The sequence below is a fragment of the Pseudonaja textilis genome, chromosome 3 (genome assembly GCF_049901715.1).
Source record: "Pseudonaja textilis isolate UNSWEBS1 chromosome 3, rPseTex1.2, whole genome shotgun sequence".
Lineage (NCBI taxonomy): Eukaryota > Metazoa > Chordata > Lepidosauria > Squamata > Elapidae > Pseudonaja > Pseudonaja textilis.
In genome coordinates this window covers 131,453,329-131,525,417 of record NC_141992.1, presented here as the reverse complement: position 1 = coordinate 131,525,417, position 72,089 = coordinate 131,453,329, and the positions used below count along the sequence as shown (strand labels likewise).

General features: G+C 39.9%; 2 protein-coding genes across 3 annotated transcripts in view; both read left to right on the top strand.

Annotated features, from left to right (window-relative positions):
* Positions 1–962, top strand: part of DUSP22 (dual specificity phosphatase 22) — a 43,706-nt gene extending 42,744 nt beyond the window's left edge. The window contains exon 7 of the mRNA XM_026715040.2: positions 1–962. This exon is cut by the window's left edge and continues 1,863 nt beyond it. The gene's annotated coding sequence lies outside the window, so the exon portion shown is untranslated.
* A 35,329-nt stretch (positions 963–36,291) lies between these two features.
* IRF4 (interferon regulatory factor 4) lies at positions 36,292–62,853 on the top strand. 2 transcript variants are annotated; one of them, XM_087930778.1, is made up of 9 exons: positions 36,292–36,440; positions 43,859–44,159; positions 46,775–46,961; positions 48,827–48,915; positions 50,269–50,410; positions 52,748–52,855; positions 54,993–55,343; positions 58,069–58,181; positions 60,238–62,853. In XM_087930778.1, exons 2-9 carry the CDS (start codon positions 43,902–43,904, stop codon positions 60,379–60,381), a joined length of 1,392 nt encoding a protein of 463 aa, XP_087786904.1. In that variant the 5' UTR covers positions 36,292–36,440; positions 43,859–43,901; the 3' UTR covers positions 60,382–62,853. The 2 variants fall into 2 exon arrangements, with proteins under 2 accessions (XP_087786904.1, XP_087786903.1); XM_087930777.1 differs by having other exon boundaries at positions 52,745–52,855.
* The last annotated feature ends 9,236 nt before the right edge of the window (positions 62,854–72,089 follow it).

Here is a 72,089-nt window from a genome sequence, read left to right as displayed (position 1 = left end):
TCTCAGTGGAATATATTCAATAAAAGCTCCAGGGTGTTGTTGTTTTTTTAAAAAAAGTGTAATAGTATGTCACCCACTTTTAGAGGTTATCAATAATCATGATAGAGAAAATGTTAAATGGTCAAACAGAAGAGAATAGTCTAAGTATTCTGCAAAGAGATTGGAGAGGCTGGAGATTGTCTTGGATGTGATTACGTCTGTGAATTATATCCCATACTAGAAGAGAAAAAAGTAGTTCAGATCTAAGCTTCTCGTTAAAACAGGGGTGTCAAATTCGATTTCATTGAGGGCCAATCAGAGTTATGTTTGACCTTGGGGGCTGGGTGGGTGTGGCTGGGGTGGGCATGGCTAGCCCGACATCACTTGTGCCGGGGACAACCCTCCCAGGCTCCGTTTTCGGCTGCGATGGCCTCCTGCAGTGCTCTGTCAGTGAAAACGGAGCTTGGGAGAGCCACGCACGGCCCGCCTGACTTCTGTTTTTGCTGGCGGAGGCACTGTGGGCCGGTCCTTCACTGTTTCCAGGCTGGCTTCCGCAGGCCAGATCTAAGCACCCCACGGGTTGGATCTGGCCCTCCGGCCTTGAGTTTGACATCCCTCCATTATATCACAGAATCTATCATCCTCTGTAGATCATTTGGATTCTCAGCCAAGAGCACAGCGATGCCCTGTTTATTATTATTTTTAAGTGCAAACACATTGTCTTTCCCAAACACGTTCTAAAAACCAAAGGGACATTACCTTTTCCTGTTAAACATCGTAGTAAATGTTGAACCATCCGCCATGCATTTAATATAGTCCTGTGCGCGGTTTACCTCTTTCATAGACTGCTTTTACCACATTTAGTGACTGCTTTGCAATTCTATATTCACATAAAATGTTCCATTCAAAGGTTTTGAATTTTATATATTTGTTTAAAATGTGAATGGCTGCCCAGCTTCAATAAAACATGAGTACCGAAAGTGTAATATACTTTATACTTAAAGTATAAAGTAATACAATTCTGAGTGAATGCACCATCATCTAATCAGAATACCAACATATCATGATCCAAAGAGCCAGGGCCTTTTAAAGGCTGTCATGGTCAGGGTCAACTGAAGGTCAGGAGGAAGTTCATTCCATAAGATAGAGGTGACTATGCACCCTATTGGAGCATGTGGAGTAGGTGGATAGCCTGGGGAGAAGGTATATCCTGCAAATAACTTGGCCACATAGGGCTTTATAACAAGGCTATCAAACTCCTGGCCCATGGGCCAGATGCGTCATATGCTGCCCATGCCCAGTTTAGCAAAGGGGTGGGGAAAGTCCCAATACGTCACGTGATGCTGTGACACCCCTGCTTTATATCCATTTTGCATTGCACCGGAAAGCCTATTGGTACTCAGTATAGCTGGCCAAGTAATGGTGTGACATGGACATAGCTACTCAGGCAACCTGAACAAACTGTAGCCGAGTCTTCTTCAAGGACACTCCCACGTACAGTCATTGACTGAGGTGAGAGTCCATAGAAAAGAATGAATGAATATAAAAAAATTAAGATCCACAAGAATTAGATCAAACTAGGTACTAGGTATATGAACAGTACAGAAGTGAGCTCTCCCTAACTCCACCATCCACCTCCAGTATAAAGTTCCCTCACTAGAGTCCAGCCAAGTTTGGAGACCCTTCCAGAAGTCCAAAAGGATAGGGGTGAATTTCACTTCTAGCAGTAAAGTTCCAAAGGATGAAAGGCCTCACCAGAAAAGACTCTCTTCATCTGAAATTCCCCATCATCTGAAATTCCTCAACCTCTTCTGCGGCAAGTGAGACAAGGCCAATCCCATTGGCGTGAGAGAGTTCCTGAGGTAACTTAATCCAATGCCAATTGGTGTCCTGCAATACTGGTAACCCTATATATTAAAAAAAAACCAGCCCAACTGACAGGTTGACAGGTCAGAGAAGTGATGTGAGACGAATTCCCTATGGTTCACATTTACCAGTTTTGCAGAAGACCTGTAGAAACGTTTACCATCATCTAGTTCCCCATGGTAGAAGGGGAAACTGGTAGAACACTTGCCAATTTCATCCTGGCTTCCAAATAGGTCAAGCCCAAAAATGGCAGCAAGGGGCTGTAGCACCTGCGCCCAGAAGTATCCCAGAGAGTGTAGAAAAAGGTGTTAGAGCAGGCAAAATAGCTCTGCCTTACTGCAGCTACCTTGAATTTCCTCTGTCGGGGGATAAAAAGGGGACAAGCATGTTAAAGCAGCTATCCCATTGCTCGCTCATTGCACCTCATTCGGTAGTAAACTGGGGTCTTACCAGGACAGACTGTTGTGCCCATGTCCCAAAGTATTGGTCTTTCCAGGTGTAGATGGAGTCCTTCTCAGACCTGAGATGTTTCACAAAGTGAAGCACAGTCAGGATAGAGGTGGGAATATTCCTTCTGAAGACAGTTAGGCAAACCATACACTAGCCAAACAGGACTGGGGGCATTACCTACAATGAAATAAACGGGCACAAACATTCCACACTGCATAGCTTATGCTGGTAGAAGTTAGAAAATACTTTTGATTTGAAAGAGGAAAGAAGCTACCTGCCCAGTGGGCAATGGTCAGGTCAAGGACATTAATGTTCCTATCCTGGACCATCAGTCACCATCTTTGCATGGGCAAACAGGACTTGTGGAGATATACAAATATTTGTCCAATCATCAGGCACAAACAGCACCTTCAAATACCACCTCAGATCATTGTAGTCATCCAAAATTCTCCACTGAAGCCTAGAGACATGGGAAAACAATTCTAGAGATCAATAAGATTAGAATTTCTTGAGCAAACTGGATTTCCTATTTGGGCCACAATACTAAGAATGTATACTAGTACTCAATACTAGTAATGATAGTAGTGACATGTTCTTTTTTGTGAAGTATAGATTCAACAGTATCCACAAAAATACAAGAGGTTTCTGCAAACAGAACAGTCCAGGGATGAATAAACATTTCTGCTGATCACTGGATATTTTTCTTAAGAAGAAGGGAGTTGAATGGAACACAGCATCCTGAAGAAAGGCATGGCTAGTTGTTGGATTTCTAACACAGAACAGTAGTATGGTGTGTCCCAGTTATTATTCCACTTATTGTGCCTCAAGATGCCAAGTAAGACACATTAGAGTTGTTATTTTATGTTCCAAATGGGAAAGAGGACTGACCATAGAACCATCATAAAACAGCCAAGCAAATTCTGGCAGAATCAAAATTTGAACAAGTAAATTATACACAGAAAAAAATCAGGGCTGAGATATCTCTTTCAAGTTGGTTTTTAGTAGCAATAGTAGTACTATTACTATTATAGGAAGGGGAAGGAAGAGGAGGAGGAGGAGGAGGAGGAAGAGGAGGAGGAGGAATTATCGATGCATCCAAAACCTTATGTGGGCTGATGATAATAGATACTCACTAGGAGGGTCCTTGGATTGGAAAGATTGAGAAATCTCAACATGTGTTCAAATTGATGTACAGTACACTCAGATTTTTGAACTTGAGGTGGTTATGGATATAGCACACAATTCTGACTTCTGAATAACAGTTGTTTGTAATTATCTATCTATCTATCTATCTATCTATCTATCTATCTATCTATCTATCTATCTATCTATCATCTGGATCAACCCACATTTTTCTTCAGCTGTACCCTTGTGGAGTGAAAAATCATCCCCTATATGATGATCAAATTAAATGAAAATCAAGTTAATGATTCAGCAGGAGTTGGGTCAGTGAGTCATTCAAGATATGCAGATGACAATGGTTAATACCTTTGAGAAAGAACATGAGGGAAACTGAAAGATCACAGTCATTGGTGGTCTAAGGCTTATGCTCAAAAATTCCATGCTCTTCCTCCCCCTTTCAAGTCCTCTCACAGCACGAAGCATTTGTAACTTTTGTCATGTTGGTGGTTTAAAGTAAACCGATTAAGTTTACTGCCAATGCTTCAGTGGATCTAAGGGACATTCCAATATGAATAAGTATCATGCAGGCCTAAGTTAATCCAGGTAACTGAAAATTTTTATTCCTTCTTCTTTCTCCTCCTTTTTTTTCTAACCTCTCCCCCCCACTACTAAAATTTTTATTAATGGGCCTTCTCCCTTCACTATGCATCTATAGATGTAAAATTCCCAAAATTCTTAAAATTGATTCTGAGGACTGGAAATTCTGAGAATGCCAGTTCTAACATCTATCTGATGGTTGCCCAGTTAAGACTCTTACTTTGTTATCTAAGAGTACTTTCCTTTGCATTTGATAAGTACAGGATTCTTCTGTAAAGTTCCAGTAAAGAAATAGAACTTTTAATGGTTGCTTATTCGGATTCACAATTCCCATCATGCTCTTCAGAAATCATGCTGTGTTGGAGTCATTTAACTTCCCCAAGCTGATATCATTAAGGCATCTTGGATAGCAACTCTTAGGGTCAGTAGTTACCATGCTAGGTAAACACTTGTCTTTGCACGAATGGGTGTTTTTGAGGATACGTGATTATCACTGATAGAACTTTTTTGCATGAGTGTGTTGGCTTTCTTTGAAAAAGCTTTGTAATTGACACTTTCCCATCCAATGAATCTACCAATGGACTAGTAAAATAAAAAGTTTTTTCCATTAATTCTATGACTTGGACTGGAAGAGGAACTTATGAGAACTCTTGTCAATTTCTCCTGGTGAAAAATGAAGAAAGTTCCACCATTTTATCCTTCCATTAGTGAAGTTGTTTAAAAAGAAAAAAAAAATCAGAACTTTAATCTTCTCACTTAGGCTATCAGGGGAAAAGGAGAAAACTCTTTGTCAGTTTCACTTCTTCCTAAATTTGGCGTTCAAAAAAGATTCCTTTAGTGAGCCCTTAAGAAAAAATAAAAACATCCAGCCTATCCCTGCTATACCAATGAGCAAACCTTCTTTCCTGTGAAAATATCTACAGACCCCACACGTCCTGGACATAAATTGTTTCAACTTCTACCCTCAAAATGATGCTATAGGGCACTACATACCAGAACAACTAGAAACAAGGACAGTTTTCTCCCAGTGCCATCACTCTGTTAAACAACTAATTCCCACAACACTCTCAAACTACTTAGTAAGACTTGCTATTATTCTTCTCATCCTCCCTATCTCTTCCCACTTATGACTATAACTGTGTTACTTGTATCTTTGCAGTTTATATTATTTTATTTGTTTCCTAGTATGATTCGATTGCTTATTATGCCTATCACTAAGTGTTGTATCTTATGATCCTTGATGAATGTATTTTATTTTTCCTTTATGGACACTGAGAGCATATGCACCAAAGACAAATTCCTTGTGTGTCCAATCACACTTGGCCAACGAAGAATTCTATCATATCCTATTCTATTCCTGCCCTGCGGGTAAAATGGTGATTGGAGATGAAGTAACATTGAGGTAAATTGGTTGTACAGAACAGTCCATGGCATTTTTTTGAGCCACTTTAGTTTTAATTGCCACTATCTAATTTGCCATTTTCTGTAAGCCACGATGAAAAATACTAATTGGAAGTGGAGGGAATTATGAATTCTAATTCTAGTAAGTTTTAGAAATGGAAATACCTAGTTCATCTTGTCAGCCATGGGAAGCTAAGGTCTGGTTTGTACTTGGATGGAAAATCCTTGAGGAATTTTAGGACTGTAGGTTACCCTAAGGAGTTGAAAATATTGTTTCAGGATTGGCAAATTACTGCTGCATTGCTGCCAAGGAAACTATTGGATGCATCTATGAAGTGGTAGGTGTCAATTCAAAGGAGACTTCATTTAGGATTAATATCTTGGATATTTTTTGGTCTTGGATTATTAAAAGAAAAAGGAGAGGGAGAGATAGTAATTTGATTATATTATATTATGAAGATGTATATCATGAAAGTCAGTGCATTACATGGCAGCAACACCTTGCCTGCAAGGATGCTTTTAAGATACATTGGATGTCAATTGCCTTTATCCCCAAAGCCGGAATGCTGTGCTGGCTGGTGTGATGATTAATCAATTTTTATTACAGTCACAGACCAACCAATGAAAGCATTACAACTATAATAATAGTAAAATAACAATAAAAGACAGAATAGTATATTGTGATTTGGTGGTGGATTAGCATTAGCTTCGTGAGCCAGCATGAATTTTCAGTTGAGCAAAAGGATAGTATCAGGTGGGAGGCTTTCTTGGCACTTCCCTCTGTGCTAAGGTGGTGATTATTTTTCCCCACAAATGAAAACAATGCAGTTTGGAGAGGATTGGTTGGCATTGGCACACATTAGCACTGTATTTCTAGGTTGGTGGGGTGATGATAAAGGCTGGTCAACTTTAAACTTAGCAGTCAGGAAGACGGCTGGATTTATTATTCACAGGACAATTTGAGCCAATTTACTCACAGAAGAGTAAATTTAAAGGAAGAAAGAAGAAAAGGGTTTATTGGAGACTATAAATGCAATGAAAGAATAATAATAATCACAGGGATCTATTCTTATTCCCATCCACCCTTAATATAGGTAGTCCTCGACTTACAGCAGTTTGTTTATTGACCATTCAAAAACTGACTTACGACCGTCTTCAGACTTGCGAACTTCCGATCAAAATTTAAATGCTTGGCAACTGACTCATCTTTATGACAGTTGCAGTGTCTCGTGATCACTTTTTGTGACCTCCTGACAATCCCCAAGCTGATGGGAAAGCCAAATTCACTTCCTGAACATCTGCAGTGATTCACTGAACAACGGTGGCAAACAAGGTAGAAAAATGGGGCAACTTAACAAATGACTCACTTACTCAATTGTGGCCATAAGTTGAGGACTGCCCGTGATCCCATTTAGACATTCTTCTGCCAATTTACTTTCAGGCTTAACTGTTTCATAACATTCATCTAACCTTTGGGCCTTCGGGATTGTATGTTAGTCCTTGTGTTATGTTTCCCTTACTAGTCTAGATTTTCTATTCAATAGTTATGTCTTAACTGCTGCTCAGTTCAATTCTGTTCAGCGCACAGAATTACCCAGCCTTATGAGTAGCAGCACAGAAGCTTCTACAAACTGCCAAAGCCCTGTTATTTGGGCCTTTTCAGTGAAAGCTTATGGAGGCCCCCCAGTGGCTGTCTTCGTTTGTTTGTTTTTAAAACTGCCTCCCCAAAGAAACTTCGTACAATTAAACAAGACAAGGGGAATAGTAAAGAGCTGTTATTGTCTTATGATAGGGACTAAGAAATGTATTGTGGTGGAGTAAATTAGCTAGATTTTAAAGGAAGAAACACTGTGGTTGTTTACTTTGTGCAGTTTGTGGGCCACAACTCAAGGGTCATTTGAGAAGAAGTATTTTGAAGAAGTATTTTTATTATTCTTGAAGTAGGATCATGGAAAAAATTAACATTATATTTAGATTTGAGTTAAGGTAAAAATCTTCAATAGACAACGTGACAATATCAAAGGGTCAGATTTATTTTCAAATATGTGTAAAGTTTCATAGAGAATAGGCTCTCATTAATTAAGATGATTTTGTTTCGGCTTACTTCAGTGTATACACACCCCGCCATTATGTCTTTTAAATCATGGTTTATTTTAACCTCAGCTGTTTTTGTGAACCCAGGAATATTCCACAAATATGGTTTTAACATACTATGGCTTAATGACAAGTGCATCCATATTTTTCAATATCCAATTTGATCCAACTAGGGTTACCAAATTATTAAGGCAAGAATATTAAATTTGTTTTTGTTGTTGTTGTTGTTGTTGTTGTTGTTGTTGTTGTTCATTTCAACATCATTAACAGCAGACAAAGGTTTTTGCAACTTTGAAATGATTTAGCAGTTTTATCCGCTAACGTATAAAGGATTGGGGGCAGCGGCAGTGAGCTGCTGATAAATGCAGAGAATGGTTTAAAAAATTTGTAACCCTAACTCTATATATGGAAAAGTGAAATCATGAGGAAATGTAGGGTCAATGCAAAAGATAGTATAGCATGCTGTTTTTTAAAAAACAAAATGTGCAATAAAAGAGGAAAATTGTACCAGCCTAGGTTGGCGTGCCAGAGGAGTTAGACTGCAGCTGGTATGAAATTCCCCTTCTGCATAACTAACAAAGGTGCATTAATTTTGTCCCCTCTTGTTCCCTCTTCAACCTGGGTTCCCTAGTGAAAATATCTATTCTTTGATGCATAAAGGTCTGCTTGATGAGTGCCTTCTCTGTAAAGAGGTCAGAGCTCCTTGATCAAGTGTGGAGAAGCAAAATTTCATCCACAGTAGGTCTGCTTGATGAGTGCCCATTGTGGAATATGCAGATGAAAAAGGCTCAATAAGAGTCATGTTGATCTGATCTGGGAATCCAAATTAGTTCAGGCTAATTATAGGCAGGGCTGGGATCCGACAGTTAACTACCAGTTCGGTCATTTATGAGGTTCAGTGATTTACGATGTGCTTCCCTGCACGCCGCCAGGGCACGCATGTAAATCGTCATCAGCATGCTGCATGCAGAGAAGCAACCTTTCAAAAAGCCCTTTTTTCCTGCTTTTTTAACTGCAGCTGTGCCTCCCACGGCAGCTGAAGTTGGAAAAAATCAGGAAATAAAGGTCAGGTAAAAGCCCGGGTGGGCGGATGGGCAAAAACACCAGCAGACATAGAACCAGTTCTACAGTATGTCTGCTGCTCTTCAGAGCTACCGGTTCTATAGAGGTAGACGGAACCGGTAGAAACCGACCCTTGATTATAGGGTATTAGCATCATCCTGTTGCTATCCTGTTCAAAGGCAGGATCAGCCATGTTCCGGAGATCCACCTACATAGTAATTCCTGCCCCAGAGAAAGGTGCCTCTATTGGGCTAGCAGCTTGAGATCACGAAGATGAGCAATCAAGCCATCTTTTTACAAAAGAAGGAAAGCAAAGGCTTTCTCTCAAGGGTGGGATTCAAATTTTGTAACAACTGGTTCTGTGGACATGGCTAGGTGGGTGTGGCTAGGTGAGTGTGGCCATGTGATTGCGTGGGCATGGCTATTTTTTTTAGCAACACCCCCCCCCCCAATTTTGGGGCCTTCTGGGCCTCAGGGAAGCCTCCCGGGGGGGCTTTTTTGCTCCTAGAAGGCTTCCCTGGGCCCAGGAAGGCAAAAAATGGTGGGAGGGGGGGGCGCCCCCTCTGTTTTATGTTTTCCTGGGCCTCAGGGAAGCCTCCTGGGAGAAGCAGTAAGTAAGAGAGGGGAATCCTGGCAGAGCTGATCATAGGAACAGCTGATGGTCAGGAGGGAAAATAAAGAAATACCTTAAGGAGTGACTGGGTAGGGAAGAACGCAGTGAGCGATGTTGGGCGTGCGCGCAATGTTGCACATGCGCAATAAGGACTGACTGGGTGGGAAGGGGATTCAACAGCAGCCCAGTGGATAGAAATTGAAGGAAGAAATATAATATAGCACAGGGCAGAAAGCAAAGGATGTGGCTAGTAAAGAGATAAACCACACAAGAAGCTATGAATTCTTGCCTTGCTAGAAATATCAAACAGGGCAGCCAGATTCCATATTGCTATTATAGCTTATGTCTTAAGCAGAGGAAAAGGTAATGGATGATCAAAGGAAATCCATGGTTTCCTATAATCAATACAAGACTTTTAGGGTCTTTTGTTTCTGCCACTGGGAATCCTGTTTGTTTCCAAACTATGATAAGCTTCACGCACAGATGGCCAAAAACTGTTAGTGGAAGAACAGGAATAAGAACTTTAATTTGGTTTTGTTGGTGGCTGGCAACCTTAGCAATAGCACTTAGACTTCTATACCGCTTCATGGTGCTTTACACCTGCTTTAAACTGCTCTAAGCAGTTTATATTGCCCCCAACTATCTGGGTCCTTGTTTTACTGACTTTGGAAGGTTGGAAAGCTGAGTCAAACCTTGAGCCAGTGAGATTCGAACTTCTGCGGTCTGCAGTACTCCCTGCATCCACTATGTCAGTGTCAGAGGTCTGAATACTGATACCCATCTCACTTCTGGAAGAAAAACATACATGGCAGGGCTGTGAATGCTTCAAAAATTATTTGGAAAAAAGAACTCGAGCAAACTTAGCATCTATTCACTGACCTCAGAAGGCTGGAAGGCTGAGTCACCTTGGAGTAGGTCAAGATCGAAGGAATCGAACTCCTGGCAAAGTGATATATCCTCCAACCAAGTGCCCTGAAGATTACAGACTCCATCATTCCTGGATAGCAATGGCACTAGGTGGTGGAAATTATCCTACTCAATAAGGGTAAGATTTAGTTTAGGTTAGATGCCATAATTTAGTTTAACTGAATAGAAACAAAAGAGTATTGAACTGTACAGGTAAGTTGTTATTCTGTGAGGGTTTGCCACATTTCATCAAAATGTTCTTTGCATGGATTAGTTTGCGTTATCAGTAAAGTGCAAAAGAATTTTCCCTTCTTAAACCCAGCAGTCTTCTTTTATAAAAGTAAAGAGATGGCTCGTTTTAATAACTTTCTGGTAAAAACAAGAATTAGGTTCAAAAGTATATGGTGTGAGGCCTTATAAGCATGCACACACCCATATCTATAATTATACATGTCCAAAGACCTCATGGAAAGTTTGAAGAATGGAAAATTTGCCATAGGGAGGGATCAAGAAAAATCACCCCACCAAGTCTGCTAGTTGGTGCATTCAGGAAGTGATCTATAACGTTCCTAACTCAGCTGATGGTATGTGATCGCTGTAAAAAATCAGCTTATTTGCATAACAGACAACGATTATTAGGGGATCTGTGTAGTCAAAAGTACATTTGTTCACATGTGATATTTATGTGTCAGAAAATGTTGTTTTCCTTTGCATAAGAAAAGGCAGCAATAGAAGAGTCAAGTACAATCCCGATCCAAGATTGGAAGAACTACGAATTTGCCAGATCTCTCACTGATTATAGTAGAGAAACAGTGATGTCTGAAAGAGATCTTTCTCCTACGCAAGAAAATTGAGGAATAGTTATTCCTTGAGTCATGGACAATCAAAACCATGTTGTTGGTCCTACCTTTAAAACAAATGAGCTGGTACTTTGTTCATGTCCTTGGGCTAGTGTTAACTTTATTTTGCTTTTTTTTCTGTGCCTTTTAAAGAAGGCTTTGTATTTATGCTGTTTTATTACCTCTATACTTTTTTTTTGCTTTTGGCAAACGAATGAGACTATGAATACAGCAAATAAACTATCATTGCTTGCTTGCTTGCAGAGCCAATGTGGAGGAAAAAAAGGAAAATCAAAATAGCAGCAAATTCTCCCTTTTCCCTTTACTGTACATCGAAAAGGCTGAAACTGTTGTAATGAGTGGACCCAGATCCCAAATTACATTCTACAAAGCTCTGGGTGCAGAGCCTGCTTGTAGGAACTCCACAGAATTGTGACTTGCGTGATTAAAGAAGTGTGATTTACCTACGTGCCAAATAAGTAAATATATCATAAATATTGGGCAAATCATCCTGTCTCAAGACAAGACATTTAGAGTGGAATTCCCCCCAACCATGAAATAATTTTCAGAACAGGATGCGTGGGTAGCTGGGAAGGAGAGCAGAGTGACAGAGAGGGGTGTAAATAGGGGACAAACCAATTATAATAAGTTTTGCCTTGTAATAACCTGCATTCCACGTTCAAGTATCTTGAAAGCAAGGCAGAAAAGTAGAAGCCCTTTTCACAGTTTTTTTTGATAGTTTTTTTTTCTTTTTCTTCTTCTTCAGGAAATGGATTTCTGCCTGTTTTCATTGTTAGAAAATCTGACAAGTTTCCATTTCCCATTAGTTGTTTGCTGTCTTTTCTCTATGCATAGGTGCATAGAGTTATGCTCTTTTCAAAAAAATAATAATAAATAAACATTACAGTTCTTTTTAAGAGAGAGAGAGAGAGAGTGAGGCATGCTCAGCCATGCTCATAGCTCAGCCTTTCAAGTATTCTTCCTGTTCGCGGGAGTAGCCAAGCGTTCAGGCAGCGAGTGTATTTGTTCGTGAAAAGACAAAAGGCAATGCACTGTTGGATATCATGAGATGCAGTTACAATTCTATCAGCTGTCAACAGTTATTGCAGCTGCTATTTGGAGAGGGGGGGAAATGTGCATCAATAGTAACTGTCAGACAAATGTATCTGTTCAGAACCTATTTATGAATTTCTTCCAGTAAAATTATAAGACTAGAACAGGGTACAGTCCTCACTACTGCTTGCTAGACCTGGGCAAATTTGCAAAGAGATGTTTCCCTTTGACTTGAAAATCTCTTGGCAGTGCCCTGCTGGTACCTAGCCTTAGCCTGGTTGAGTTGACATCATAAGAAGGACTTTTGGTGGCCTCCCATGTCTTGTATTTATTTTATTTTATTTTATTTTATTTTTTTATTTTATTTTATTTATTTGTCAATCGCTTACAAGATAATAGGTAAAAGTATAAACATAGTTATGAATACATGAAATGGATACATATAAGAAAAATAAAAAGAAACAATAGGACAGGGGCGGTAGGCAAGTTGGTGCACTTATGCACTCCCCCTACAGACCTCTTAGGAAAGGGGCGAGGTCAATAGTAGACAGTCTAAGGTTAAAGTTTTTGGGGGTTTGGGGAAGAAACCACAGAGTCAAGTAGAATATTCCAGACATCGACCACTCTGTTGCTTAGCTCAAAAAACATTTCTGCTGTCATTTCCAGCGAAGCACTCAGTCGAAAGGAAGAGGTCCACTATGAAATTTGAATGTGTTGAGAAAGAGTGCCTGTTTTTTTTTACAGGTTGGGGAGCTGCAGTAAATGGTGCTGCTTCATGAGGAACGACTCTTTCTGTATTTCAAAAGAAACCTTTTCAGGTTGATTTGAACCAAACCCAGAGTACACATGCATACGATTGGGTTGGATATATTAGGCACCTCATGGAACCGTGGTGGTGCAGCAGTTAGAATGCCATATTGCAGACTAACTCTGCCCACAGCCAGGAGTACGATCCTAACCCACTCAAGGCTGACTCAGCCTTTCGTCCTTCCAAGGTGGGTAAACTGAGGATCCAGATTGCTGGGGGCAATATGCTGACTCTTTAAACCACTTAGAGAGGGCTGGAAAGCACTGTGAAGCGGTATATAAGTCTAAGTGCTATTGCTATGGCTGGAATAGATTGTGGTGATAAAACGGTATCACAGTCTGAGGATCTCTGACCTATTGACAAGTTGTAGCCCACCCAGTTCTCATATAACTCACATTCCTCTCTTATTTTCAAGCCTGTCTTTCATTGACTCTGACTTAGAGGACTCTGACTTAGGTTTAGGGGAGCTTGTTCCATACATGCCTGCACACCTGCAGCAAGGAAAGAGGGACATAGTATTATATTTTCTATGGCTTACATGCAATTATAATAAAATCAAAATGGATAGGTGTACATATTATTGATATTGTATATATTTTTAATTGTTTACAAATATAGATATCAAACATAGTGTGACTATCCTGGCATTCCTCTGCCATACATACTAAAAGAGAGCTAAACAACTAACATACATATTATTATTTTTTATTATTATTATTCATTTCAAAAATCTTTATTGAAATTCAAAATATTAAAAAGTTTACAAAAATTTCTATAATAGAAGATGTGTCAATACCTTTCAACATTGTTTTCTTGACAGTACAATAAGTACAGTACATACAATTAATACTTGACAGTTGTTTATAGTATTAGTTATACTAATTCACAGTGCCTTAATAATATTAATAAAAAAGTAATTCATATATATAGGTTGATGGTTCAAAAAATAAAAAGAATATCATATTAACGCTACATGCATATACATATCTAAAAAAGATCAGAGATAAATCTATATAATTATAGCTATGTCCTGTGCACTATATTCCATAGCCATAAGAGGAGATAAGGTATATATTTTTAGCTATACAATATAAGTATATCTACATAAATATTATCAATTAAATATGAATATTTATATAAATCTCCATTTTCTAGCAGTTTCTCAATTTCAATGGCTTCTCATCGATCCTACCTGTATCCCAATATGCCAATTTTATTTCCTCTTTTGACCTATATTTATCGTGTTTTACTGTCTACCCATTGATACCAAATGTTCCAGATTGAGTAATATTCTGAGTCTTCTTTGTCATTTAATTTCATTGTGAGTCTATCCATCGCTGCACATTCCAAGATTTTACGAATTATAACTTTGTCCGATGGAATGGTAGACATCTTCCAAGCCTGAGCTAGCGCAATTCTTGCCGCCGTTATTATATGTATAATCAGATACATATTATTTATACAATATTGATTTTAATGCAATTAATTTGACCACCCTGCTCTTTTAAATCCTTCTATAGTGTCACATTCTAGGTCAGTTTGTCTTAATGTATGCTCTTTAATCAGGTGTACATATTATTATAGTACATATTAGATAGTACAGGTAGACCTTGACTTACAATAGTTCATTTAGTGACCATCTGAAGTTACAGTGGCACTGGAAAAAGTGACTTGGACCATTTTTCACACATATGGCTGTTGCAGCATCTTTATGTTCATGTGGTCAAAATTCAGACGCTTGGCAATTGATTCATATTAATGAGGTTGCAGTGTCCTTAGATCATGGGATCCCCTTTTGTGACCTTCTGACCATGCAAAAGCCAGACTCACTTAACAAACATGTTACTCACTTAACAACTGATGTGATTCACTTAATGACCATGGCAAGAAAAGTTGTAAAATGGGGCAAAACTCACTTAACAACTGTCTTGCTTAGCAACCGACACACTGGGTTCCACTGTGGTTGTAAGTCGAGGACTATATCAGACATGATCATGGTTTGGAAGAGTTACTCCTCTCTGCATGTTGCACCCTTTTCCACCCCCTGATGCAATGGCATGGTGCTGTGTTTGTGAAATGAGATGATGCTGAAGGCTAGTTCTCCTGTTCTGGTATCGTTTCAGCTTCCTATACAACTTAGCTTCCTAAACTATATATTATTATCTTTCATACTAGATAACTATGAAAGGACAATGGCTTTCAGAAAGCAATAAATTTGCTAGAGGACTATCAGTTAAAGGTTTCTAGCACCTTATACAAAACTTGTTTATTCTACTGGGTTTAGTGGCTCTGTGACCCAAAGCAAGTGTGATGACCCAGAGTGTAACACGAATGTAACAAAATCCAAAATGTAAATAAATGTCCTTTAATGCCTCCAACTTGGCCCCACTGTTCAATAATTCTCAGTTGGAGATAAAACTTATTCAAAAATAGTCTTCAAAAGAAAGCAATACAGTCCGAATTTAATAAACAGATAGAGGTAAAATAAAAAACCAAAACAAACTACAATGAAGGAATTTCCACAACGGACCAGGATAAGTAATTACCAACTTCAAGGATATAACAGGGCACAGTCTGTTGGAAGGATGCTAAAGATAACTTTAGCCCAAAATAAAACACGCTTTGCTTCTGGCAATGTGTTTTAACTGTCTCTCTTATTACTATTCTCCCCAGCTGCAACCAATGAGGGGGATCATGACCGCTTCCTCTCTCGTAAGCCAAGTTGTTTCCTTTTCCATTCCTCCCTGTGTGTCCTAAGATGAAGAGGGGATGGGCCTGGTTCTTCCTCTGACTGCCCAGCCAACCTCTTCACAACCTCCGGAGCCACACCTTCACTCCCTGTCAGCTGTTCCTCCTCTCCCTCAGAGTCCGACTCTAACAAGGGCATGACAGCAAGTATCAGCTTGGCACAAACCTATACGGGCTGCTGTGTAATTATGAAACAGTCCCCATGCTCCAGATTACAATAGCAAAGTTGAATTAAGTTAATCCTTAAAGGGTTTATAGAGCTAATAATGTCCACCACCTGTTAGAGCCAGGACTTTAATTGCAAAACGGGTTTTAAATCGCTGCTAAAGAGGAAAAACTCATTTATACAACTGGTGGAAACAAGCCCAGATTGTCAAGAATTCCTTGCCTTTTTTAGGTCTGGTAATGTAGTTCATTTTTTTCCCCTTCTTTTGGCCTCTTAGACCAATTCTTCTTCAAAGACTGGTCTGTAATTTCCAGGCTTTGTTTATCTCGAGACATCTTTACTCACTTCTAGATTGTCCTTCTACATATCCTCTGCTGAGAGTCATACTTTTCCTACAGGTAACTGAGGTGACTTTCAGTGAGAGTTCCACTCTTTTAAAAAGTAAAAACAAATCTGACAAATTTCCATCCTATTACTCTCCCAGCTTCAGTTATCAAACGGTTTGATGAGGACCCGTAACAGATGCTGACTGGTTGGCTGGTCAGGAAAAGTCTTTTGTCTAAGGAATAACGTATGTTTGATATATTCATAGTGATAAATCATGTAGCAGAAAAAAAAATGATCTAGAAATATTATCTATGTTGCTTTTATTGATTTAAAGAGGGCATGATCATTATCTAACAAGAAATAGTCTCAGGTCATTTGTCTGTCTGTCATCTATCTATCTATCTATCTATCTATCTATCTATCTATCTATCTATCTATATCTAATATCTATCTAACATCTATCTAGCTATCATCTATCTATCCATCCATCCATCCATCCATCTAGCTATCTAGCTAACATCTATCTAGCCATCATCTATCTAGCTATCATCTAGCTAGCTATCATCTATCTATCTATCTATCTATCTATCTATCTATCTATCTATCTAGTATCTATCTAACATCTATCTATCTACAGTATCTATCTACCCACCCAACTCTTTTCTATCTTCTGTCTCCCTACTTATTGAACTGCCTAACTCAGTTACCTTTTATCTTAACCACTATTCTCTTCACAATCCAACAGGACTTAAAATGGAGCCTTCAAGCTCTTGCTCTAAGGATGAATCATGTATTATTAATTATTCTAAAACAAAAATAAAAAGTTTTTTAAAAAGTTTTGCTAACTGCATCCACTGCTGGCAAATAAAAAACATATCCATAGAACAAGCTGGAATATTTGAGAATGAAATCTGGGAAATAGATATAGATAGATAGATAGATAGATAGATAGATAGATAGATAGATAGATAGATAGGGAAGATATAGATATAGATAGATAGCGCACAGGCAATAATCATGTAGCCATTTTATAAATGTCTATAATGTTCAAGCAAGTAGATTTTTGCTCCAAGATTTGTATTTCCAAAATGCAATAGTCCTTGAAGAGTTTTAATCCAGAATCTTGAGATCTAGATTTTGAGTTCCTTTGAATGTATCTTGTTATGTTTGAAATTTGACTACTTCTTTATACATTCATATAAGGCTTGGTCAGTTATGATTCTGGTCAATATTGATATTCAATGAAAGATTTGTGGCTTTTGGAGAAGTTTTGAATCTTCTTAGGAAAAAACGGTATTAAATTAGAAGTTAGATACTTTGGCATTTCAATCAAGTGTTTATTTTTACCCAGGATTAGTGGAGCCAATATGAAACTGAAACAAAGCCTCATCCACTTCATCCTCACCTGCTCTTGTGCCAAGATGGCCTGCTAACAATTTGTGGAGATCATGTCAATCTGATCCAATGTTGTTTTCCATTTGAAAGTGCCAAACAGCCTTCCTTTGTGAACATTTTGATTAGGAGGAGGAGGAGGAGGAAGATGAGGAGGAAGAGGAGGAAAGCTGGTCTCATGCAGGAACACTCTCTCTATGACCATTTTTTTTCTTGGCTGTCAAAGAGCACAAAACCTTCCTAGCAACAAGCAACCTTCCTTCCTTCCTTCCTTCCTTCCTTCCTTCCTTCCTTCCTTCCTTCCTTCCTTTCTTCTTTCTTTCCTTCTTTCTTTCTTTCTTTCTTTCTTTCTTTCTTTCTTTCTTTCTTTCTTTCTTTCTTTCTTTCTTTCCTTTCCTTTCCTTTCCTTTCCTTCCTTCCTTCCTTTCTTTCTCTTTCTTTCTCTCTCTCTTTTTCTCCCTTCCTTCCTTCTCTCTCTTACTTTCCTTCCTTCCTTTTTCCTCATCCCTCTCTTCCCTTTCCTCTTCTGCCCGTCCACTCCCTCTCCCCTTCCTTCTTCCCCCTTTCCTTCTCCTTCTTGTCTTCTTCTCCTTCTCCTTTTTTTCCTCCTTGACCTTGGTTGGAATATTTACCTTGTGGACAATATTCTTCCAGGTACCCCTCCCTATGACTAATCTCTCTTGCTGCATTTCACCAGACCCCCTCATCTTCCCCCCAGTTGGTGTGAACTTAAATGGACTGTGGAGATAGCAGAGGAACATTGTCCATGGGGTCACAATGGGTTGGACATGACTAATAAGAACTAATAAGAACATGACTAATAAGACCAAAGTAAACTATAGCTTAAGATACAAGCCTAATTTCTCTTTTTCTCTTGTAATATATTGATGAATGATGAAGCTTTCTTTTTATTACATCTGTAAATATTAAAATAATAGTTGCTTTCATAACTTCAAAGTCATTTTAGTTATAATGATATCTATGTTTCTATATTTTATCATTAAAATTTTGGGATCTTAAAGTCTGATCTTAAAGTTTGATGCTCAAGAAAAGCAAATACTTGCCCCTTATATTATACTAGAGCAGGGGTCTCCAACCTTGGCAACTTTAAGACTTGTGGACTTCAACTCCCAGAATTCTTCAGCCAGCAAAGCTGAGCAAAGCTGGCTGAGGAATTCTGGGAGTTAAAGTGAATGGAAAAATAATCTTTTGCTAAGAAACATCTGGCGACCACAGTCATGTTTGTATACAATTGCAAAAATCTGTTGATTTTAATGTGGGGACAGACCAGACCAAAAAAAAGAATTTTTTTTTGAAGAACCTCAGCCTTTCAAGAGATAATAAGTATAAGTAACCACATCAGGCTTCAATCTCTTACTCAGTTATTAACCACACTTTTCTCTTTTCATTTCTTAACTTGCTTCCAACAGTCACTGTTGAAACAAACAATCACACTGATTTTCCCCCGCTTTTTAAATATAATATCTTTTTTGTAATAAAACAATATTTAATCATACTAAAAAAGAAACTTTAAAAATTCTTCAAATTTATGTTGTTAATTTTAAAATTCTTCTCTGACATTTAAATCTGAAACAAATAAAAGTCTAAAAATACAGGTGGCCCTTGACTTACAACAGTTCATTTAGAGAACGTTCGAAGCTACAACTGCACTGAAAAAAGTGACTTATGACCATTTTTCATACTTACAGCAATTGCAGCCTTCTCCATAGTCACGTGACTTATATTTGGATGCTGGACAACTGGTTCATATCTATATAGTGATAGTTCTTGTCTCCTTTCTCCCCTCCAAATGGGATTAATACTATGAAAATATGAAAGGGCATATTTTCAAGTTCTTGTTTTACAAAACCGGCTACCACGGATGGACCTGGGACTCCTAGAAGGTTTAGTAATGCAGTGATGGGAATCTGAGGTCATCTAGGGGAGGAGGGGGTTTAGTCTATTGGCCAGCTTGATTGGTGCTGATGGGAATTGGAATCCAGAACACGTGGAAAGTCACAATTCTCACAAATGCATTTGGTAAGGAAGGGGAAGTCCAACACAAGGCTGCCAGTTTGGTATAGCAGTCTAGTCCTGTCTAATCTTTCTTTCTTTCTTTCTTTCTTTCTTTCTTTCTTTCTTTCTTTCTTTCTTTCTTTCTTTCTTTCTTTCTTTCTTTCTTTCTTTCTTTCTTTCCTTCCTTCCTTCCTTCCTTCCTTCCTTCCTTCTTTCTCTTTTTTCTTTCCTTCCTCCCTCCCTCCCTTCCTTCCTTCCTTCCTTCCTTCCTTCCTTCCTTCTTTCCTTCCTCCTTCCTTTCTTTCTTTCTTTCTTTCTTTCTTTCTTTCTTTCTTTCTTTCTTTCTTTCTTTCTTTCTTTCTTTCTTTCTTTCTTTCTTTCTTCCTTTCTTGAAATGTGAACATGTGCCCTCTGATCCAAGCTGAAGAAGATTGCAAAGCAAGGCTTGGATGCATGCTAAGAGGGTAAAACCTTGAGAAATCTTCATGGGAAAAATTGTCAAACTTTCCCAGCAGTCTCTCTTGTACTGAACAGAATAACTATCATAATAACATTTTGGAGACTGCAGGGTGTGTTCTGATTTAAAGATAGTCACCGATAATTATAGCTTGGCTTCAATAGGCTCTTAAACCAGGCAATAAAAAACCAATCTGATTCTGTATTTCCCTGTCTACTGACAAGCATTCTTATCACAACCACACTGATAGGAGTCTTGTTCTAAAGCTTCGGAGGAACTGCAAGCATTGCAACTGTTTATTGAAACATTTCATGGCTCCCGTGTTGCAGATTCAGTCCATAATCTTATAAACCTCAGGAAGAAATGAATCTCATGGGGATATTTCCAGGAGTCTACAAAAATACATATGATTGTCAAACTTTTAGGTTCAGAAAGTACATACTCGATCCAGATGTGCATAAATTTTGGATGAATCATTACCTATAAGCCTACTCTATTTCAGAGTTTTGCAAAATAATTGGAATCTTTAAAAAAAAAAATCTTTTAAAGGATTTTGTTCATTAATTGCCAGCTTCCCCACCAGGTGGGTGGAGCCCTTAAAGAAATTGAAGCCAGTTCTTTAAAATGGGAAGCCCGTTTTCCTCTCGGAAAATTAACTCCAACTCCAACTTATGCTAGGCCTCTGACTCACCTCAACTTATAGACCAACAATGATAAAAGTCCCTGACACCCATTATGACACATAGGGCACAATTAGGCCCCTCTCAGTTTGCAGCTTTTTTTTTTTTTTTGGTATAAACATGCCATTTCCCCCATAGTTGCTGAAAACAGTGACTCATCATTTTCTGGAAGGCCTTGGACACATGAAATGGTCGCTGATGGCCTTGAGTTCTCTTTTTGCATAATTCTACAGTTTGGTTTTATGAATGTTAACACCACCCACTCCCCAGTGAGCTAGGTTCATTTCTCTAAGTTATAGGGACATCTTCCTTCCACTAATAGACTTTACTGAGAAGAAGGCAGAAGGTTAGATCAAAGAGGGAATGTAGATCAAGGCCAAGATGATCAAACCATTGCTAGAGGGTAATTCTTTTTTAATTTTTAAATGGCGTCCTGTGACCAGAGAAAATGGGTCAAAATATCTGAGTGGAAACAGTACTGCCACTTGCTACCTCCTCTACTTTTCTGCTCTTAAAACGAGGATCTTCTGTCATTTAATAGCAAGCGTGAATTTTCATGAATTTATTCCTCACAGAAAGACTGGAGGACCCTTTGGCAATCTTTACCAACCAAAGGTTACATTGAAATACAGGGTCTATTCTCTTCAGAAAGCATATCTTACGGGAGCTTTCCACAAACTAAATATTTCCGACTTGTCCAATTAGAGTCCATTGGAGTTGGGTAGTTAATAAATTCAAATAAATAAACAATAAACTCAGATTCACGAGTCGATGATATAGGCTAGAGCAGGGGTGTCAAACTCGATTTTATTGAGGGCCGCATCAGGGTTGTGTTTGACCTCGGAGGGCGGATGGGGGGGTAGCTTGACATCGCTTGTGTCAGAGTCATCTATGGTGGTCAACTGCTGAGGCAAGACTTCCCTCAATTATAATTTATTTCCTTCCTTCTTCCCTTTTCTTCTTTTTTCCTTCCCTCTTCATTCTCTTTTCTTCTTCCTTCCCTTATTCCCTTGTTTTTCCTTCTGGCCAATTACAGAATATGAAAAACACAAGTACTGAATAAACAAACTGACAATATAAAACAATCCAACAATCACACAGCATTGCATCTATTGCAGTATATATATTATTAATACTAATGATATTATATTATGTTAATTATATGTTATGCTGTATATTATATTACTATATACTATATTGTACTATATTATATTGCTATTATTTTTCTTTGACATAATTAATGCAAGATCAGATTTTGACTCAGATGAATCCAGGACATCAGTGGTTTCTCTCTATACCATTACATTTAACTTTATTTCTTGAGGAAGTTTTTATTCCATCTTATGTTTACTGTCCAAAGATTTAGATTCAATGGGAAAATCAGGGAAAAAGTAACAATAAAGTGTAGTTTGTAGTTACTGTGAGAACACTAAAAAAAATAAAATAAAAGGAATGAAATGATAGAAAAAGGAAAACATGAAGAGTAAAACATAACTGCTTCAGAATGTTAATACCATAATGTTGTAATCTTAAGGAGCAATAGAAAAATTTGCTGAAGAAGCAGGGTTTATAGGAATTTAAAAATGAATAAATAGTAGCATTAAATTCAGCAAATAAAACCAATAATGAAAGCACCTTAACGCAAAGACGAATACAAAGATCTGTATATGGGTTTCTTCTCATATAAGCTGAGAACTTCCCTCAGTTCCCTGGGGGTTTTATAGGTAGTTGAAGCTGAGGTGGGGAACCCCCTGTATTAAGATTAAAGAAACAATATGTCTAATCCTGTTACTATACACTGTTTGAGTGGTTAAAAAAAGTCCTCAGTTCAAACTACTGTATTTTTCAGTCCTTAAGTCAAGTTGTAGAAACTGAGTTCGCCACCTGTAGCTTGAGGACAACTACCACAGTAAGAGACTATCATGTTTACCAATCAGATCGTGAAATCCGTAGAGGAGGTGGTATTGCTATCTTCTATAAAAAGTCCTTACATCTAAAAAACATCCAAGTTACCCAGGGGCTTGCTCTTCCTGAGACCATCATCTGTGAACTATCCTTAAATATCACATTTCGATTCTTACTATGTTACAGAGCACCTGATTATGACATCGAACATGTAAACAAGCTAAATTCACTACTAACATGGGCAGCATCCTGCCCACACACTTTTATCTTTCTTGGTGACTTCAATCTAACTCACATTAACTGGACCCTAAATGAATGTAAAACTGAACCCATACATGCAACCTTCTATAATGCTGTAACAAACCTGGGACCGGAACAACCATTAACCAACAATACTAGACTTAACAACTGCCTCGATCTCATCTTCTGCAATAGTTTGAATTCAATTTAAGGAATACAATCTAAAACCATCTCTATCTATTGGACCAGATGGAATATGTGCCTACTTCTTTAAAAAGCTATCCACTGCCATAGCCGAACCTCTAAGCATAATCTTTGAAAAATCTTTCAGGACCAGCTCCTTGCCAAAACTATGGTCACAAGCCACAGTCATCCCCATCTTCAAAACGGGAGACCCCAGCCAAGTTGAAAATTACAGACCAATCTCCTTATGCTGCATCATCTGTAAAGCCATGGAATCAATTATTAACCAATCCATTATCCTCCACTTAGAGACAAACAACCTACTCTCTAATAAACAATTTAGTTTCAGAAAAAAAACTATCCTGCAATCTGCAACTCTTACACTGCAAAAACATATGGACTACACAACTCGATCAGGGCAAAGCAATAGACACAATCTACATAGACTTCTGTAAAGCATTTGATTCGGTAGTACACGACAAACTACTACTAAAACTAAAATCTTATGGTATCTCTGGACACATACATAACTGGATAGAAGCATTCCTGTCAAACAGACAACAAATGGTCAAAATTGGGAGTGTCCTATCAAATTCTGTACCTGTCAATAGTGGTGTCCCCCAAGGCAGTGTTTTAGGACCAAATTCTTTGATACTCTACATAAATGACCTCTGTGATTATATTAAGAGCAACTGCATTCTCTTCGCTGATGATGTAAAGCTATTCAACACCACAGAAAATACTACTACCCTCCAAAAAGACCTCGACTATATATCAGAATGGTCAATCAAATAGCAACTTCAAATCTTAACAAATGAATGCTCTGTCTTACATATTGGCAAAAAAAATCAGAAAATAAAATACAGGCTGAATAGTCAAGTCCTTGTTGATGATCCAAACTCTGTCAAGGATCTTGGAGTACTCATCTCTAATGATCTAAGTGCTAGAGCCCACTGTAACTACATAGCCAAAAGGGCATTAAGAGTTGTTAATCTAATCCTACTTACCTTCTTCTCTGGTAATATCACACTACTAACTAGAGCATACAAAACATTTGCTAGACCAATGCTCGAATACAGCTCATCAGTCTGGAACTCATATTATGTATCTGATAGTAATTCTGAAAGATATTACGTATCTTTCTCACAGTTGAGAAAGTCCAGAAATATTTCACAAGAAGAGTTCTCCACTCCTCTACTCGTTGCAGAATACCTTATGCCACCAGACTTGAAATTCTAGACCTAGAAAACCTAGAACTACGCCGCCTTCAGTCCGATCTAAGTATAGTATATAAAATCATACATTGCAATGTCCTACCTATCAATGAATACTTCAGCTTCAACCATAACAATACAAGAGCAAACAATAGATACAAACTCAAGGTTAATCACACCAAACTTGATTGCAGGAAATATGACTTCAGCAATAGAGTGGTCAATGTCTGGAATACTCTACCTGACTCTGTGGTTTCTTCCCCAAACCCCAAAAACTTTAACCTTACACTTTCTACTATTGACCTCACCCCTTTCCTATGAGGCCTGTAGAGGCGTGCATAAGCGCACCAATGTGCCTACTGTCCCTGTCCTATTGTTTCTTTTATTTTTCTTATATGTATCCATGTATTCATAACTATGTTTTTACTTATACCTATTATCTTGTAAGCAATTGACAAACCAATTAAAATAAATAAAAATAAATAAATAAAATAAACATGTTTCTGGATATTTAATTTTAAGGAGATGAATATCAGAATAATATTTGGAAGGAACCTTGGAGGCCTTCTAGTCCACCCCTTGCTCAAGCAGGAAACCCTACACTATTTCAGACAAATGTTTGTCCAATCTCTTCTTAAAATCCTCCAATCTTGGAGCATCCACAACTTCACAACTTCTGGAGGCAAGCAGTTTAAATATTCTGTCAGGAAATTTCTCCTTACGTCCGTGATGGCGAACCTATGGCATGCGTCCCACAAGTGGCATGCAGAGCAATTTGTGCTGGCAAGCAAGCCGCAGGCAAACTTACCTCACTGTGCATGTGGGTGCCTCACAGCTGATTTTCGGCTGGTTTGAGGCCATTTTCGGCCTCCCAGAGACTTGGAAAAAGCCTCTGCAGACCGAATAGGCCCATTTTGTCGCTCCTTGTTAATACTGGAAGTGACGAAATGGGCCTATTCGGCCTAGGAGGCCGAGAAAGGCCTCAAACCAGCTGAAAATCAGCTGTGAGGTACATTGCAGGTAAGGGGTGGGCATTGGGATTGCATGTGCATGCGCAGGAGGCATGGGGGAGCGTGCATGCCTTCTGGGTGCTGGCACACAAGTGCATGAGCGCCAGCATGCACACAATTTTTGGCACAGGAGCCCAAAAAGGTTAGCCACCACTGCCTTAAGTTCTAGATTGATTAGTTTCTATCCATGACTTCTTGTCCTGCCCTCAGGTGCTTTGGAGAATAGCTTAATTCCCTCTTCTTTGTAGCAGCCCCTGAGATATTGGAACACTGCTATCATGTCACCCCTAGTCCTTCTTCTTTCTTTTCCTACCTCTTTTCATTCAACCAGACATACCCAATTCCTGCAACCATTCTTCATATGCTTTGGCCTCCAATCCAATAATCATCTTTGTTTAGCACGGCAGAAAGCATAGCAGCAATTTCAGGCATGAACTGTATGCATGGATCCCAGAGGCTTTCTTCGAAAATAGTGTCATTGCACCAAGGGCTTTGCCTGTCATCTGGTCGATGGGTGTTTTGTGTCAGGCCACATTGACTGCAGCATCCATTACAGGTAGTTCTGGATTGACAACCATTCATTTAGTGATCATTCAAAGTTACAGCAGCCCTGAAAAGAGTGATTTAAGATCATTTTTCACACATATGACTCTTGCAACATCCCTACGGTCATGTAACTTGCATTTGGATGCTTCACAACTGGTTCATATTTATGACGGTTGCCGTCTCCAGAGGTCACGTGATCACCTTTTGTGAGCCTCTGACAAGCAAAGTCAATGGGAAATCCAGATTCACTTCACAACAGTGTTACTAATACAACAACTGCAGTGATTCACTTAACAAATGTGGCAAGAAAAGCCGTGAAATAGGGCAAATCTCACTTAGCAAATTTTTCAGCAACATAAATGTTGGGCTCAATTGTGGTCATAAGTCGAGGACTACCTGTATGTATGAGTACTCCATGTACAATCACAAAATTGCAATATGGATCACTGGCTCCAAAAATATCCAATCCCATAAATTGTAATATGAAAATAAAGACCCTGGCCCATCTTCTTAGCCTGTTGGGGCTGAAGTCCTCTTCCTTATCTGATGCTTCCCAATTTACAGATTACAAAAAATCAGAGTTGGAAGGGACCTTGTAGCTCATCTAGACCCTACACCATTTCTGACAGATGGGAGTCCAATCTCTTCTTGGAAGTCTCAAGTGATGGCGCTCCCACATCTTCCGAGGGCAAGCTGTTCCATTGGTTGATTGTTCTCAGTGTCAGAAAGTTTCTCCTAATTTCCAGGTTAAATCTCTCCTTGTTCAGTTTCCATCCATTATTCCTTGTCTGGCCTACAGGTGCTTTAGAAAATAGCTTGACTCCTTCCTCAAATATTGGAAGACTGCTATCATGTCTCCCTTGGTCCTTCTCTTCACTAGACTAGCAATTTAGCTGTTGACAGCTCTGACTGGAGTTCATAGAAACTAAAGACCAACTTGTCTATGACAGCAAACTGGAAAGGAGGCTGGAGTATATAATTTTGAGTGGATATTGTGTACCAAGGCAGCCAAAGGACTAAATAAAGGTGGGATGAAAATCAAATCCAAGAAATAAAGAAAATATATTTTTAAAATATTTTCCTGATCAACACTTGATTTCTCTTACTCACAAGAAAGTCTCCCTTGGAAAGACAAGGGTGACTTTTCCCACTATTAGCATTAGTCTTTGTGGCGCTACTCTTCCTTTGACATGTGCATTGACTGAATGCTCCTGCCAACAGAGTTTAATGAGGATCCAAATTATAACGCGATATAGAAACAAGGATAATCATAGTAAAAAAATATGTAAGGATTTAGATCAGTGTTGGATAATGTAGGATTGCCCAATTATTGTTAATGATATATCATCATTAGCATCTTGTGCTATTTGCAATATTTAGCAGCTGTAGAAAAGGATTATTGATCCCATCTAAACTCCCATCTAAAACACATACAATTTTAAGTGCACCTAGCAAAATTAATAATTCTGTTAAATCTAACTTTTTGGTTATTTTCTAGATCCTTATTAACTAGTATGGTATCGTATTCACAGGGGTTATTTATAATTCCAATTATAACCAATTCTTAGTGCACATATCCAATACCAGGAAGAAGGTTAAGATTAATATACAGAAAAGTCATCATAAATAGCAGCAATTTCAAAAGCGTAACGCTATTACTAAATCGATAACACTGCATGATTCCTCCTTTAAATCTATATTAACCCAAATGTTAAGATGTTCTTTTTTAAAAAAGCAAAACAAGCAAACAAGCAAAAAAAAACCCTATGAAAAATTCAGTTATGGTAATGATGAGGCAGGTTGTTACAGACATAGTACAAAATATTTAAATACCAGCAATCTTGCACTAGATCTGATGAGGTGGGTGGAAGTCTAGATTCCTTTCTTAGCATGAAATTGACTGGCTTTCTTTGGACTGTTAGACACTATCTCATGACCTAGCCTACTTATGATGAAATGGAGGTGCTAGAAGGGTATCAAGAAAAGGTTGAGTTCCCTGAAAGAAAATTGAAAAAAAAAATATGAAAGGTGAAAGGAGCACATGGCTGAACACTAAACCATTTGCTGAGCATGTAAACGATTCCAAATTCAGTCTATGATCCCTCTAGCTTATCTCTTCAAACCAGTTAGAAGGTGGTGAGATAAATTTTTGGAGAGCCACTCTTAGGCAGATATTTGTATTTTGATGCAAAATGTTTACTTTTATGGTGCCTTTATTATTTTTTACAAATAACTCAAAGCAGCAAACATATCCCACAAACTTCCTATTCTCCCCGCCCCCCCACAGCAACAACCCTGTGAAGTAGGTTGGGATGAGAGAAAGTGACTGCACAAAATCACCCAGCTGGATTTCATGACTAAAGCAGGACCTGAAACTCAGAGTCTCCTGCATTCCAGCTTGGTGTCATAACCACTATACCAAACTAGCTCTTGTAGAAGACAATCATAAGGAAAGAACATTGGGATGGATTTCGAGGCCAGCCCTAACTCTTCGGCAAAGCAAGGAAGCAAACTCCTAGCATCTCGTTGCCAACTGCTGAAGGGAGGGTGTACTAGATAGATAGTTATCAAATTCAGCAGTTTTTACTATTTCCATTTCCTCCAAAAGCTCTTCATCGTGAATATGATGGATAAGCAGAAAATCTATTTTATCTGACAAAACTGTAGAAGTTTAATGTGTGCAAATAGGGTTTTTGTTTTTTTCCAACCCAATCATTTCAAATATGTGAAAGAGGAATAGGTGAATTTTCCTGAAACCACCCAAATTTCTAAGGAAAGTCATGTCTACATCATGGGGAAAAGTATAAAACTCCTGGGGAAATTTCTCTTTCACACCTGTTTGCCAGATCTGTGCAATGGTGGGGATCTGCCAACCAACCGGATTCTTCCAGCTACACATGGCCAGGTTGGCAGGTGCTTTTGCAAACTTCCTGTTTTTTTTTAATAGTCCTAGACAGGTGACAGAATCAGGAAGTTCATTAAACCAAGGGGACTGTCTATCTCTCTCTGAATTTGACTTGGTGAACAAGTCCTAGTCTTCACAAAGAATACTGTGAATAAAGAACACATGTATATGTGTATTTATGAAATATTTTTACTGCCTCGCCTGACCAGGTCTCCAGCTAGTAGCATGATGTCCAACATCCAAAATTAATGAAACCTAATAAGATAGATTGCAATACTAAATAAATTATACACCTCGTAAAAACCACTTCAAGTGCTGCCAGCTTCACAATGATGAATCCCCAAAGCCTTTTAGAAAAGCTTTTGCAAGTTAAGAGTGAAAGAAATCAGGCCGTCACAGAAAATGGTAGCTGGACACCATCAAAGCCAACAACAACCAGAACCAAGAAAACCCCAAAGAAGTAGTGCAAGACTGGAAGATGTGGGGGGACCTGGCCCATAGAATTGCCACGGGTTGTATATAACCCAACAGATAACATCATCATCATTACAAGTTCCTGGTATGCTATGAAAATGTGAGCAGGTTATTTCAAAGGAACAGAGCCCCACCCCCAACTAAAAAATATCCTCCGTTGAAATCCTTTTTTTTTTTTTTTTTTTGCAACTGGTTGGTAGGAGAGGACCTTTTGCTGGCAGTTTCTGGTCAACAAAATAAAATATTAGACACATTAGAAAATGATCACAATAGTCCATTTGAATAGCTGTTCACATCACGCCTAATAATCAACCATTCATAGGCATAATTAATTCCTTTGTTGCCAAAAGGCCTTTGATTAGTGAACAGATGGTTCGACCGATTTTTGCTGAATCACGTTAAAGAAAAGAACCTCATATTCTTTACCATATTATGTGTTTTCAATGGGGACTTCATCCCAGATGAACACGTGTTCTTACCCCAACCATTGGGGCCTGTAGCCCTTTGGACTGCTGAGAACACCGTGGTTGCACAGCATTGTGGGAGTTCTCCTGGAATGGCCAGTCATTAACTAAAGAGTTAGAAATGGGAGGCGGTCTGAAAAATAATATCCATAGCCATATATTGCTGATTTTGAGGGGGAAGCTTAATCTGGTTCTACAAAAGGTCAGAGCTGCATTTTGCATTGACCTATGTTGTTTTCAAGATGTGTAAATTATGCAGCTGCTAAGGCAGGCGTTGAAATGGCCAATATGTTACTCAGAAAAGGTATTCTTACCCTTTCCCTTTTTTTTCTTTTTTTAATAATAATTTAATAAAATAATAACCAAAACTGGGGCGTGGTCTTCTCCAAATTAACTCTGGACACTGAGAAACATACTTGCCAGTAAGGGAGAAAGAGACCAGTTTTCCCTCTTTGTTGCTCTGATATTTCATGTCAGATAGCAGTCCCATACCTGCAATAAATAACAGAAAAATAAAGTTTCTAAAAACACAGCTGTCCAGGTTTTGTGTCTCCCCAAAAGTGAATTTAACAAGGAACTACAAATTTGGAAAGAAAAGAAAAAAGGATGGCTGCTGCTGCCGCTTCTTGTTCCATTTGAATTTAAACGTGATAGCAAAAGTTCAATCGGCTGAAACAAGATATTACGCTCTTTTATTTTGGGGGAAACTCTTCTAACTTTAAAAACTGAAAGAAACACAAACTCAGTCAGTGCAGCTTCCCAACTTGGTGTAGCAGGGAAAGTGACACCTGCTGAATTCTTGCCTGTGGTTTGTTTCATAGAATCTAGTTAAAGTTGACTCTCCTTTCCCTGCTAACCCATTATGCTGCATTCTGAAAACACAGGAGCAAAAGAAACATTTAACTGTTTTCTGGCAAGCGTGTTAGTAGTTAACAGTCTGATTATAAGAAAACCACACAGTGGATTTTCCTCCACAAACCTCTCATTCAACCACTTGCACATATAAACAACTTACCCCTAGGCAGACCTATTTATCTTCTCTTTCAAACCGATTCAAGAGGTGGGTTCTTTAATCATTTCATTTTCCATCTTGCTTTAGAATAAAGCCGTGTCACTGCACTGGAAAATTTGATGGTACTAAAAGAAAACTCTGCAACCAATTCCTGGAAATGGTAATGATTAAAATTATTTATTTAGTACAATCAAAACTAGAGTCTTGGAGGCAGCAGGGAGATCACTTATATAACAACATATTTAAATGTTTCTAATATTCCAAACCTAAGAAACGAAGAATGGGCTCAATGCAAAGAGACCAAAGAGATTCAGTTGGAAATGCCACCCAAATTCGGTACCTTAAGAGAATCACATAAAATGGAGGGTCTGTGTGTGTCTCTGTCTCTCTCTCTCTCTCTCTCTGTGTCTGTGTATTGCTTGATCCCACTTCCCTTGACTTTTTATCTGGTAGTTGTTTTCCTCCAAAGGTATGACCAATCCTCTTGGGTTGGAAAGTCTACTATTTTTTTATTAGAAGAGGCAAGTGCTAAAGGTAAAAGGCATCATTTGAGCAAGCTTAACTGTTGGTGACTACAACAACAGGTTTATGTACTTTTCTTGTGTTGGGAGAATTATCCTTCTGGGTTCAGTTCTAAGTGGGGAAGAGAGACACTGGAAACAGGGTGACCGCTTGGAAAGACGGTTTAATGGTGGACAGGACCACATGGCTTGGAGCTCCAAAGTGAAAAGGATGATCACATGTTTCAAGACGTTGGGTGAAGGAAAAGAAAGGCCAAGATGTTGAGACACCCTTAGTTTGATACCCTCTGTTGGGTCCAACCTTAGTGTTTCCTGTTCCTGTGTAAGAAAGATATCCCATTGGCTGTCAGACTCCCGGGGCGGGGGTCTTAGCTAACTTTGTAGGCTTCATCTGGACCACATGGCTTCACCTGGGTGATGGCTGATACAATCTTCCCAGTCCATGTGGTGAGATTGGTAGAGGGCTTTGTTATGTAGAATACTCTGGCCTAGGCCTTAATGGCCCACCCATTAACAAAGGTGGGAGTGAGCTTCTGCTTCTGAGTTTCTACTTCTCTTTTTAGGGGAAATATTCTGCCTTTTTACTATATCCTAAAATATTTCATCTTTCTAGGAGAGGGGTGGGTTTTAACTTCCAACACTTGAAAGCAGCTGGGAATTGTTTGTTATTGCTTTTTCCCCAGGATGTTTTCTCCACTTTTCTTCTGGTGATCTCCCAAGTCCAACGCTGCTTACCTCTGTCAAAGAGGTTAGATATTGCCATTTCGCAGAAAACAATGTGACACCTGCAAGCATGATTCCATGATGCACTTAATCCAGAATATTTAGATACTAAATTAACATTGACAACCACTCACATGTATAGGACTTGTGACATGTGTTAGGAGATTTAAAGCCACCAATATGCTCAGTTAAAAAAACAGTAATAAAAATGACCTTGCTGGAGGAGGGGGAGAAACCCTCACAAAAACATTCAACAGATAAAAGAATTTCAGTGGTGGGCTCACAGGATGTCCTCTTGCCATGTGCCTGTGAGAAGAGTCAAGGCTTTTCTGAAGACATAGAGTTGGGGTGGGGGGGTCACACAGAAATGTTGGAAAATGCTGCATCAGATAACAGATAATCAGAATTGGAAGGGACCTTGTAGGTCATCTAGTCCAACTCCCTGCCCAAGCGGGAGACCCTACATCATTTCTGACAAATGGCAGTCCAATCTCTTCTTGAAAGTCTCAAGTGATGGCGCTCCCACATCTTCCAAGGGCAAGCTGTTCCATTGGTTGATTGTTCTCACTGTCAGAACGTTTCTCCTTATTTCCAGGTTAAATCTCTCCTTGTTCAGTTTCCATCCATTATTCCTTGGCTGGCCTTTGGGTGCTTTAGGAAATAGCTTAACTCCTTCCTCTCTGTGGCAGCCCCTCAAATATTGGAAGACTGCTATTGTGTCTCCCCTGGTCTTTCTCTTTACTAGACTAGCCAAGACCAGTTCCTGCACCGTTCATTGTATGTTTTAGCCTCCAATCCCCTAATCATCCTAGTTGCTCTTCTCTGTACTTTTTCTAGAGTCTCAACATCTTTTTTTATAATGTGGTGAACAAAACTGAATGCAGTACTCTAGGTGTGGTCTTACTAAGGCTTTATAGAGTGGTATTAGTACTTCACTTGATCTCAATTGTATCCCTGTTAATGCAACTTAGGATTGCATTAACTTTTTTGGTGGCGGCTGCACTCTTCTGGCTCATATTTAGCTGGTTGTCCACTAAGACTCCAAGATCCCTCTCACAGTTACTGCTATTGACCCTGGTTTCACCCAGTCTATATGTGTACTTTTGGTTTTTCTTGCCTAAGTGTAGGACTTTACTTTTCTCTACATTGAATTTCATTTTGTTAGAGACGGCCCAGTGTTCTAGTCTGTCAAGATCCATCTGGATCTTGAGCCTATCTTCTTGGGTGTTGGCTATTCCTGCCAGTTTAGTATCATCTGCAAATTTGGTAAGTTCCCCTTCTATTCCCTCATCTAAGTCGTTAATGAAGATATTGAAGAGTACTGGGCCTAAGACAGAACCTTGTGGCACCCCACTGCTTACTTCCTTCCATGTAAACTTAATGGAGGAGTCCATTAAGAACTACTCATCATCAGGCAAGCAGAGCAACAGAGGAGACACATTTCCTGAGCCCCATAAGGTGAAATGGATAGATGGCTGCCAACTCTGTCTAATCTTATGTGGCAGGCGGAGACAATCGGAGAACGGTGGTCCTGTAAATATCCTATTCCACAAAGGGTTTTAGATAATGAACAGTGCATTGAATTGTGCCCGGAAACCCAATGGGAACTAGTGCAGACTATATATACCAGAAGAATTACCTGGGTGGACTAAAATACACCCATCGTTCTTTGTGCTTGCTGCATTATGATCATGCTGTAGCTTTTGAGTACTGCAGTCTTCAAAGGTAGGCGCATGTTTTCCATGAAGAAAGTCCTAAGATCAACTCCTTGCATCTCTAGATAGAAATGGAAGATTTCTTGCCTGGGGATCGGTTGCCAGGGTTGTCACCCCTAGGCTAAATGGAAGGATAACTGGATTCAGTGCAAGGCAGTTGCCTCTGTGATTTTTAAGGCAATGAAATAATTCTAAACTGTTGGGCCAGCAAAAAACAAAAAAATGGACAGGTGGAGCCTTTCCAAGGACCCACATTCAGACTCATGGAATTGGGGAACTGATAAAAGATGGGGAGGGCTTAAGAAAGCCAGTTTGGTATTGAGATAAAAATAGGGAAACAACAACTCCGGAGACTCATCTTTGTGTCCAAACTGGGCCATAGAACAGGGTAGCCAAAACTGTGGGAGATAAGCCACCTTCAAGATGGATATAAATATATATATAGAGAGAGAGACATAGACGTAGAGTAGACTCAGATGCTTATGCTGAATCTAGTAGATTCCAGGTGGAGATCATTTAAACACACGGTTTGGGTGGAAGATACATGGTTTTATTTCTCCGAAACTACTTCTTGAGTCCATCATTGATTCCAGCAACTCAACACTGAGGTCAGGACATTTGCCGGAAGTGACAACTCCAGACACATAGGAATGGCTTCTGCTTTCGAAACATGCGCTCCTCTTTGATGAGGCTAGACCAGCCTTCCCCAGCATGGTGCCCCCTAGATGTGCTTGGACTCCCAATGATTGGTGTTAAAAGCACAAACCCATCTGAAGTTAAGCTGGGTAAAACTGGGGTGTGTTGCCACTGCATGAGGTTTATTCTGCAGCTTCTCAGTCCACTCTCGTCATTCTGATTCTGAACACAAATGTGCACGAGATCCAGTGGTGGGATTCAATTTCTTTTACTACCAGTTCTGTGGGTGTGGCTTGGTGGGCGTGGCAGGAGAAGGAGACTGTAAAATCTCCAGTCAGAGGTGGTTAAGGAGGAAACTTTCTTGTAACCCTTCATGACCTTCACCTTCTCTCTTTGCATATCCCTCCCCCGCCCATGGCTTGGAAAAGCTGATTTGGCTAGTTTGGGAAACAGCCAAGGTCAGCTGAATGGCTCAGTTTGCATATATGTAGATGAATAGGTAACACCATGCTAGGCAGATCATGGGACTATGAAATCACGTGTAATGAATAAATACATGGAGGAAAGATTAAGAGAATAAAACCAGTTTAATTTAAAGGGCCAAACTAATTGATTCAAGATCTGCACAGTTGAGTCTATTTTACATTTCAGAGTCAATAGACACTCTCTATTACCTCCACAGAGGCATTTGATTCGATTCCAGTTCCCTTTTTAACTAAGAATGGGGCTCTTGCTCATATGAAATGCCAAAAGTTTCCTCCCCATCTCTGTAGCTGTAGCATTTTTAGCTTCTCCCTTGCATGGCATCAAACTAAAGGTACATCCAGTGTAGCCCTTCCCCGTCCAATTCTGTGCCCCTGTAAGATTCCAGACTTCAACTTCAGTGGGGCAATCTTGGCTAGGAATGACATGAGTTGGACCGAGAAACCTTATGTGGAAGAGGCAGGTCAAGATCCAAAGAAATGCCCTTGGCTGATAGATTCAGATGGACAAATTGGAACCAGAATTTGATAGCTTCCCAGAACGTTTCTCGAAGACAGATTCTACATTATAACTTGAATATTCCTGGTTTCCTTTCTGGGGAAGCTAGAGAAATTGTGCAGAACTGAGGGGCTCGTTAGTGCACAATATAGAAGATGTGTATGATGATGTGTGTTTTTTTTTTAAAAAAAAACCTCCATCACCCTCAATTTTCCACCTGACTTAAATACAGAGGATGAGGGGGTTTTTCTCTGCAAGGCGGCAGTTCCAGTTCAGGTGCTGTGAGGATTTTTTTTCTCTCCCTTCTTCAGAATAAATGTGACCAATTTAAACCCTTTAAAAAATTTACGAGCCCCACGATTGGGCTCTAAAAGACAGTTGAGAGTTTCCCCTCCCCTCGAAAGTTTTCGTGTTAATTCGGAGCCGATTGACATCTCCGGGGGTCGCGCTAGATTTTTTTTTTTTGGCTCTACTCAGTCGACTGAAAGTAGGAACTAAATTCTTCTGTCAATCCTGTTGTCCGAAGTTTAAAAAAAAAATTCCCCTGAGATGCTCCAGAGCAGTTGATCGACTCAAAACACTAAATATAGTACTATCATCAAGATACTAGTATGCACATGGGAAGCCACCTATTTGGTGTGCGTGTGTGTGTGTGCGTGTGTGCGTGTGTGTGAAATGAGATATCTTCCCGAAAGGAGACAGAAACATTCACAATCTCTGGCATTTTGACCGGGATCGGACGAGTTTCTTGCCTTCCTGGGCATCCGACGATGTTGCTACGCCCTCTAACGTGCGTTCTACCCTGTTGCCATTATTCTTAAAATCTGGTTTATTTGGAGGGTGCGGGAAAGGTGGACCATCGCGGGAAGGAAGAGCTTGTGTCGGTAGGCGCGTGGTTCCGTTTCAAAGCGCTCGCCTGAAAGCGTGGCGATTTCCTTTCCTCTGGAAGCCAAAGCTCTTCTTGCCCATCCTTCAGGATCTGGAGAGCGCGGCTCCCACCTCAAGTCCATCCATCCATCAGAAGACTGACCAACCCACCGCCTCACCCTTCCGGCGCCTCTTAGCCCCGCAGGGCCGAAGGCGGGTGCAAGCCCCGCCTCCTCCAGCCCCCCTCCCTCCCTCCCTCCCCCCGTCCAAGTCCCTCCTCTCTACGGTTTCGCTTCAGACTTTAAAGATCCTCTTGGGCTCCGTTAACTCATTTTGTTTTTTTCTCATTTGAAACCTGATCCCATCATCCTCTCTGCCCCCCATTCTTCAATCGTTTTAAGAAAGCGGCGTTCCCGGAATTTGGAAAGGAAGTGAGAAAGAGAGAGAGAGGGAGAACGAGAGACGGAGGTAAGGGGACTTCACTTTCTGTCACTATTTAGGATCGGGAGAGTGGGGACCGGGGGAAAAAATCGTCTCTTGAGAAGAGCCCGAGACGGGGCGGCCAAAATGAGGACTGTTGGGGCAGGGGAGGAGGACGGCGCGAAGAGTTATTCCTGGTGAGATGCTAAGGAGCGTCGAGGAAACGCAGGAATACCTCGGCGCCTTTTCTCAGGAGCGACTTGTTATCCCAGCACTGGGAAAACGTGCAAAAAAAATGGACGGACTGGTGACTGAAGAGAGAAAATCCAATGGTGAGCCAATGTTCCCTTCCAGGAATATATAAAGAATATATTTTAACTGTCGATCTCTTTGCTGGATCTCTTCCACCCCTTCTTCCCAGAATTGGACTAGCGGCTTCACCTGTTATCAGGCAAAACAAAACAAAGTTAAACTTTTCCGTCTTGAGTTTAGGAAAGTGCTCTCAGGGACGGTGGGAATTCCTGTTCATAGTAATTTCCTAACTTCAGGTAATGGTCATAAAAGGGAAGAAGGAAGGTCCTGCTTCATTTCTTCGTCCAAAGGCATTTTACTCATAATTCCCCTTACTCTTCAAGAAAGAAAAAAAGTTTGCCCTGATTTCAAATCCCATACTGGTGGGGCCAGCCGAAGATTTCCAAAATAGTTTGCAACTCCGATAGTTGAGGTTCTCCGTTCTTTTCCCTAGAGGCGGTGGGAAAAAAAGAAACGTAGAAGCACTAAAAATGAGACAGAGAGAAGTTGGTGTGTAGAAGGGACATTTCATTCAATTTGTTCAGTTTGAATGGCCGACCATTTCTTTGGTCCAAAAACAGAGCATTTCTCGGCGCTGTAGAGAGATTCATACTATAGACCTGCCGTGTGGTCCATCCAAAAACCAGTCGTTTCATTTCGTACGGGTGTGTGTGTGTGTGAAATTATTCTCTCCCCCCCCCCTTTGGCTCTAGATCCCAAGTTCTAATCTAAAATAGCGTCGGCTTCCTTCGAGTTGTTTCAACACCTTTCTTTCGTGCTTCGCTCCCTTCCCCATCCTTGCTCTGCAGCGTCGCGTTTTATGAATGAAACCGAGTAGATACTACTCTGAGGAGTCCACGTCGCCTGGAGGGACGGCGCTCCAGCTTGCTGGCGTTAGTGACCTCAAGACTGTCGAACTTGGTGGGGGGGGGGGGGTATTAAAAAGAGGGGAAGGGGCGCCGGCGGGAAGAGCCTGGGAGAGAAATGAAGCCCGCCTTGGTCCATGTGGGGATAAATCTGCGCCCCCGGAGGTGGATTTCTGCTCAGTTTTAAATCTAATTTTCAACTCGCCGAAGGGAACCTTGTTCATGATGGTGGTGATGGTCTGGTTCCCCCGCTCTTCTTTTAAGATAATTTTCCTAATTTGGCCACCTCCGGTTATTTTGGAGTTCGGACCTCGTAGTTTCTAAACCAACTTTGCTGGTTAGGAAATTGCACGTTACACCTGAAGCCGAGCAGAATCTGGAAAGTTGCAGCAATGTGCCTGCACGATATCCTCTCAAGTCCGCACGCCTATTTCAGTCGAGTGAGCCCATAAACTTAAGTCCCATAAAATAATGGGACTTATTTCTTCACATGTATAACGGTTGAGGGCTGGAGTTTTAATCAGGGCAAGATTTGCTTATTTCCTCTTTCAAACGCAAGCAGGGTGATTGTAAAATTTCTTGAAAAAAGATGGAATTTGGGCTACATTTTTATTCTAGGTTATTCCGGAACCTGCTAGTTTGTAGAGAGGCTGTGGGGGGGAAAATTAACCCTTCACTAATCTAAGTCGGCATGGCACCGTGTATATGGCGTTGTGTGTAGACTAAGCCCCCCCCCCCGTGTTGAGTTGAGGGGAGCATGAGAGGAGACTACACACCCGCCGCACACACGTTCATTCATGGCCAAATCTATACAACTGGTTTAAATCTCCTCTGTTGGCGAACTGACTTTCTGAGCCACTGCAGAATCCCGAGAAAGGAACAGGTTTGAACAGTTCCCTGCATATTCCGCTACGCAAAAGGCCCCCCTGCCCGTTGAAAGAGGCACTCCAAATTTTCTTGCGTTAGGCTAAAATTTAGCCCGACTGGCCCAAAGAGGGATGCAGTATTGCCTTGTAATTCACCCCGTCCTCGCTTTCCGGGAAACTGGATCTTCAAGGGTTGTACTAATTCTGAGCCATCAGCTTTCGCTGATGTATCTGCACAGCGAACAAGGTGTGTGTGTGTGTGTGTATCCTATCGACAGTAATTTAAAACTTAATAAGCAGTATTTAAATAGCCTCACTTAATAGGTTCGTCCTATTGATAACCGAGTCGCTGCAGAGGACTAAATTTCATTGAAGGAAGAGCCTCTGTTAATCGCTTCTGCGCTTTCTACCCTTCTCTACTTCTCTTTCGGTCCCGCCTCCCCAGGTATGCCCCAAAGGTTTATTGGCGGAAAGGGTGAATCCCAATCTGGAATTATGTTGTGTCACTTTTTGCATCTCGCTTGGTTTCGTCTGCTGAAGCAAGGAGAATAGTATGGATTTATACTTCTCTATCAGTCTTCCTACATCTACCATAGTATTTTTTTTTCCTGCCAGACAGCCATCCATTAAACCCAGAAGTTTTCTATAAGTAGGGTTGGAAATCAATTGTTTCGGAGTTGGAATATATGGTCTATTTAGTCAGGCATATATATTCCATGAATTTACACAACTCCGTTGCAAAGTCAGGGGCTAGCCACTCTTCATTGAAGAAGCCAGAGAGGAGCTACCACTTTACCTCCCACCAGGGAAAGAGGCAGGAGACACTCAGGAATATTGATGAAAGAGTTCGAATCTCCCAACCTTTTTCTGAAAATAAATAGAAAAGCTCCCTCAATAATTAAGCCCGGTGAAGGTGATGAAACAGCATAGTCTCTCCAACAGCTTTTGGAATCCAGTTGCTTTTTAAAGGCATCGGTCCTAGTCGAGACAGCTATTTGCAGCAGAAATATCAATAAACAGATGATTGTCTTCCCCCAGGAAGTAAGATCTGGGCAGTTTTTTGAGGCAGTTTCTGTCAGTAGCCACTATTGCATCAGTCTGATCAAGGGCTAGCATTGGCTTTGTAACGGAGTTCTATAAATTAGTGGAATATATGACTAATTTTGTCCACTTTGGGGCTTCATTGGTTACTTGAAACGCTGAGAGAGAACAATTGGTTTCCAACCCTGCTTATAGGTTTCTAAAAAACACTTGGGATGGTCTGATAACGCCTGGCAGAAAGAGAGATACTAGATGTAGGAAGTTTGATAGAGAACCGGAACACATCCATGCTATTTCCTTGCTTCCGTGCCACTGGGGTGCAGAGTAGTCAGGTTCAAATTCCTACTTGACCATAGAGTCCACTGGATAACGTTGGGGTGTCACTCTTGTTCACCCAAGCATAAAATGAGAGGTTCTTGTAAGCCCAGTATGAATGCTTTTGGAGAAAAGTTTTGAACTGGAAGAAAATCCACAGGTACACAGAGCTGTGCCTCTATCTCCAAGTCTTCCAAAAATGCGCTGGAACTATGTTCCCCAAGCCAGCGCTGTCCATATGGAAGTTATGGAGATGCTGGGACGAGGAAGTTAGTTTAGAAGGTAAGGGTGCTATGGATGTTTTTTTTAGCTGGATGAAACAGAACCTCTGAAGTAAACTGGACTCGAAGTTGGGCCGGATGAGTTTTGATTCTATCTCAAAGAGCTCTGTTGGAAACTTTTCTCCCTTCTCCGTATGGCACAGGGCGAACTTAAAACTTTTAGAAGGGAAAGAAGGAGATCTCTGGGTTGAAGGGGTTTGGAACCAAATCCACAGCAAAGCACCTCAGAGACCAGGAATTCACGACCATTTGAATTCCTTCCCGACGAATGAATTAACCAGCCCCCAATTCACCAGCGGTCAGGCCTGGGATTACTGAAGGTGAAATCCAGCACCTGCAGCACCCAGGGTGGGGAAGGTGATGAGCCCCAGGCCGAAACTAAGAGCGTGGGGACTGAAATACCCCCAAACGTTAGGGATGTCTTTGCCAGCTCCGTGTAAAAAACTGGATCCATACTTTCCTTTCTGCTGTCCCACCCTCCCGATTTTGCCCACAGAGTTAGGGTCAAATAAATAAATAAATATACAGGATGGCAGCCTCTTCTTATCTGTTGATCCCCACTCCCAGGATGGCTTCCCTTAATACTGTATAATACCTTCGCTGTAAAGTTGAGCCCGCCGCCTCCTATAAAGCCCGCCACCTTCGTTTCCTGAGGGCGCAAAGTTAGGCGGCTCTATCAAAGCATCACCGGCGGCTCAGACGGCCAAAATCTTATAGCTTTGATCGGAGCAACCTCCCACGTTCACGGATAGACATTTCCTTTGAATGGACTCGGGCGTGGGATGGGGGGGGGGGGAGACGAGGAGACCGAGGTTTTCGAAGTATCTAGCTGTCCATTGAAACAGGCTTTGCTTTGAAATCCCACCCCCTTTCCGGGTTTTGTTGCTTTATATACGGCAGCCGTAGCCACGTGGGCTTGTATAAATCCCTCGAAGAGACAGCAACGTCTCTTCTCTTTCAGCCGTCCCGCCAAGATTTGGACCCCGTTTGACAAGGAGCGGGATGGGGAAGGCTGGCGCGCCCTAACCTCGTGCTTGGAGTCTACGGATGGGAAGGGCGGGCTGAGGGGCTTTCTGGACTGCCTCGTCGACACAGCCTCACTAAAGATGCGCTCCAGATGGTGCGTGCCCGATCACATTTTTTCCTGCAGCGGAGCGAGCCCTGACTCTCATCCTGCCGAATTCGGCCGAATTCGGCCCGAAATGCCCCCAAGGGAAGCTTGCTGGGGGCAGAGGCGCTAAAGCCGCAGAGGAGAATCCCCCCAAAGTCTCGGGCTCTTTGCGAGGAAACGGGTCCTGAAGTGGGAAAGAGACTCGCGGAGGCGCTTTCGGAGGTGCGCAATTTAAGAAAAAAAAACGGGCAGAAGCGCCGCCGCCTTCCCCTCTTTTCTAACCACACGAGTGGGGGCAGGCATTGACGGCCGGCGTTGTGGCGGGTAAATGTGAGGAGTTTCCCCGCAGAGAGGCCAGGGCGCGAGTACGTGGGAAGAGAGAGGTACCGAGACTCGGCGGCTGGGGCTGGTGGGTGAAAAAAGAGAGAAGGGCGACCTGCAAATCTAGGAAGGGAGAGCGAAAGAGAGATAGAGGGAAAGGGAGAAAAGGGGGAAGGGGGAGAGAGAACGAGAGTGTGTGAGAGAGAATGAGAGGAAGAGAAAGAGAGGGAGAGAGGGAGAGGGGGAGAGGAGAAGGAGAGGGAGGGAGAGAGAAAGAGAGATGGAGGGAAAAGGAGAAAAAGGGAGCGAAGGGAAGAGAGAACGAAAGTGTGTGAGAGAATGAGAGGAAGAGAAAGAGGGAGAGAGAGGAAGAGAGAGAATGAGAAGGAGAGGGGAGAGGAGAAGGAGCGAGGGAGGGAGGGAGAGAAAGAGAGATAATAAGAGGGAGAGAGAAAAAGAGGGGAGGGGAGAAGGAGGGAGGGGGAAAAGAGAGAGAGAGAGAGAAAGTGGGCTCCGTCTGAGGAATGGCGAAGAGTGGGAGGCAAGAAACTGTCACGCGGCGAGGGGGTGGGTTAGAAAGAGAGGGGCGGTGTTTTGCTCCCGGGGGTAAAAAGGAACAACCAACAGGTCTCTGGATAGAATTAGCGCCAAACAAGGCCTGTCAAGAGGAAGTTGTATGTATGTGTCAGGAGAGGAGGGAACGGTGTGCTCAGTGCTTCGGACTATGACGGGGGGGCGGATACTAATAGACGAGGAGTACGTCGAAGCCTCCTCGAGGCAGGTTTGCGGGCAAAAAGTCTGGATTTCAGCAGAAAATGCCCGGAAAGGCAGAGCTTGCTTTTTTGGGGTGTGTGTGTGTGTTTGTGTGTTAGGTACTCGTCCTGGAAGAGAAAGAGAAAGAGAGGAGGGAAGGGAAGGGAAAGCAAATGCGGAGAAGAAAGTGACGTTCGGGGAAAGGGCGAGTTAGTCCTATAGAGAGCGAGAGAAGGTAGGGATGGAACCGGTGGTTGAAGGAAGGCCGTCAACCCTGCAGCCTTCTGGAAGAAGGGACCTGGAGGAGGCAAACAGCTGCGGGTCTAGCCGTTAAAACTTAACCTGAGGAGGAGGGTTGATGCCGATGGAACCATTGATTGATTGGTTGGGGGAGGGGTTATGCTGTAGTGTAGAGCAGAGGTCTCCAACCTTGGCAACTTTAAGACTTGTGGACTTCAACTCCCAGAATTCTCCAGCCAGCAGAGCTGGCTGGAGAATTCTGGGAGTTGAAGTCCACAAGTCTTAAAGTGCCAAGGTTGGAGACCTCTGGTGTAGAGGGATAGCGGGTGGGGGAACACACCAACCACCAACTCATTTGAAGACTTCTGTTGGGTGTTTGTGCGTGCAGGCGCGTCTCATTACACAGGGTTGTATTATAGCAGGCGATTTAAGAATCAGGCGAGAAGCGTCAGAAGATTCAAGGGTTGGTCTTCTCCAGATTGGCTTTTTTGGGGAGAGGAGGTACCTAAATTAGGGTGGTGGTGTTTTTTTAAAAAAGTATTTATTTATTCCTGGACTCGTCCCTCCAGTTTTCCTTGGCAAGATTTTCCGAAGTGGTTTGCCGCTGTTGCCTTTTTCCTAATGCTGAGAGAGAGGAGGGTGGGGGGGTCTGGCCCAAGTTTTGGCACCCAGTTGGCTTGGTGCTTAAGGCGGGACTAGAACTCGCGGCCTCCCGAGTTTCTACGTAGCCTGGTGCTTAAACAGCTCCACCCAGACTGGCTTGCAGGCCCCGAAAAAGCCGCGCTCGGTGAATCGTTAAGGCGCACGGATTCTGACAGGCGTCTCCAACTGCTTGTTCGGTAAACCCCAACCCGAAAAGCTCAAAGGCTGTTGTAGGTAAGCAGAAGTCCCCAAACTTGGCAACTTTAAGACTTGTTGGACTTCAACGTTAAAGTCCTCAAGTCTTAAAGTTGCCCTGTTTGGAGACCTCTGAGGTAAAAGGAAGCCTGTTGGTCTCGAACCCCAAAGTTCAAACCCACACAGACACACAACAACCTCTCAGCCTCAGCGCTCTCAGAAAGCGGGCGAGGTTTTTTTTGGTGTGGCGAGGGTTTGTTTTGTTTTTCACTGAAGCCGCACTCGCAGAGAAAGAGGCGGCCCAGCAAAGAACCGGGGGGAAGGGCAGAAACGGGGAGAGCTTTTCCTGGAAACGGTAAATCGGAGACGCCGGGGTTTTGCCTCGCGTGCGCCTCCTCCGCGTGGAAAAAAGCTCGGCGGCTCGGCGAGCGGGAAAAGCGCGGCGGACTTTTGTCTGGAACTGACGTGCGCGCCCGGGCGCACGTGACCGAGCGGGGCCGCTCACACTCTCCTTCTCCCCCCCACCCCTTCCTTCCTTCGTCAGGGGAGGAGGAGCAGGAGGAGCCGAATCTGGCGGGGCGCCTGGTATGAACTTAGAAGGCAGCGGCACCAGCAGCACCACCAGCAGCAGCAGCACCAGCAGCAGCAGCAGCATCGAAGGCGGCGGCATGAGCTCGGTGAGCTGCGGCAATGGGAAACTCCGGCAGTGGCTGATCGAGCAGATTGACAGCGCTAAGTACCCGGGCTTGGTATGGGAGAACGAGGAGAAGAGCATCTTTCGCATCCCCTGGAAGCACGCGGGCAAGCAGGACTACAACCGCGAGGAAGACGCCGCTCTCTTCAAGGTACACCTCAAAGAGGGGAAGGGGGCGCGCCATCAATCGCTCGCCATGGGGCACCCATCTGAGTTCGTAGGACTGAGGGAAGCCGGTTGGAGGAGCCGGGTGGCACCTGTTTGTAGGAGTTGGAGGCAATGTCCCTCAGAGATCTCTCTCTCTGCCCCTCTCCCTCTCCCTCCCTCTCTCTGTGTAGAATGGTCCCAGCTTTCTTCTCTAAGCTGGTTCTTACCGCTACCTTTACAGTGACCTTGTGCTCTTTATTATAAAGCACAGGGTTTTTTTAAAAAAAATTCCCAGAAAGCTACCCTTGAAATTAATTTATTTACGCTCTGGGTTTTGTTCTTGATTTTTTCCCATTCTTTATAATTGTCCTTTCTTTTTCTTGTCTTGGTGAACCTGCTTCAGATTTCTCCCTTTTCACAGGTTTTCCCTTCCTGCTTGCCCCCCCACCCCAAGAAGTAGTAGTGAGTACTACTAACTCACTGTAGTAGCCTCAACTTTGTTCTGATTAGGGGGAAATGGGAGTTATAGTTCAAAGCGTTAAGAAGGTGGTGTCTGGGAAGGCTGGTTGGGAATAGTCTTTGTTCAATAGACTTAATCTTGTAGGTGAATAGTCTTTGTTCAATAGACTTAATCTGGATAATAAAATGCTGTATTTTACCCTCCCAAACTGGATCTTGTGCATCCTGCACCCAAAAATGAATGTTGTAGAGAAAGGCGAGGTATTCTGATATTGGTTGGAGTCGACAATACCAGTCAGTTTTATGATTGCTTTCCTTATTAACTCTATCTGAGAGGAACACTTATGAGATTATGGGACTTGCAGCTTTTATCTACTTGTGGTGGTAAGATGGAGCTTGGTAATAATGGTGAGATCATCAGAGTTAATTCTTGAAACCTAGGATTCATTTCATCCTACATGTTCCTAACATTGGTACTATAATAAAACACCACATTTTCCAGTGAAGAGAAATCACATCTCTAACAATGGACATGCATGGTTGTGAATTCAGTGTGTCCAAAGAATGACTCCAGTTTTTGTTTCCACAACAAGATAGAAGACCTGAGAGGCATGCTAACAAAGGATACTCAATAAATTAAATGACTTATATGGGATTTGAATCCAGGTTTCTCAAGTCTACGTCCAGATGCCATCCACTAAACTCGTGAGATTCATTTCCCGATATAACAAAACCTTCTCCAAAGCTGTAGGCTTAAAATGGGTATTGTCACAAATTGTATTTACAACCTGTTCAAGAGTATACACTAGAACAAGAAAAAAAAAATCTCACCAAATACTAAATTGAGCAACTGAAAAAAAAATTTTTTTTAGGGCAATTCTTATAAGCTAAAGGTCATGGAAATCACAAGAAAAAGATAGATTGAGATTTGAGTATTTTTGAGTTTCAGGTGGCTTTATAGTACTTCCATCACTTTCAACATCAGGGTGTTTTAATGAATAAAGCTTGAGGGAAGGGGACTAGGTATGAGTTTTGTATGAATGTGGCATGAGCTCAGTTTTGCGGCTAAAAATAAATTCCTCGATTGCAATGCACTTAAAACTGCCTTGCTCCTTAATCCTCTCTGGGCATCCACCCTTATTTCTGAGTTGCTATTTTGCATATAGTTCCAGTTGGGAGATCTCACCCTTAACTTAAATTACTGACAATACTATCCCATTTTCTTTCTTCAACTTACATCCTAGATGTTGCTGAACTAAAATGCTTTTCTGTCACACTTGGCAGATTCCTACCATGCTGTATAATTTCTTTTTTTCTCATTTGATTAATTGCCCCAAGGCTTAATTCATTAGGTCTGCAAGCCTCATCACAGTTGCATATACTTTAATCCCATAGATATCAATTGGACTTGTGTATAATTTTGAATAGGATTGCAGACTTTTTCATTAACTTCAGCAAGCACCATAACTGTTTAGTAAGAATTTATTTCTAAAACTCCCTTGTTTATATTGTTATTGAGGAGTATTACCTGAAGCAATGCTGTTAAATTTCTGCTAAAATGAGTTTAGCTAATTACTTTTAATAGTAAGTATTTTTTTTAAAGCGACTCTATACCCTACTGGTAGAATTCATATGGCACAATCTTTCTCCTTAGTTATTCAACCATCACATTTAACATTAGTACACTTGTTTATTGAGTACACATTGTTTTCTCTCTATTATAGTTTTTACTTTCTGCCATCTGGGTTCAAGGTTGTTTTAGATGTTACACAACTTATAGAAGACACCGTAAGGTTTCTGTGCCTGCTTTAGTTGCCATATCCCCACAAGGAAAACTTGAAGTGAAGTGGTGAAGGATGTATCACAAATATTCAGTTGTCACACCACCTAGTTCTTATAGAAGTGACATAGATGTTTTGAACCTGTGTCTCATTACTGCTAAATTTGCTCAAGGCTTGTCTTACACCTTCACTAACAATTAGAATCTAAGCAGAACTACCAGAAGGAAAATATAAATCTCATAGCTTGCCCCATGATAATTCTAGGAATTTTTTTATTTGGAATATATTTATTGTTGTGATACTTATCTTATTGTTGTTAATGCTACAGATTGTCCTGGAGGATTCTGTTTTTTTGATCACTTTCTGCAAATATTTTCAGGCCTGGGCTCTGTTTAAAGGGAAGTTCAGAGAAGGCATTGATAAACCAGATCCTCCCACTTGGAAGACAAGGCTGCGTTGTGCTTTGAACAAGAGCAATGATTTTGAAGAACTGGTTGAAAGAAGCCAACTGGACATATCGGATCCATATAAAGTATATAGAATAGTGCCAGAAGGAGCAAAAAAAGGTAGGACAGCACCTTAAACTAAGCTTAAAAAGCATCTGGCAGCCACTGCTTATCCTTCATTGTGGATTTGAATATGATACTCCTCACTAGTTGATAGCCTAGAGCTACAGGAAAGCTGTTGATAATCTAGAAAGCACGTAGACAAGAGCAACAAAGATGATTAGGGGATTGGTGGATAAATCATACAATGAAGGGTTGCAGGAACTATAGTTTAAAGAAGAGAAGGACTGTGGGTAACTTGATAGCAATCTTCCAATATTTGGGGGGCTGTCAGAGGAGAAGGGGTTGACCTATTCTCAGGGGGTGGGATTCTACTAGTTCGCACCTATTCGCTAGAACCTGTTGTTAACATTCTAAGCAGTTCGGAGAACCGGTTGTTAGAAGAAATTACTGGCCTAATCCTGTAAGGGAGACAGGAAGGAAACATTCTGGGGTTGCTTACAGAATCTGCCTCTCCATTAACCCTTATTACGTTCTTGGAAGTAGACTTCTCTGGAGTTTCCCCCCCGCTCCTTTGCTAGTACTTTGCTTGGGTGGAGTGACCATTCAAAGTTACAATGGCACTGAAAAAAGTGACTTATGACCATTTTTCACACTTATGACTGTTGCAGCATCCCCACAGTCATGAGAGGCCAGGCGAGGAGATGCGTGTCTCGATGTGAGTGATATTGAGTTGGCCACACCCACCCAGTCACATGACCACCAAGCCACTCCCACCAATTTAGCCACGCCCACAGAACCAGTTGTTAAAAAAATTGAATCCCACCCCTTCCTATTTTCCATCCCCTGAGGGCAGGACAAGAAGTAAGATATGGAAATTTATTAACTAGAGATCCAGACTAGAACCAAGGGGAAATTTCCTGATGGGAACAATTAATCAGTGGTGCTCCAACACTGGAGATTTTTAAGAAGAGATTGGATAATCATTTGTCTGGAATGGTACAGGGTCTCCCGCTGGAGTGGAGGGAGGGGATTTTGACAAGAAGTCCTCCAAACCCCCTTCCAGCTCTGTTATACTGTTACTGTTAATACCTACTTTCCCCCTTTCAAACTTGGAGTCTTATTTCTCTTCCATATGAGCACCAGCTTTACCTCTCTCTCCCCATAATAATAATTTCTGTGCGACTGTACAATGTTCTGTTGCTGTTCTCCTCACCCATGCCTTTCATTTCTTTGGGCCAGCCAGATATCCAATGGTCCCCCCAAAACCAAAAGTCAGCCAACACACTACCCTCATCCTTGCTTTTCATCTCAACTTGTTTAGTTTTTTTGGATCAGAGACAGTGGGGAGAACCTCCAGCTTCTGGAAGAGGGAGGGGAGAAAGAATTTGGGAAGCAGGATTTGCCAAGAGAAGAAAATCGCCCAATTCACAGATCACAGAAAGCACTGTAAAATATTGCAGTGGAACAGGAGGTCAGCCAATTAACTCTGCTAGTTAATTAATTTAGCTTTCCAAGATGATTGGAAGCCCTAAGACATTATGGGGACATACATGACTCTACTAGTTCCTTGCATGTGAAAAGAGATATAAGGAAAAGAAAGAGTGAACAGAGTTTTAATAAATTTGGGATTCAAAACCTAAGAATACTCAACCAGATTTTTTTTGTCAAATGTGATGAGGGTAGTTATATATATCTATGTATGTCTGTGTGTATGTATGTATATAGGTTTTCTCTTTGCACACTTTCAGATTTCTGTCTTTTTTTCCTAACAATACAAATGAACTTTGTATCTATAAAGAGGCCTGAACTATTATTTCTGCTAGAAATTAACAATAGGGGTTTCATTTTTAAATACTCCCAAGACGCTACTTTTTTATAAAGTTCTATAAATCACTCTGTTTCTGTCTACAAATAATTTACAGGATCAAAACAACTTAGCATAGAAGATCCACAGATGATTATGAACAACGCTTTCGCTCTGAATTCAGCATATTCTTCACTACAGCCTCAGGTATGACCCTTGCATTTATTTTAATTTTGTATATTGGAGAATGAAAAGGTAGAGATGCCATGTTTCTTTCTTTCCTTGTACCATGCGGTTAAGAATGAAAACAAATGGCTAAAAATATCCAATATAACCTGATATTTTCAAACGACTTTATAGGTGTTCTTGTGATAGATTTTGATTAGTATTAGAACACTTAGCATGTTTCATTTCATTTCTTCTGCTAGAGAAATATAACTGAAGTATTTTATTTTTGCTTTTCAATAAGAGCACTGAATTTGTGCAGTTGTATTCATGGCATAAATAGTTCAACTGCATCAATACATTCTTCATTGTCAGCAGCTTTCACTTTATAGATTCAATACATTGTAAGTGTAAAGTCCCCTCTGAGTCCCTTGTATTTCCACTGAAATTTGTGTTTTTCCTGAAATTTGTATTTATGTGAAACACTGCACATAAAGATAGTCCTCAACTTATAACAGTTTGTTTAGTGACTGTTCAAAGTTGCAACAGCACTGAAAAAAGTGACTTATGACCGTTTTGCATACTTGAGATCATTGCAGGATCCCCACAGTCACGTGATCAAAATTCAGAGGCTTGGCAACTGGTTCATATTTATGACGGTTGCAGTATGAATCACCTTTTGCAACCTTCTGACAAGCAAAGTCAATGAGGAAGCCGGATTAACAAACATGCTCCTGACTTAACAACTGCCATGATTCACTTAACAAATGTGGCAAGAAAGGTCATGAAACGGGGCAAAATTCACTTAACAAATGTCTCACTTAGCAATTTTGGGCACCATTGTGGTCGCAAGTCAAGAACTACTAGTACATTACAAATACATCTACAGTAAACTGGGCCTTCACAGAAAGAGCAACCATTTGAGAAGGACATGAAACATTGTCATCTGGAAAACACAGGTTTATTCTCTCCAGTCATATAATGAATTTCAGGAATCATTGAGTCTTCACTGCATTGGATATATGAGATATTAACTGGATTCCGTTTCAGTGGGGTGTATATGTGTGTGTGTGTGTATGTGTGTATGCGTGTGTTTAAGCCTGATGGAAGTAAAAGGATAATAATAGAGTTCTAATCCTATTTTATTTACCAGGAAGAGAGGTACCTGAATTCAGTTGGATTTACTTTTGAAAAGACACCCATAAGCTTGTATGTCAATAACTGTGTCTCTCCAGAAACTCTTTATTACATATAAACAAGCTCAATACTGTGTTTGTCTGAGTTTTCATTTTACAGATATACTGAAGAGCGTATTTAATTAGAAAGCTGAAAATGACTGATTAATTTAGTAAATGGCTGAAAATAAGACACGTGCTATTTTAATAAAATACACAGGTTCCAAACTACATGGTACCTCATGACCGTAACTGGAGGGAATACGTACCAGAGCAGTCCCATCCTGATCTTTCGTACCAGTGTACAAGTGTCTCTTTTCCACCTCGTAATCATCACTGGCAAGGCCCGTCATGTCAGAATGGTAAGAAATTCTCATTGTGCTCAACAGAGCTACAGGGCATTTTTATTTAAGTTACAAAATAAATAGCGGCTCCTGATTTAGGGTTCCATCTGCATCCAAGCCAAGAAAAGAAAAACTGGATTTGTTTACTTCAGCAGAAGGTAGAACTCCATGCATACTTTGGTTTGCGTGAAGTTTTCATCTCCACTAAAATGAGGGAGCTAATTCTGGTAAGGGCAGAACTTTCTATGTGTCTCACAGTTCCTATATTTGCAAGAAATTGGCACAGTATAAAGAAGAATATTATGATACACTAAAGAAAGTGCTTTTATATTAAATTGCAGATAAAGTAAAATCACTTGAATAGTTTAGCATTCCTGAAATCTATTAAAAACAGTTAAGTGTGGTTTGTATTATGCAGATAACTAAATGCATAAAACAAATTTTATATTCTCAGTGAAGATTGGAGTGCTTTACTAGGCAAATTGAAAATAAAAGAGAAAACAAAGCAGATAAGGAAGAACAGCCAACTTCCAATTACAAATGTAAACAAGGTTTTTAGTTACCTTGAGAATAGTCTATTCTTTACCTCCATAAACTGAAAAAGTTGCACAAAACTAAATAGACAAAAGATACTGCTTTGTTTCTTTCTTTGTCTGATCTCTATATGCTTATTTATGAGCAAATCCGATCAATTTTAATGCAGTACAAATAAACTAACATTAGGCAGAGTGCAACAAAAATGAAGCAATTCTGAACTGCATAGATTTCAGTGACTGATAAATTGCCTGTCAATTTTTTTGACTGATGTTAATGAAATGTTATAATTCTTTTTGAATGGTGTATACTTATGCACTTTAAATTCTCCATGGTTGCAGTCTACCTTTGCAAATTTTGCGATAAGGGATTGATGGGGGATTGGGTAAGGTACAGATTTCCTGGGTTCTGGAAAAAAATGATGCTATGATATCTGCTTTTACTGTGGGAGAAAATGGACACTTGCAGTCCGAATTTATCACTCAGAGCATCAAAGCGTAATTTTTTTGAATAAGACAAATCTGTCATTATCAGAACACCTATTAATATCACTCTGACTTCCCAAATATGGAGATTCCTTTCACTAGAAGAAAGAATTGCAAATAGAAAAGTGGTTGCATATTATCCATCAAGTACAGGAAATTCTCATTTAGCAATTGCCTTGTTTAGCAGCCATTGACACTTATGATGGTGATGAAAAGAAATTTTGCCACCAATCCTTGCATTTACAATCTATCCGTAATTAAAATCAAGGCTTTCTCAGAATTTCACTTTAATACTTGAAAAGTACAAATGATAATTTAAGGTGAACATCCTGGTGCTCAGCCAACGCTAGATAAAAAAGTGCTGACTTCATACAATATGCTAAACTCTAAAACCATGACAAGAATGTACCGTATAAACTGAGGCAGGATATCTTTACTTTAAATTTGGCCAGCTACTTGTTTGCAGCAAAAATACAGAATGGACAGAATATAATTCTATAAAAACCCTACATTATGATTTATATCTTACGAATTGTATTGTTTACTTAGCATCTTAGTATGATTTATATTGATTGCTTATTCAGTATCCATGACTATCACTAAGTATTGTATCTAATGTTTTATGAAGAATGTATTTTACAATGTTAACGTTCTATATTGTTGCATGTACATTGAGAGCTTATGCACCGGAAACAAATTCCTTGTGTGTCTAATCACCCTTGGCCAATGAAGAATTCTATTCTATTCATTGGCCTTCAACGTGTGGTAGCAAATTTTGGCATACGCTCTTAAGGCATTCTAATAAACTAATGCAAGTTGATTTCATTTAGATTGAAATACTAAGACAGAAGCCCCTGAACTTAAAAGAATTTTCATAAAGCAAATCATTATCTTTGAAGCAGATCTCAGCAGTCCAAAAACCATTATTTGTGATAAAGTAGAGAATGAGAAGACTCATCCAATCTTGTTATGAATGTAATACTAATATGAGTTAAACTGGATAAAGCACCCCTATTTTTTCACTCTTCCCATCACCTAACCCTTCAGTTCCTGTTTTCATAGTATTGTGCAATGGGATAAAAGCATTATGATTTATAGAGGTTATACACAGTCAGTTAGTGGGAACTTTTTCAGATGATTCACCAAAGAAGAAGATTTAATAAGGAAAATGTATCAAACTTAAGAATGAACAATCAAAAATATTTAAAGGAGTGAGAGTATTACATGCTGATAATTGTTTCCATCTAGCAGATGAAAGTTTTGAATGTTATTGGCTGTTCGGTCGTGTTCATTTTGCTTTTTGAAAATCTTTTTTTTTTTTTTGGTATGAAAGTAGGTTGTCAAGTAACTGGGACTTTTTATGCTTGTGCACCACCTGAAACGCAGACTTCTGGCATCCCAATAGAGGGAAACATCAGATCTACTGAAGCTCTTCCCTTGTCAGGTATGTATACACCATCACAATCTAATAAATCACAGTGAACTTCTGATTTAAAAAAATGCTCATAAATATTTCCCTATGAGCCTAGAAGAAGAAAATAGTGAATATTCATCTGCATTTGTTCTTCTGTATATAAATACATGCATATTTATTTGAAAGAGAGCCAATAGGTTCTAGCATGAGTTCTAGTCTCACCTTAGGCAGGAGGTCTGCTAAATGAACTTTGGCCAGTCATACTTTCTCATCCCTAAGAAGCTAGGTATAGCAAACAGTTTTCAAAATCTTGCCAAGAAAACTGCAGGGGCTAGTCAAGGCAGTTGTCAGAGTCAAAAATAGACTCTAAAATTGTCAGGCCTCAAAACTGTCTTAAAGTCACTCTGCATGTCAAATAGAATTTAGATAGGAATGCCTAGTAAATGTGGTCTGGTGGTTAAAGCACCAAGTTAGAAAGCAGGAGACTGGGAGTTCAAATCCTGCCTTAGCCATGAAAGCCAGCTGGGCCAGTCATTCTCTCATCCCAATCTACCTCACAGGGCTGTTGTTATGGAGAAAATAAGGAAGGGGTGCTGGATATGTTCGTTGCCTTGAATTATTTGTAAAAATAATAAAGGTAGGATAGAAGCAAATAAATGTGGGGCAGGGGAGTGAAAATTGTAATTATAGATTAAGTTGCTTGAGAATTTTATTACACTATGTTTTACTACAGATTAGAAGTACCAGGAATCTTCAAAAGACTTATTGTGGTTGATGGCCAGAAATAATACTTAGTTGGAATATACAGGGCTAAGGGCCTTTTTCGTAGTGACACCTGCTTTGTGGAATTCCCTTCCCCTTGTAGTATTGATCATACTATATGTACTAGTTCCCTTCAGGAAGAAGCTAAAAATCTATTGTATACCTCCATTTTCCCCTTTTAGGGAAACTGGTGCTATGGATGGTGGTTGGATTGTGCTTGTAATTTTTTAAAAAAGATATTCTATTATTTGGTATTATTGGTACATTTTATGTTGCATTTTATGAATGTAATTATTATTTTGTAATTTATTAGTCTTATACTATTAACTTCTACAAGCTGATTTTAGTAGGAGCAAGTGGATTATAAAATATAAAAAATATATAAATAAATATGATTTATACAGGATGCATATTAAAGTGTATAATTCTAGAAATAATGTTTTGATTATCTCATTAAATACAAATTCTGTTCTGTAGTCTACCAGAAAGTGAAGATCCTACTTAGGTATGCAATTTTGTCCAGAACTCTTTAGATTACCATAGTTTTTGAAGCAATCCAGCTAATATAATCTCCTTTTGCTTGGCAATTTAGTAATTTAATTTACAAACAGATCTTTTCTTATTCCCCAGAATATAGTTCATAGCTGTTTACACTACTGCTTAACAGGGAAAAATGATATTTATTGAAGAGGTCAGTTGGTGAATGATCAGGAAATCATTTTTCAGGGATTTTAGGACTTTTACTTTGTAGCAGTATTTAAAAGCTATGATTATTCTCATACTACACATATTTTATTTGGCTATGTTTCTTTAAGCCATGATAGTGCTAAGTTTTTCATCTGTGCTATAAATGAGCCCATAGCTTGGTTCTTATTAAACCAAGAAATTATACTCCAATATCACACAATACGGCCTATTGGCATTACTGCATTTAGCAGTGGTTAGCTTTATTAAATATTCTATAGAATAGTTTTTAACATGTAGTTATTTACACCCACAAATATTCATTAGATTCATGCTTAAATATGCAATATATGCTTAACAACTATTTGTTGAGTAAGCCACAGTATTTTGAGTTGACACAATTCATTATACCAAAACGAAATGTTACTTACTGCAATTATTCTTTATCCGCTATAATCTCTATCATAGCATCTTTGAAGGAGAAATAATTATAATTTCCACAGTAAATGTTAACCTGAGATTCAGAAAATGGCCTTATGCCTCCCCCCGCCCCCTCAGAGTTTCATTGAACAGAATGGAACCTGTTTCTGATAGGTTTTGCTATAATGTTTGTTCAATAAATCGGGAATGGATGAAAACTTGTCTCTCTAGTCCTAAACTATAGGAAATGCAGCTGTCCAATACCAAATGTTAAAATAATTTTGCATAAATATGTTTTCAGATTGTCGATTGCACATCTGTTTGTATTATCATGAAACTCTTGTAAAAGAAGTCACAACTTCAAGTCCTGAGGGCTGTAGGATATCTCATGGTCATAGCTACGAAGTCACCGGCATGGACCAAGTTACGTTCCCTTATCCAGAAGATCATAACCAGAGGAAAACAACTGAAAAATTGCTTTCTCTGGAAAGAGGAGTAATTCTCTGGATGACCCACGATGGCCTCTATGCTAAGAGACTTTGTCAAAGCAGGATATATTGGGATGGGCCTCTGGCATTCTGCAGTGACCGGCCTAACAAGCTGGAAAGAGAGCAGACGTGCAAGCTTTTTGATACTCAGAAATTTTTATCAGGTAATTTTTTTTGAAATATAAGCTACCATTTGTGTTTGCAATTAAGACTTTCACTTTAAAATCGGTTCTTTTGCTGTTTCAAATATTGGCTTCCTATAACCACACACAGAATTTGCAGCTGCTCCATCCTATCAATTTTGAACTCCAGCCTTTGTGCTTCCACAGTATCTGAAATCCAGCCTCTGTTAACCCTTTCCCCAGCTTCTCTGCTTTGGTAGTAGACATACATTCAAAAGGCATCAGGGTTTTAAATATTTATTGATTTTCATTTAGATGTACAATGCAAGAGGTGGTATTCAGCAGGTTCTGACCAGTTCTAGAGAACTGGTAATAGAAATTTTGAGTAGTTCAGAGAACCGGCAAATACACCTCTGACTGGCCCCGCCTCCATCTATTCTCTTCCTCCCAAGTCCCAAGTGATTGGCTGGGGCTTCTTTTGTTGCCCTGTATAGGAGAACTGAGCAGGAAATCAGGTTAGTGGGGTAGGGAGAGAATGGGATTTTGCAGTAATCTTCCCCCAGGAATGGGGAGGGAATGGAGATTTTACAGTATCCTTCCCCTGCCATGCCCACCAAGTCATGCCCACCAAGCCACACCATGCTCATCAAGCCACGCCCACAGAACCATTAGTAAGTTTTTTTTGAATCTCACCACTGTAAAATACGGTTAGAATTTGGAGCTTTGTTTGGAAAACCCAGCTCTGTTGGGGATATGGCAAACTTCTTATCCTGATTAAGATTTATTATGCCCCAGAAATAGATGATTCTAGCATTAACAGAATGTAATCCTTTTCCCAATATATATTATTGTACACAAGTATGTTGTTACTTTCATTTTTAAAAATTGGATAAATATTATATTAGACATGTTCTCTGAGCATAGTCTTTTTGATTTAGTTAAAACTTTATTAAATGAACAGGTAGCTACCACAGAAAAATAATTGTGGTGGGCCTCATTTTCTCCCTTTTCTGTGAAGTTTAATACAGCCGATCTCTTGCTTCTGCTATAGTGGTCTGCATTTTCTCACTATGATTCACTTTATTGGTCATTTTTTGCCAAGATTAATGCATAAACATAGAGAGCAAGGAGGATGACCTTAATGGAGATGAACAAAAACTGTTATTTATCTAGGCAGAAGTCTCTGAACCATTTTTAAGCCCAGATCTATGAGATAATATATGGATGTTTCTCAGGCAGGCATCTCTATAATTCTCTGAATTTAAGAAGGAGATCTAGCACAATCTGACTTTCAAGATTCTGTTATAACCAACCTCAATAAACGTAGTCTTAGTCTTTTTTGAAATTGATTTTCTGCTGTGGCCTATCTTTTGGAACTCTTTGATATAAAATTTATTAAAAAGAAAAGGACTAGTGCCTACATTGAGTACTGAACCAGATGACTGCCAACAGTTCAAAATAATGCAGCTAAATTAAAAAGTCCACAGTGTTGAAAGCTTCAGTCAAAATTACAACAGCAGCATGATGCCATCAGGATACAAGCTCTGTCCCTTTCACACATATATGTGACATCAGAACATATGAAATAAAGGGGCAATATTTTGGTCATAATAATGGGTTAATAATTTGGTCATTCACTCCGTTTGTCCTCCATCACCTGTGGATGCCTCTGAGCTGAATGCTGATGAGAATATAACTCCAAACAGATAGTTCTTCAATCTGTAGCAGCCGAGTTCCACTGTTTTAAGATATAGTTAGGAATTCTTATTTTAGGTATGTTCCTAGATCTAATTTTGCCACTAGAAGACCAGTTAAATTCAATAATGGATTGCTAGCTTCTGCTGTCTTTAGAATTAAAATCTTGTCTTGATTATTCACGATCTGTTAATTTGAAATTTATTGCAATGTGTTTGTGCCTGTGAACATTTTTCATAAACTTCACCTAAGTGCACAATTGGGCAGCCAAAAATGTAACTATAGCACATAATTCTAAACCAATTACCCAGTATTACCTATTAATTCTTGACTAAATTCAAGGATCTCATTCTCTTAAAATTGTACATATCTACAAGGTTCTTTCTTCCCGTATAAAGCATATTATTACAATTACTGAATTCTTGGTGTCTTTGTTATCAGAGTCACAAAGAATTGGGATACCTTGCTGAAAATATATGCCTGGTACTGTACCCACTTCATAACCTACTTGAAGCTCTGTTCTTACATCTATAATTGCCCAAACTGCCTTATTAAAAAAGGCTATTAGTGTGATTGTTGGATGTTATGTAATCTTTTAAATAGTGTTATTGATTCTATCTTGCCTTTAGCCTAGAACTTTATGCATTAACTGGCTACAATAGCGATTTTGAAGAACGTGAATTTAAAGAATGAAATTGTTTTAATTGTGGCATTCTCTAAGGATTTTATTAAGTTTATTTTATCTATCTGTAAGCACTATAGGATGTTTTATTCTTTTTATAAGCTATTTGGCTTTTTGGGGGGAGGAAGTGCAGTATAAAACAAAATTGATACTTTATATTATTGTGTATTGTCTTGAAATCATATTAGATGAAGCAAACTGTAATATTTTTTTAAAGATAGAAGGAAAAACAAACTGAAACTGGATTATCTATTTGTTTCAAACACAGGTAGATAATAGGGTTCTTTAAAAAAAACTTTGATGAATCTGTGTAGGATGATTTTTCATGCATTATTGCACCACTGTCCTAAATTTAGCCTCCAAAGTATAATATTTCTGTTTGTTTTCTAGAACTACAAATATTTGCCCACCATGGGCGTCCATTACCTAGATTCCAGATTGTATTATGTTTTGGAGAAGAGTTTCCTGATCCACAAAGACAGAGAAAACAAATTACAGCCCATGTAAGTATATGCTAAATGATTTATGTAATACAGTATATAAATGCTAAAGGCATGGCTAATAAGAAAGTAGGGGACTGAGACTAAGTGCTTTATGAAATTGTTTTACGATATTGAAATGCTTGATCAATCGATATGTAGAATACAAATAATTTTCAGTTTCAGAAATGTTCAGCTCTTCTTAAACCATCAGGTCAACCTCAAGCCAATGCTACAGGTTTAAATAACTAAGATTGCTTGACAATATAATCACAATTTCTTTGATTATACTGCCACACAACCTGCAATATTAATTCCTATCTAATTGACAATTGTATCTTCACTTTTAGTGAATGCTAAACATATGTTTAGAAACATATTTCAGTTAATAAATCAGCAGCAAAAATCCAATCTCCTTACATGGAACTTATATATCCCACGCTCTGTTTGAGCTTGCAGCTGATTTACTTACAAATCCAAACTGCACTATTGGAAATCACCAAATTTAGATTGCTTTATTGTTAACATTTTCCATAAAAAGAATTTTGAATAGGTTAATAAATTAATAATGAATAGCTTAATAAAGAATATATAAGGTTAGAATAACAAGCCAATCCTTTTAGAATCACTTGACCTTTGGTGTGTGTGTGTGTGTGTGTGTGTGTGTGTGTGTGTGTGTGTGTGTGAATTTGCAATTTGCAAACAGATTAAACAATTTCACTATAATCCAGATGCTAGCTTAGGTATGTCCCCTAAATTTATATTAATAATAAAAATAATAAAACGGTGCCTTTGATGCAATCCCCAAGCAATTGAAGTATCAGCTGAACATCCATTGGCCTTGACAAATTCACCATCAGTCAATTGCAAAAGGCAGCTTTACTTGGAACAGCTTGCATCCTGCAATGATACTTCTAAGATCATAAAACATCAACATTTGCCTCTCCTGAGTCCTTTGGAAGGACTTGATAGGTGGATAAAAATGTCGAATCCCATCTGAACATCTGGCTGACTGTGCGACGAGCCATCAAAAAGTGAATTCTCTATTTATTTAATTTATTTTAACTGCATTCGTGTCAGACATACATTCTATTTTACAATTTGTGAGTCCAAACAATATGTTAAGGGTGCATGATTATGTTTGTGTAGCAAACCGAGCATGTGTTGACAATAGTCACTGCTAATGCTGTCATTCAGCAAATGAACCCCTGACACAGTAGATTAATGACAGTCCTAGTTGAGCTGTTTTCATCCTCTTTGGTCAATATTGTTTAAGCACTTCCATTAAAAACAAAATGGCAAAATCAAATCCCCACCACCAACACAAAGGTTTGAAGTCAGTCTACTTGAGCTGGAACCACCACATACATGCATGTGACTGCAAGGAGTCTAATCCTTCATTCCAGAAATGTCACTATGGACATTAAACTACTCCCCAGAAGACTGGGAAGAAAAACGAAGTGGAACAGCAGATACATTGTTGTGGAAGAGTTTGGTCATAGATACCCAGAACACAGTACAATGAGGAAATAATGCTAAAATGTATCTGCAAATTCCAGCCTGTACTTGCACACTAATGTCAGTTGCAAGTAGATAAATCACAGGGTGGTTGTTTTTTTTTTCTCAAGATATCACAAGCTATGGTTCACCATTTGTCCCCCACCCAATTTAGAGGATGGTAATGGCTCTGCATTGCCAATTCTCTTCCTCCTTGGGTCATATCCTTGAAAAACAAATACAATCTAATTATAAGCTAATGCAGAGCATTTAAATCAGATAATCATTTGCTATTGTTTTCATTCATTGATATTAGATTAGAAATATACAAGAGAAAAAAAATATACCACATTGCTTTCTTAACCCTATATATTTTATATTGAAATTTGCCAGAACTATTGTGTATCTACTTGTTATCATGATAGCAGATACATTCTCTTTGTTTTGGCAAGCTATTCGTTTGTATACATAGGGTGAGATTTTTATGAATTGCTGTTAGCTCCGAAATTGATAAAATAAAATTTCAGAACAATATTATTCCAGTAATCACCATTTCAACTCATTCGTTTTCTGATTTGTTAAGGTTGAACCAGTGTTTGCTAGGCAGCTGTACTACTTTGCACAGCAAAACACCGGACCTTTCCTGAGAGGCTACGATATATCAGAACAAATAACCACTTCAGAAGATTATCATAGATCCATCCACCATTCCTCTGTTCAGGAATAAACACAGGAACACTGAAATCTACATTTTAGGAGGTAAACGGAAGGCAAAGTACTTTGGATCACAGCTAAAGGATGGGCACCAGTGCTTTGAATTTTCCTGAGAAATCATCACCAACTGGAAATGTACATGGAAGGGATACCGTCAGTGTAAGAATCTAGAACCCTGAGTGATCTGTGAAAATACCTTGATTTAAGTACACATGACTTTAGCCATGCGATTATGGCTTTCTCTCTATGCATACAGTAATATGCTTATTACTCCAGAGCTGAAGAAGTTTCTTGGATGAGAAGAAAACCGTCTTCATGAAAAAACCAGGAAGTCCAGTTGCCTCTTGAAAAAGCACCTTTGGGACAGTTCTCAGGAAGATAAGCAATGCTGTGTTAGTATACTAGGGACAATGCAGTCATTTATGCACTATATAGGATGAAACTCAGGCTCACTGGTTCTTCTCAACTTCAGTCCTACAGCCTCACTCCCAATCTTTGAAAAAGTCTAACTGTAATGAGTGAGTTCATGTTAGCAATGCCATTTGATTAACATGCTGCATATGGCTTGCTTTGTCTGACAAGTTGTACAAGGCTAATCTGCATTATACATCTCAACTGTATTGCTGAATTAATTGGATGAGAAATGGTTAAGAGCGCTTTTCATTCTTAGTGGTTTAAGTCTAGAAAAGTGAAGTTGAAAAATTAAACGTGTATGTCGTTCCCCACCCCACCACCCCACCCCAGTTCTAACCAGGAAGTAGGAAGAAATGTAAAAACATTTTAATCATGACCTGTGGGTGATTCTGTGACATAGGTGTTATTGAAATGGGCAAGACGAGTTGAAATGAAACCTGTGAGTTCACCAAATACCAATCTAGATCAGGGCTGTCAAACTTGCAGCTTGCGGGCTGGATGCGTCACGCTCTGGCCACGCCCATGCCTGGTTTAGCAAAGGGGGGGAAAGTCCCGATATGTCACATGACACTGCTGAGATGATGTGAGTTTGTCACCCCTGATCTAGACTCGGAGGAGTTGGTTCATACATTTTTTGTTTATTAAATGCAGGTGGTCCTTGACTGAGGACCACATTGGGATCTGAAGTTCCATCACTAAGTGATGTGGTTGTTAAAGTGAGTTGCGCCTGATTTCATGACCTTCCTTGCCACAGTTGTTAAGCAAATATCAGAATTGGAAGGGAGCTTGGGGATCATCAGCTTTGCTGGCTGAGGAATTCTGGGAGTTGAAGTCCAGAAGTCTTAAAGTTGCCAAGGTTGGAGACCCCGATCTAATCCAACTCACTGCTCAAGCAGGAAACCCTATATCATTTCAGACAAATGGTGGTCCAATCTCTTCTTAAAAACTTGGTTGCTGGAATTAGGTATGTCTAGTCTAGTGAAAAGAAGGACTGTGGTGACATGATAGCAGTGTTCCATTATCTCAGGGGCTGCCCCAAAGAAGAGGGAGTCAAGCTATTCTCCAAAGCACCTGAGGGCAGGACAAGAAGCAATGGGTGGAAACTAATCAAGGAGAGAAGCAACCTAGAAATAAAAAGTGATTTCCTGACGGTTAGAACAATTAACCAGTGGAACAACTTGCCTCCAGAAGTTGTGAATTCTCCAACACTGGAAGTTTTTAAGAAGAGATTGGACAACCATTTATCCGAAATGGTGTGGGGTTTCCTGCCTGAGCAGGAGGTTGGACTAGAAGACCTCCAAGGTCCTTTTCAACTCTGTTAATTCTGTTCTGTTAAATCATCATGGTCATTAAGTGAATCATGGTTGTTAAGTAACAGCCTCCATTGGCCTTGACTTTGAATTTTTAGCCTGCCTTTATTACTTTATAAGTAAGTCAAGATTCCAACTAGAATCTCTTTGGGAAAACGATAAATGAGAACCACAGGAGCCCAAGATGCTGAACCATACAAGCCAGTCACGAAGAGCCCAAATCTTGATCACATAATCCCAGAGAGGCTTCAACTGTTATAAACACAGGCCCGTTGCCAAGCGTCCAGATTTTGATCGTGTGACGATGGGGATGCTGTGATGGTTATAAGTGTGAGGACCAGTCATAATTCACTTTTATAATTTCAAACAGTTGCTAAATGAATGGTCGTGTAGAGGATTAATTGTTTTGTATCTTAGTCTTTGGAAAATTCACAATACATTAAACATTCCTACAACTGCAATGATAAAACTTAGTGTGTATAGCACTGAGTACACCAAGTAATAGGAATACTTTTTATTTTGATTGTAAAAGTTGAGCAAAAGTCAATAGAAAAATATGTGGAAAATGATCAAATAGGAACCTCAGCTGTGAGAAAAAGGTACCTTACCTTCCTGCTTTCATTTCTCTTTTGGTAGACTATGAAAATGCAGAATAAAATAAAGGTAGAAATGTTTATTGAGTATAAGCAATATAATTATGCTGTACATACTTTTAAGATTTAGATTTATGTTTGATAAATAAAATGTTCCAGTTTTTACAATCTTATTTTCAAATAACTCATACATAACTTGCCCTTCCATTTTAAATTTTGATATGACTTCTGAGGTTCACTTTCTTCCTGCATCTGCATAGTATTATTGCATTATATAATGAAAATTAAGCAGATATTTTTTTTGTACACATTATCTGGTTGAGGTCAACAACCTTGCCCAGATCGAACAGTTTCTCAGAAGACACCAATGCTGTAAGTTTTATAAATATACGTGGTTGTATGACAAACCTATTGCTGAAAATCATGGCTGGTATCCAGACAAGCTTACTATTCCTTCAGTGAAAATTAAGTGCGTATGTATGCAATTAAATATGTAATAAGGCAGATATGGTGTTAATGTGGCTGTGTATGCTCTTTATGAGCAATATATTTCCCGAGTATTAACCTCAAATAAGATAATTGTAGCAAGAGCATAGGTTTCCTTTGATCTTTCAAATGGGCATGCTATTTACATCAGCAGTTGTCATTGCCCCGGAGGTGGGGGAAACACCATCAGGGCTCTTCAGAAAGTTTTCAGGGAAGAAGAAGAAGAAGAAGAAGAAGAAGAAGAAGAAGAAGGAGAAGGAGAAGGAGAAGGAGAAGAAGAAGAGGAGGAGGAGGAGGAGGGAGAGGGAGAGGGAGAGGGAGAGGGAGAGGGAGGAAGAAGAAGAGGAGGAGGAAGAGGGAAGAAGGAGGAAGAAGGGAAAAGGGAGAAGAAGAAGAACACCATTGCCTACAGAGTATAAAATTAGAATGACATTGTAAATGTGAATTCCTTTAAATGAAAGTTAAATCACTTTACAGTCCTGCTAGAAGAAATGTTTTCATTGACTGTTCAGCATATTATCCTTGCTTCTTTTTCACAGGAAAAACCACTTCCTCTTTTTCGAATATTATTTTTTGTTCTCAATATTCGCGAAGAGCAAAGTTGTCATGCCCTTGTTGAAGTCTGATACTGAGGGGGAGATTGAGCAGCTGACAGGGAGTGGGAGTGTGGTTCCGGTGGCTGTGGAGGAAACTGGGGAAGGGCACAGTCCGGCCAGGCATTCAGAGGAAGACCCAGGGCCATCCACTCTTCATCCTAGGGCACACAGGGAGGAACGGAGAAGGGCACAACGTGGCTTGCGAGAAAGAAGACGGCCCTGATCCCTTTCATTGGTTGCAGCTGGGAGAACGGGATATAAGTGGGGCGTTTGCACACAGCTCCTTGCAGGAAGCAAAGCGTGTATTATCTTGGTCGAGCCTTATTTGGGTTTTGGGTTCCTCCCAACTGTGGGTGCTGCATTATCCTTTGAAAGTCTGCAATTTATCATCCTGGCCTGCCGTGTTAATTATTTCTGTGTGGTTTGTGTTGGTTTTTTTTAAATTTCTAATTATCTTTACTTTGGGTTCAGACTGCATTTCTGTCCTTCGCAGACTGTCTTTTTGAAGAGTTTGTTATCCAGCCAAGGATAATTGGACATTGGGGTCAAGTTGGAGCCATTAAAGGGAATTCTTCTATATTTGTGACTTTGTTATTTTTGTGTCATGCTGCGAGTCATTACACAAGTTAAGGTTCTTTCTTTAGGAATAAATCCCATTTTGTTCACAGATCATAATCTTTGAAGTGCAGCTTCAAAATGCAGATTGACCATTGCGTGTGCTTCAGATATGTCCCTTATTTTGTTTTTAAGCAGCAATCCACCATTTTTTCATGCTGCATTTTGAATAAAGTGCAAAGTTCTATCTTATGGATAGAAGAATTCAACTCTGGAGTAATGGAACCCAGGTTCAAGTTCAGTTTTAGCCACAGAAGCTCACTGGTTGACTTTCGGTTAGTCACTCTCAGCCCAATCTACCTCACGTGGTTGTTGTTGCAAAAAAAAAACACAGGAGAATGCTATGTATACAGAGGTGGTATCCAGCAGGTTCTGACCAGTTCTAGAGAATCATTAACGGAAATTTTGAGTAGTTTGGAGAACCAGCAAATACTGCCTCTGACTGGCCCTGATCCCATCTATTTTCTGCCTCCTGAGTCCCAGCTGGACCAAACAAAGAGTTTTAAAGATAGTGTAAGGAAGTTCAACAGAAGGCATCTGGAACCACCTGAGAAATAAAGCTCATTTCTTACCATATCTGGCACTCCTCCTCCCTCTCTCCTATCTTTCTATCATCTATCTATCTATCTATCTATCTATCTATCTATCTATCTATCTATCTATCTATCTATCTATCATCTATCTATCTATCATCTATCTATCTATTCATCCATCCATCCATCATCTAGTTATCTGTCCATCCACCCACCCATCCATCATATCTCTCCCCAATCTATCTGTCTGTCTATCTATCTATCTATCTATCTATCTATCTATCTATCTATCTATCTATCTTATCCTATCCTATCCTATCCTATCCTATCCTATCCTAATCACCTATCTCCATCCTATCTCTCTCTCTCTCATCTATTTATCTTTCTATCTATCACCCAGGAATGGGATTCAAAAATCCTAGCAACCAGTTCACTGCCCAGTTGCTGGGTGGGCATGGCCTACTGGAACTTCCTGTTTCCAGCTTCTGGTGGGCCTCCAGAGCCCAGGGGAGGCCATTTTTCACCCTCCCAAGAGTCCGGGCCTCCTCTGGGCTCTGGAGGCCCTTTGCAAGCTGGAAACAGGCCTGTTTTTGGACTTCCAGAAGGCCCAGTTTTCCCCCTCCCGGAACCTCCACGCAGACCCTGCACTTACCTGCATCACGTGGAGACTCCTGGGAGGGGAGGGGCAGGGTGGGAGAGGCCAGGTAGTCAGTTGAAATACCAGTTCAGCGAACCAGGTGTAACTTTAACATCCGGTTCACCCAAACTGGTCTGAACCGGTAGAATCCCACCCCTGCTATCATCTATCTGTCGTCATCTATTTATCCTATTTTGATCTGTCCAATATCAAGTGAGTGAATCACTCACAAATAAGAGCAAATAAAAACAATAATATGCACCAAATTAACTGGAACAAGTTTCTATTGGATCATTGGACCTTCTAAAACAGGGGTGTCCAACCTTGGCAACTTTAAGACTTGTGGACTTCAACTCCCAGCATTCCTCAGCCAGCAAAGCTGGCTGAGGAATTCTGGGAGTTGAAGTCCACAAGTCTTAAAGTTGCCACGGTTGGACACCCCTGTTCTAAAATGTCAATTAGGCAATTTTTTTTCCCATCAGTTGTTATTTGGAGATTCTTTTAATAGTGCAAAAAACTGAACCAACCACTTTCATATGCAATCCAGAGTGGCCTGCCTTCTTATGATGTTTCTTCCAGAAAATGCCAAGAGCAGGGCCATATCCAACGTGGCTTCCTTCTTTTCCTTTCTAATCTGATTTCTCTGACAGACAGCTTTTGTCACTCAATAAAGGTGTTTCTTCCTGGTTATTAAAATATCTTATCTGAAGTGTAGAATGCTTTAACCACTTAAGATGTGTGGGACATACTTTGAATAAATAAGTTCCACTGGAGACTGTACATGAGTTTAAACTCATCTACCTAGACCAATGGGATTGGAAAATCCCTAACTTCTATGACTATATGTATCTGGTATAATTCGTGCATTGCAGCATTACACAAAACTTCAAAGACACCAGACACATTAACTTCAGTGGGATTTTCATATACTATCCTACATTTTTCTTATGGCAGCTCTTTACTGTCTTTTTTTTTTCAATTGTTGCATTGTAAGAGTTTGTTGTTGTTATTCTCACTGCGTGTGCCATTCAGCATCAGAAGTGTGAGATGGACAGCCATATACATGTAATAAATAAATAAAAACATACGTGATTGTGCTGCAGTCATGCTGATGACATAGTCTTGTATTCACATACCTGGGTATAATTGAAAATAATAGTACTGTGTAGATGTTTGAGATATTATGTTTAGTACACCCAGAGTTAGGTTACATTGCTAAATCCAGGCAAATGATGTTTCAGTTCAGTATGATAATCCTTTATGCTCTATGATTTATATTTGCTTAATTTGACATGTACTAGTTGAAACGATTTGGGAATTTTGAAAATAGTCCTAAGTGAGAAAAGGAAACCCCATTTAACTTATTTGGAATTAGATACATTTGCAGTGGCTTTCTTTTTCTTTTCGTAGGAAATTCTCAAAAAAATCTTGTTATTTAAAACAACTTGCAAGAGAAGACTGGGGAGAACATTTAAAACCATCAGCAATCCACTATTAAATGCAAAGTAGGGTTTTCACTAAAAATGTTTTTCTCATTCTCAGATAGTTTCTTTTAAATCCAACAGTTTCACCCCCTCAAGCAAATTTTCATGGCTACTCAAGAAATAAAAGCAAACAAACCATGTGAGTGATGACAAAATCCTGGCAATAAAATGTAATTGAAGCAAACTTGTCTCTAAAGCATATTGTGGGCTTGAGCTGATTGAAGAATAATTGGAACGGAGTTTATGGCAAGCAAGCCTCTATTAAATGCTACCATATCTCATAACAAGAACTTCCTTTGTCAAAATGTATCCCAATTTGAAGCATCAATTGCTCACAGAGGGCCAGGTTCCCATTTCTGATATCCATGTATGTCCACAAGAGACAAATGGTGAAAGATCATCACGCAAATAGTGTCACACATGCTTACATCAGATGTCATGCATCACTATAGAAGCATGCGCATGTCCTTTTTGCATCATTCTGCCATATTCAATAGTTGAATATTTATAAAATAAGGTTATTTATACAATAGGGCAACCCATGCCATGTTCCTGTCACATCTCCCTGTTATGTACTAACAATTACTGTACATGCTGCTGCATAGATGACACTCATCCATTTGGGGGTGAGAATGTTTAAACTCAGTGCCTCCTTTCTTTTAAGCGACCTGTACAACTTTAAGATGGCTTTGTGCGCTTGTGCATTGCATTTCAACAGCTGCTGTTGCTTCCAGACTGGGAAAGGTTGAATTAGAGTGCTAGATTGGGCTGTTTTTCCTTTGGGTGTTTAGGGTTTTCCCCCCCATTACACAGGTGTCTTTCTTTCTTTCTTTCTTTCTTTCTTTCTTTCTTTCTTTCTTTCTTTCTTTCTTTCTTTCTTTCTTTCTTTCTTTCTTTCTTTCTTTCTTTCTTTTTTCTGGGTTTATATTACAAGCTGCTCACCTCATCTAGCCATCACCAATGAGGCAGTTACAGGCTGGTTGTGTTAAACAAGAAAAGAAACTATTGCATATTCATTAGGGAAGTGACTGAAAACTGTGATAATTTCAGAGGCAGCAATGCCAGGACTGGACATGGGTTCTAGCTTGATTCTGGACAAATTTGCACCACGGAAAAAGCAGTAAAAAGGAGAAATACACCCATTTGAGCATGTCCTTCAGGAGATGAATTCATACACACTATTTTTTCCCCCTGTGTAGTCTTCTGATAAATCTGCCTATTCCTGAGTCCTTTGCCTTTTGTAACCTCCACAGGATCATTTTCTGTGCTGGACCTTAAATTGTAAAATCAGCACTGCCTTTCACCATCTTGGGGGCCTTCAAAATCAGATGATTTTCACCATCTTGGGGGCCTTCAAGAAATCTGTCCTTTCTTAACAGTCTTGAGATTTGGATATTTTTTTCTATGGATCTTGTAGGCCCTGTTTCCATCTCTTTTATTAAAGGTAAAGCTTCCCCTCGCTCTGTTTACAAAGCCGAAGAGCCAGAACTGTCTGAAGACATCTCCCTAGTCATATGGCCGGTATGATTAAACGGCGAAGACGCACAGAATGCTGTTACCTTCCCACCAAAGTGGGCCCTAATTTTCGACTTGCATTTTTACATGCTTTCGAACTGCTAGGTTAGCAGAAGCTGGGACAAGTAATGGAAGCTCACTCCTTTATGCGGTGCTAGGGATTCGAACCGCCAAACTGCTAACCCTTTCGATGACAAACTCAGTATCTTAGCCACTAAGCACTGCATTCCCTTCTCTTTTATAATCTGAGCTGCCTTCTATCAACCCAAGCAGACCTCCCAAAGGTTAGTGAAGATTCAGACTGTAGTTCACCTCAGCTGCAGGGCCTCAGGTTCAACCTGAGGAAGGAAGTCTTGTCATCTCCTGGTTCTGCCTTGTTGGTGAAGGTTTAGAATGCAGCTGTTTTTTGTTTTTTTTTGCAAGCTCTCTTTAGATTACTGGTGAATAATCAAAAGAGTGAAAGATTGGTGGAGACCTTAGAGCAGTGTATTTCAAACTTGGCAACCTTAAGATGGATGGACTTCAACTCCCAGAATTCCACAGCTAGCATGCTTCATGTTGCTTCAGAGTTGCCGCCTTAAAGCATCACTGCCTGGGAGTTGACAGGTAAACAAAATAAAAGATAGTTAATGGTTGTTTGATATTAATGGCTATTCCATCACCTCTTACAGCCTGGGGCTTCGGGAAATCAGCCTGCAGAAGTGTCAAGAGACAAGCTCTGCCTTCTTTCTGCAGACCAACTCTTTGGCTTCAGTTATTTCCTTTAAACTTGATCTCTTGACTGGCATTTGCCATACTTGAAGACTTAGCTTGTTTTCAGGCTGCAGTTTCTTGTGGTTAATTCTGGCCTTTTGCTGAAGTTGAGCAAGTACTGCAGGGTCTTTTCAACTCTTGCTTTGATCAGGATGCAGCAAAACAGAGAAAGGTGTGACATTTCAACTGTGATGTTTTCACTGAGGTGAAGGTAATCTACTTAAGTTCACTGTGTAGTTTAAACAAAAGTTGGAAGATAACTGTCTTCTTAGAGTCTTTTGGGGGGGCGGGATTTTTCTTTAAAGTTAAATAAATGTTCTCAGCTTCTAGTTCAGGCTAAGCCTCAAAGAGAAGTAAACCCAGAATCTCTAATAAAACAACAAAAACCACATAGAGTATCCTGGTGCCAGAGTGTTAAGATAATGGAATTGAAACATCACTCGGTAGCCCACAAATCAATGACCAATAAGGCTGGTTTAATTGATGGATTGCATTACGTCATTTCTTTTGAACGATTAGACTAGTTCATTTGAATTTTGTGGTTTTCATTTGACTCTGACAGGTTTTTTTTTTTAAACCATGGAAGACAAAAAGGGTTGTTTTTTTTTGCCTTAGCCCCGAGTTCAGTTACTCCTAACGCTGTTCACAGTCATATGAATAAATGTCCAAAATTGTCAAGATTTTAGCAGCAGCTTCCAGTTGCTATTCAGAAGGACTGAATCTTCATCGTTTCCCTGAAGAATTGTACAAAAAGTGTAGAAACCCTTTCACTCTGGTAAGGTTGATGTTGCAGTGTTAATGTTGCGGTATATTGGCTCTCATCTTGAGAGACAAGGGAATTTTTCCAGCTTCAAAGAATTAAGAGGACACACACCTTGAAAGGCTAAGCTTATGCTTTTGAGCGGGAATGAGAAGACACGAAACCACTGATGAGCAATTTTAAAACTCAGATCTTCCTTATTCTATCCTGGGAACTCTGAGGCAATGTTTCAGCAGTCAGCAGGGCAGTAAATTGTCGCAGGAGATAGAAACTTGAATCCATTTATTCTGCTTTTCAAGAAGGGCTTTGAATTTAGTTGGATGCAAGATTGTTTGATTATAAAATAATACAGGTAGTCCTTGACTTACAACAGTTCATTTAATGATCATTCAAAGTCGCAATGGCACTTCAAAAAAGTGACATATGGCCATTTTTCACAGTTATGACCTTTGCAGCATCCCCATGCTCATGTGATCAAAATTCAGATGCTTGGCAACTGGTTCATACTTATGACCATGACAGCCCCCCAGGATCATTTCCTTACTGTTTGCAACCTTCTGACAAGCAAAATCAATGGGGAGGCCAGATTTACTTACTTAAGGTTACTAACTTATCAACTACAGTGATTTACTCAACATCGGTAGCAAGAAATGTAATTAAATGGGGCAAAGTTCACTTAACAAATGTCTCACTTAACAACAGAAATTTGAGGCTCAATTGTGGCCGTAAGTTGAGGACTACCTGTACCTTATGCTTAAAGCTATTCTCTATCATTAGCAGAAGTTCAGATTTCGTATCTTTCCTATTGAAAGATCAGCCATATCTATAAAAGTCATGAGATACTGTGCCGTTGTGATGAAAGGGTGGTAGCCCTGTGAAGAATGATTTCTGACGTACTAGTTAATCTAGTAAAAGTGACTTTCCCATGTAAGTGTGCATGTATTTGTGTATGCACACACAGACATCTTTATTTTTTATCCACTGCTGGTATATCATCAGGTATCCCCACAACTCACAATTGCTAACTAACTATCCAATTCCCATTCACTGGCTGGACAGCACACTCCCCACCTGAAATTGTAAATTCCATTATTAAAAGAAGAAAAAAGAAAAGCAATTAACTATAAAGTAAGATAAGCAACTCACATTTGTGACAAAGTTCTTCTTTAATGACCAATCCTTTGCATATCTGTCTTGTAGGAAAAAAGATGGTTATCTCCTATCCCTTTTCTCCCATCTCGTAGCGGTAGAAGTAGAACAGTTACGAGTCTGTGAGTTCAGCCAAGAGTGAAGAAACCTCCCCCAACCCATCGAGGGTCAATTTAGTGACCAATCAGGATTACAGATTTGGTCATGTGACATGGACTACATTTCCCAGGATACCTTAACTACATTTACCATGATGCATTCCCTTAAGGGAACAGCTCACAATTGCTAACTAACTATCCAATTCCCATACACTGGCTGGACAGCACAGTGCTAACCTCTCAAATGTTGGAAGATTGCTATCATGTTACCGTTAGTCTTTTCATTAGACTAGAAATACCTAATTCCAACCATTTTAACACTCCTCCTGTCCCAATTTCTGAATTTCTGCTTGGAGGCTAAAGATGGTCATTCTCATGGCAGGATCCTTCCTTCCTTCCTTCCTTCCTTCCTTCCTTCCTTCCTTCCTTCCTTCCTTCCTTCCTTCCTTCCTTCCTTCCTTCCTTCCTTCCTTCCTTCCTCTGGATGTGGTCTGCTTCCATTTTGTCCAGAATCCTGTATATGGGTGATTGCATTTAATTTACAGTTGAGGAGTAACTTCTAGAAAAAAATATCAGGCCAGTGTCAAAACAACTGAATCAAAGTCATAGAAAGGGCTAATGGAATCTTCCAGAAATCTCTGTTCCATTTCATATACAACAAGCTCCTAATTTTTAAATCAAACACAAACTGCCCAGGTCTTCAGGCAGGAGACAGTAGCTCAGGGCCAACTGCTTATGTAAAATGGTGGGATAATATGGTTCAGAAGTTTACTAGATT

Coding starts and splice junctions, on each gene's coding strand:
- IRF4 (XM_087930777.1), top strand. CDS start 43,902: ATGAACTTAGAAGGCAGCGGCACCAGCAGCACCACCAGCAGCAGCAGC. Junction 55,344..58,068: donor TACTCAGAAATTTTTATCAG/GTAATTTTTTTT, acceptor TTTGTTTTCTAG/AACTACAAATATTTGCCCAC. Junction 58,182..60,237: donor GAAAACAAATTACAGCCCAT/GTAAGTATATGC, acceptor TGATTTGTTAAG/GTTGAACCAGTGTTTGCTAG.